Source organism: Neoarius graeffei, chromosome 16, assembly GCF_027579695.1.
Source record: "Neoarius graeffei isolate fNeoGra1 chromosome 16, fNeoGra1.pri, whole genome shotgun sequence".
Lineage (NCBI taxonomy): Eukaryota > Metazoa > Chordata > Actinopteri > Siluriformes > Ariidae > Neoarius > Neoarius graeffei.
The window spans coordinates 27842669-27914757 of record NC_083584.1 but is presented as its reverse complement, the minus strand read 5'-3'; the positions used below and the strand labels follow the sequence as shown (position 1 = coordinate 27914757).

Below are 72089 nucleotides of genomic sequence, written 5' to 3'. Positions count from 1 at the left end.
CAAGACGTAAGCTCTTCTTGTGAACGACCTGAATGGATTGGTTTCATTTAATCGTTGTAGGCTATGCCATGTTTTGTGTCATGTGTCATATGGAAAAAAAAAAAGATAGATTGCAAATGCAAAATAGACACTCACGAGAAAAGCCACTGAGTTACCTACCGGTATATGAAGACAACCTGTAACTTATAGCAGGATGACAAGTAGCCTAACAAGACGAGGATCTCTAGAAGCGTGCGGTTCTGTCAAATGTTATGAAGCATTATCTGATGTAATGATCACATGGCGTGATCCACCTATAGAGATCTTGCAGTCACGTGACCGGAAAGTACACAGCCGCCATCTTGTCGGTAAAAAACACAGCTGAATATTGCTGCCCTCATGTACAGAATGGATCAATTTCAACCAACAGACTACACGGCTCATTTTTCTAATGAACAGATAACTAGATATATGTCTAAAATAAACGATCTACAGATTAGTGACCCTTATGGCTTACCGGACGTAGTTTTCACGACCGTGTCAGTGGATATTGAACTGCCAGCGGAATACCCAGACGTGTATAATTACCTCATTAACTTTCCCTGGCTGTTCAGTGGTGAAGCACTGCGTGCTTATAAATCTCTGGACAGTTATCTTTACAGAAATTCAGGATTTGTCAGCGACTCAGATGTGGCATCTTGTAAACAAGAAAATAATCCTCATTGGAGGGGTAAGTCACTTAAGTATTGAGTATAGCACTGACCAGCCGATTATAGAATAGAATAAGGTAATTCCAGCTGTAATTCCAAATCGTCCGTCTTGTTTACCATGGATCTGGCGTTGGAGAGGTAAAGGCTTGGCAGTGGAGGTTTGAGTGGCTGTTTTCTGAGCTTAGTCAACTGGCCGGCTCTGCAGCCTCGCTTTTGCTTCCTCTCCCGACGCCGCCTCCTTCGCTTTGCTTCCGATAACAATCCACGGAGACCCCGCTGGTCTCACTATCTCGTCCGGAATGTTGTGCATGCGATGGAAATCGCTACAAACCGTCATTTTCTGCTGGAAACCAATGTCCAGTAAGTCCATACGGTTTTAGTGGATATTAAAGTCCGGTACAGACGAACAACACGCAAAAATACACACAAAAAACATAAAAAATGTGCACAGGTAGGGAGAGCTTGTAGCTGCAGCTGCTGTAGTAGAATTGTATATAGTAGGGTTTTCCAGAAGAAAAGGTAGAAGTAGAACCAGAAGTAGAAGGCGGAAATATGGTGTTTGACCGACAAGATGGCGTCTGTCACAATCTGGATCGGCTGTGACGTCACATGCAAGTGCTCCATAGGGGCACTTGAAAGCCAGTGTCGTTCTGAAATAGGATTACTGTCAAAGCAACCCACGCACGTCTTCTCCTAGACTACTTTCAAAGACCTCTGTCACTTGATCGGAACCGGGGGTTCGCGGCCAAAATCGGGGACATTTTCGGTGACAGATCATTAAAATCGGGGTCTGTCCCTGGAAATCGGGGATGTCTGGTCACAAAAAAAAAAAATATTGGACCTTGACTGCTAACCTGCTGCTATATATTTCCCAGAGGTTAGCACTGCTGCAAGATCATGGCTACGTTACCTGAAAACTAGCATTCTGTTCACCAGCTAGTGAAAAGTATGAATAATTTTAAATTATATATAATTTGGAAAATTGTCTCATCTCATCTCATCTCATTATCTGTAGCCGCTTTATCCTGTCCTACAGGGTCGCAGGCAAGCTGGAGCCTATCCCAGCTGACTACGGGTGAAAGGCGGGGTACACCTTGGACAAGTCGCCAGGTCATCACAGGGCTGACACATAGACACAGACAACCATTCACACTCACATTCACACCTACGGTCAGTTTAGAGTCATCAGTTAACCTAACCTGCATGTCTTTGGACTGTGGGGGAAACCGGAGCACCCGGAGGAAACCCACGCGGACACTGGGAGAACATGCAGAAAAAGCCCTCGCCAGCCACGGGGCACGAACCCGGACCTTCTTGCTGTGAGGCGACAGCGCTAACCACTACACCACTGTGCCGCCCTTGGAAAATTGTAAACCCATTAATAAATATTTTGTAACAGTCATGGTTCTGACAGTATTTTGGGTAGAATCAGATAGCATGTCACTACATATCCATTGTTTCACCAGAAGAGCATGATTCAGCAAACAGAAGCTGATTTAGTATTTCAAATCCGAAACACTGTCCACCACTGTCCACTACTGTGCCTTAAAGATTAACAAAACCTAAAAATAAACTTCTTTAAACTGACAGATAATTTCTATACAAGGCATGTTAGCGTGTTCACTTGTTCATATCTGTACCTGTATACTGTGTACAGATTTTATTTTAAAAGAAAAAAAACATCATCCCTGGGTGCAGGCATCTTACTCTTTCCAAGAAGAAACCTTTATTCGTCACATGCACACTTCAAGCACAGTGAAATTCATCCTCTGCATTTAACCCATCTGAAGCAGTGAACACACGCACACACTCAGAGCAGTGGGCAGCCACACCAAAGCGCCCGGTGAGCAGTCAGGGGTTAGATACCTTGCTCAAGGGCACCTCAGCCCAAGGCCGCCCCACGTCAACCTAACTGCACGTCTTTGGATTGTGGGGGAAACCGGAGCACCTGGAGGAAACCCACGCAGACACGGAGAGAACATGCAAACTCCACACAGAAAGGCCCTCGCCGGCTGCTGGGTTCGAACCTGGAACCTTCTTGCTGTGAGGCGACCGTGCTAATCACTACACCACTGTGCCGCCCAATCAAATATTGTGCTCCGAGTACAAATCATGATATCACCTACACGACTTACTGAGGCTAGGGGGTTTTGTGGACATGTCACTTCTAAATTGTCAACACTAAAGATGCTGGGTGTCAAGCATTTGGGTGTAAAAATAAGCCAGATCATTGACCATTTTAAGTGACATGCTTTTGTTTGTTGTTCTTCGCTGAGAAACGCGATCTTTTCATACAGCAAGAAATCACAGGATCGTTTACTAGTAGCGGTGTCAGGACTGCATACGCATTATCTGACCGAGTGAGATTTAAACTTCATAAAAGTCTGTCGATTCGCCGATTTTGCCAGTAAAAATCATATGGTTACAGAAAATCTGATTAGATTTTTAGAATTAGAAGCCTTTGTCTCAAACATTACAGCACAGTGACATTCTTTCTCTATTCAACCCACCTGAAGCAGTGAAAAGACAAACAAAGAAAATGCAGTGGCACCCAGGTATTTTTTTTAATAATAATTAGAAGCCTGTATTTGATGGCTCTGTGTAACGAAGGGTTTTTATTTATTTATTTATGCAATAACAGTAATTACAACAATGACACTGACACAAATAACTAGGCATAGACAAACAGACAGCAACAAGACAGCAACAAAAGAAAAAACAATAAATAATAATACAAGGGAAAAAATAAATAGAATAAATTAAAGACAATAAGTAATACATACTATATCACATTATATAATACTACACAATACAGTGAGAGGAAGGGAACAATCATTCTTTCCATACTGTGTGAAGGACATATAAAAGTATGTCATTCTTTTGATTGTCTTTAACCACTCGAAGAGAACTGAGGAGCGAGTCTATTTCTGCCTTGAAGGCACAGAAGGAAGGTCGTACCTTTTGCCATTTTTGTTTATGGAGAAAAAACTCAGAATGCAAAATAAAGAAGTTTACAACATATTCCAATGAGCTATTATTGGGGTTTTCATAATAAAACAAAAGATCTTTTATAGTAAGGGAGTAGGAAGAGTCAAAGAGATGCCTGTTTAAGTTATTGATAAACAATGTGGTCTCCTGACAGTCAAAAAAGAGGTGTTGCAATGTTTCATCCTCATCACCACAAAATGAACAAATAGCGCTGATATCTGCATATTTAGCTATGCTAACATTTACTGGATATATCTTATGAAGAATTCTGAAGTGAACTTCCTTAATTTTATTTGTGATACAGTATTTACTAGGTAAAAGCCAAGCTTTATGCCAGTTAATGTCCTGAACCACAGAATGCCAATAGAATTTGCCCCTTGGTGTATGGTAATTCTATTTTTAACCTGAAGGACCTTGCGAATCTGTTTATTACTAAACTTTCTGTCCATTATATCTATCCCATTCAAAATGAGCTTATTATATCATCTTCTCCAAAAGATAGATGATTTTTTTTATCAGTTGGATTAATCCTTTCGGAATAGCCTTTATAAGGCTACATCCACACGACAACGGCAACGAGATTTTTTTTTTAGCGGGTAAAAAAAATATCGCGTCCACATGGGCAACGGATCAGTAAAATATCAGGTACATATGGCAACACAACGCTTGCTGAAAACGATGCAATACACATGCCACACCTCTACGTGCGCTGTAAGACGGTCCCATCGGAGACACCAGAACAATAGAAGAAGTAGGACGCATGCGCATAAACCCCTTCTTCTACCTGGCGTGAAGCACTCTCAGGAACAAACACACAACAACAAGAAGAAGATGGCTGCGACTACGCGAGGAAATCGTGCCTTCTGTGTGTACAAATTAGTTTTATTAGTGTGCATAGTATGGGCGGCACGGTGGTGTAGTGGTTAGCGCTGTCGCCTCACAGCAAGAAGGTCCGGGTTCGAGCCCCGGGGCCGGCGAGGGCCTTTCTGTGTGGAGTTTGCATGTTCTCCCCGTGTCCACGTGGGTTTCCTCCGGGTGCTCCGGTTTCCCCCACAGTCCAAAGACATGCAGGTTAGGTTAACTGATGACTCTAAATTGACCGTAGGTGTGAATGTGAGTGTGAATGGTTGTCTGTGTCTATGTGTCAGCCCTGTGATGACCTGGCGACTTGTCCAGGGTGTACCCCGCCTTTCGCCCGTAGTCAGCTGGGATAGGCTCCAGCTTGCCTGCGACCCTGTAGAAGGATAACGCGGCTAGAGATAATGAGTGTGCATAGTTTTATATAACTTAATTTTCTTATTGTGTGTGAACATTTTGAAAAGCATTTTTATATAATTTATATAACTTTTTATATTGTGTGTGAACATTTTGAAAAGCAGTCTTATTCAATAAAAAAAAGAAATTAAAGAAATGGTTCAGTTACTTGTTTATTTAAAAGAAAAGCTGTATACAAAAGTGAATGCAATGCAGTGGTTCATACAAAACAGTCTGTTGAAGGGTCTTCTGACCCTTTTCCCCTCTGCCTCCACTATAGTCAGGTAACTGTTGCTTTGTGTGGAAGGCTGTACTTTCTGTTCATCAAAGCAGGTGTAAATTGTCTGTCTGGCAGGTCAGTCAGGTTAATGTGTAAACAATTTCAAAAGATTCTTATCCAATAATAAAGATTCTTATCCATTGTTGCTGTTGTTGTTACGAATGATGAGTGCGAGAGTGCTGCTTGTTCTAGTCATGTGGTTGCGACGTCATCGTAAACAAATCCGTTCTACTCATCCAGACGACTTCGCAACGGCGCCGTTGCCAGATTTTTCCACTCTGGTACCTGTTCTCAAAAAATATCGTTTTGGGGCACCCAAAACGCCGGTGCCGTGTGGACGCCAGGCCGAAACGATAAAAAATTTTATCAGATTCACCTGAATCCGTTGCCGTGTGGACAGGGCCTAAGTGAGCTAAATTCCCTAAATGGGACAGGGAAGTTATGACGTGACAGAAATTGTTCATAAGTCAAAACTGCACCAGATCTGTCAAATAAAGAGATAACATTGCAAATACCATGATCATACCATTTAGAGAAAAATATGGATTTGTTTTTAATTATAATATCAGCATTGTTCCAGATAAGTGTTTTATGAGGTGGAAGATACGACAAAAAAGACCTAAGGCAGTTGAGCAACTAGAATCCTACATTAGACAAGAATGGTTTAACATTCCTATCCCTAAACTTGAGCAACTTGTCTCCTCAGTCCCCAGACATTTACAGACTGTTGTAAAGAGAAAAGGGGATGTCTCACAGTGGTAAACATGGCCTTGTCCCAACTTTTTTTGAGATGTGTTGTTGTCATGAAATTTTAAATCACCTAATTTTTCTCTTTAAATGATACATTTTCTCAGTTTAAACATTTGATATGTCATCTATGTTCTATTCTGAATAAAATATGGAATTTTGAAACTTCCACATCATTGTATTCCGTTTTTATTTACAATTTGTACTTTGTCCCAAATTTTTTGGAATTGGGGTTGTAAATGTAGGCCTACAGGGAGTGCTTGATTTCACAGCGATGATCTCTTCAATGTTGGCTCCACTTCAACACATTTTTAAGGGGATAGCCCTTAGGAATAGAAATCATAAGCCAGTGAGCATCCTTAGCTAAAAATGCTGTCCTTTTCTCCTACAGTGGCAAAATTTTTACTCTTAGATGCCCAGAAACTGGGCAGCTGAAGATTAGAGGGAGGGGAGGGGAAACCCTGTAGTGATAAGGTTGGAGATGTATCATGCGAGCATGCATGGAGTTCAGTAGATATCTGAGTAAACGGTGAAAACTACGCTTTTGGTCTCTGGTCCATTTATTAAGTACACAGTACTACACATCGTGTCAGAAGTCGTCGACCCGTCTCTAATGAATGCAGCTGCCAAAGGCAAATAAGCGGAGCTTTCTTCTAGTCGGTCTAAAGTGGCAACGCGGAGAAAAGACACTTTTGGGGAGTTCGTGACGTGAACTAGCCAAGCTAAGTTACAGGGATTCCAACGGAACGTTGCAGCAACGTCAGTGACGAGAGAACAGTCAGAAGGTAAAAAGAGCAATGGATTCCTTGTTTTCAATAAATCCGCCGGATGCATTTGACTTTAGTGACTTTGCTAGTTGGCCAAATTGGATCCGACGTTTTGAAAGATTCCGCATAGCTGCAGGACTCAACTATAAGAGTCAAGAGTATCAAGTGAACTCGCTAATATACACAATGGGAGACACAGCGGATGATGTGCTGAACACGCTAGCACTGTCAAACGAGGACAAGAAAACATACAACAAAGTAAGAGAAGCTTTTGAGAAACATTTTATCTGCAAACATAACGTGATATATGAAAGAGCTAAATTTAACAAACGCTGTCAGGAGCCTGGTGAAACAGCAGAAGCGTTTATTATGGCTGTCCACAAGCTAGCTGAGAATTGTCAGTATGGAACTCTCAAAGGTGAGATGATCAGAGACCGCCTAGTCGTGGGCATTAGAGACCACACGCTTTCTGAGAAGCTACAGTTGGACTCTGAGTTAACTCTCATTAACGCCATGACGAAAATTCGTCAGAGTGAGGAAATTAAAAAGCAACAGCCTATACTGAGGCAAAGTAGCACGGATGGCGCAGAGGCTAATATGGATGCAGTTAGAGTCAAGCCCAGACAGAAATTTCCTCCACATGGCAACAGGCCAGGGCAAACTAATGCAAAAGAAAAATGCGGCAGGTGTGGGAAGGTACATGGGAATTCATTTAAAGAATGTCCTGCGCACAATGCAGACTGCAAGAAGTGTCAGAAAAAAGGGCATTTTGCTGTTGTATGTAAAATTAAAATGAGAGTAGAGGAAATTGAGCAAAGTGAAATGACTGAAAGTCTGGAGACGTTCCTGGGTACTATGAGTTCTATAACACCCAGTGCAGTACGGCAGAAGTTAGTTGCAGTAAATGGCCAACAGATCTTGTTCAAGCTGGACACTGGAGCTGCGATGACGGCTATTCCAAAACAATGTACTCAGAAAAGCTACATGGGAAACTATCACCGCCAAACAAAAGACTGTGTGGACCAAGTAATGTTCCCATAGAAGTAGAGGGACACTTTACTGCTAACATTAGCCACAATGGATGTGCTGTGAAGCACCAGGTATATGTTGTGCCAGGTTTAGCTACTCCACTGCTGGGGTTACCAGCCATACAAGACCTCTGTTTGCTTAGTCCCGTGGAAACCATTGCGGCATCTGAGACTACTTACATGAAGCAATATCCCAGAGTCTTTACTGGTTTAGGAAAGCTAGAGGGAGAATATAAAATTAAACTTAAAGAAAATGCTACTCCTTTTGCCCTTGCTGTTCCACGCCGCCTGCCCTTGCCTTTAAGAGGGAAAGTCCAAGATGAGTTGAAACGGATGGAAGAGATGGGGGTTATCTCGCCCACAAAGAAGCCACAGACTGGTGCTCTGGAATGGTTGTAGTACCAAAACCTTATGGCAAGATTCAAATATGTGTCAACCTTACACGCTTAAATGAGAATGTTTGCAGGGAAAGACACATCCTCCCAGCGGTCGATGAGACACTCGCTAAACTAGCTGGAGCTAGAATTTTTTCAAAGCTAGATGCCACTGCAGGTTTTTGGCAAATTCCTCTACATAAAGACTCACCCCCACTCACCACATTCATTATGCCTTTTGGCCGCTATTGTTTCAATCGACTCCCTTTTGGGATATCTTCAGCGCCAGAGCATTTTCAGAAACGATTGACACAGGTGCTGGATGGCCTTGAAGGAACTGTCTGTCATGCAGATGACATTCTGGTGTTTGGAAATACACCAAAGGAACATTATGAAAGGTTGCATCAAGTGCTACGAAGACTGCAGCAGCGAGGCCTAACCCTGAACGACAAATGTCAGTTCACAGTGACTGAGGTCAAGTTCCTCGGTCATGTTGTCAGTGGAGAGGGAATACGGCCAGACCCTGACAAGATCAGGGCGATCAGAGGAATGCCACCACCCAATGATGTGGCAGAGGTAAAATGATTCATGGGCATGGTTAACTATGTTGGGAAGTTCTCCCCAAACATAGCAGAGCTCACAAGACCAATTAGGGACCTCCTGAAAGCTGAAAATGTGTGGACATGGGGGGCGGCACAGCAGAGAGCCTTTGAGAAGGTGAAAGAAGAGCTCAGCTCATCGGCTGTACTTGCCCCATACTGTACTGACAGACCAACAAGGGTGTCAGCAGATGCATCCTCCTATGGATTGGGGGGTGTTTTGTCACAACTTCAAACATCAGGAGAGTGGAGGCCAGTGGCCTTTATTTCCCGGAGTATGACGGAAACGGAGCGCAGATACGCCCAAATTGAAAAGGAGGCCCTTGCCATCACTTGGGCTTGTGAACGATTCCAGACTTACCTCCTGGGCCTGCACTTTGTTATCCAGACAGACCACAAACCGTTAATAAGTCTCCTCAGCTCAAGAGCGCTTGATGATGTTCCCCCTCGTGTATTGCGCTTCAGATTACGACTTCTGCGATTCACATACACAGTTGTGCATGTCTCATCTCATCTCATCTCATCTCATTATCTCAAGCCGCTTTATCCTTCTACAGGGTCGCAGGCAAGCTGGAGCCTATCCCAGCTGACTACGGGCGAAAGGCGGGGTACACCCTGGACAAGTCGCCAGGTCATTACAGGGCTGACACATATGCCGCTTTTCCACTACAAACGTGGCTGAGTCGGGCTGAGCCGTGCCGTGCTGAGTCGGGCTGAGCGGGGCTGTTGGGGTTGCATTTCGACTACAACCGCGCTGAACCGTGCTGGCTGGAAGTGGGTGGACACATTGGGTGGAGTTAGCGAAAGTGGGTGGACGTCAGGTGATGTCGTTAAGCAGCGCAAACAGTGACATCAGTGATCTTTTAAGCGGTAGTCTCACGACCCGAATAGTAAACAATAAACATGGAGGACATGGAGTCATTAGTGTTGCTGGTCTTGGTGCTGTGGCTTGTTGTCACCGACAACGCCAACAGATACTGGCAAGAGCGTATAGATGAGGCGAGGCGCATAAGGCTTCATAATTCTCGTAATTCTTCTCCTTCCTGGTTTGCAGTGTTTATAGATCCCAGCGCGCTCGCGGGGCGTGTGTGGGCATGTGAGGACACTCCTCCTCACCAATCAGTGCACAGGGGAGTGTCTGCTCACGCCCCCAGCCTCACTCAGCTCGGTTTGGCTCGCTTCAGCCCCACTCCAAAACGGTGCGAGTTTTAGGGGCTAAGCAGGGCTGAAGCGAGCTGAGACGTGCTGGTTTTTGGTAGTCGAAACGCGAGCCGTGTCGGGCTGAAGTGAGCTGAAGCGAGCTGAAGTGAGCTGAAAAAGGGTAGTGGAAAAGGGCCAATAGACACAGACAACCATTCACACTCACACCTACGGTCAATTTATGCCGCTTTTCCACTACAAACGCGGCTGAGTCGGGCTGAGCCGTGCCGTGCTGAGTCGGGCTGAGCGGGGCTGTTGGAGTTGCATTTCGACTACAACTGCGCTGAACCGTGCTGGCTGGAAGTGGGTGGACACATTGGGTGGAGTTAGCGAAAGTGGGTGGACGTCAGGTGATGTCATTAGGCGGCGCAAACAGTGACATCAGTGATCTTTTAAGCGGTAGTCTCACGACCCGGATAGTAAACAATAAACATGGAGGACATGGAGTCGTTAGTGTTACTGGTCTTGGTTCTGTGGCTTGTTGTCACCGACAACGCTTACAGATACTGGCAAGAGCGTATAGATGAGGCGAGGCGCATAAGGCTTCAGAAATTCTCGTAATTCGTAATTATTCTCCTTCTTCCGGGTTTACGGTGTTTACAGATCCCAGCGCGCTCGCGGGGCATGTGTGGGCATGTGAGGACACGCCTCCTCACCAATCAGTGCACAGGGGAGTGTCTGCTCACGCCCCCAGCCTCACTTGGCACGGTTTGGCTCGCTTCAGCCCCACTCCAAAACGGTGCGAGTTTTAGGGGCTAAGCAGGGCTGAAGCGAGCTGAATCGTGCTGGTTTTTGGTAGTTGAAACGCGAGCCGTGTCGGGCTGAAGCGAGCTGAAGCGAGCTGAAAAAGGCCATTAGAGTCACCAGTTAACCTAACCTGCATGTCTTTGGACTGTGGGGGAAACCGGAGCACCCAGAGGAAACCCACGCGGACACGGGGAGAACATGAAAACTCCACACAGAAAGGCCCTCGCCAGCCCCGGGGCTCGAACCCAGGACCTTCTTGCTGTGAGGCGACAGCGCTAACCACTACACCACCGTGCCGCCCCCAATTGTGCATGTCCCAGGGAAAAATCTTGTAGCAGCAGATGCTCTTTCAAGAGCTCCTCTTCAAGGGGCAGCGACAGAGGAGGATCTCGCGTTCCAGAGGGATGTGAGAGCTCAAATTAACAAAGTCATTCAGCAGCTCCCTGCCTCACAAAAGAAGTTGTTGCAGATTAGGCGAGCACAGGAAGCAGATCCATTGTGTGCGCAGCTGTCTTCTTTGATCCGCACAGGTTGGAACAGACAGAGTTCTGCCCTTCAGCTCATGTCCTACTGGCAATACAGGAATGACCTGCTGATGGTGGATGGCCTCCTGATGAAGGGGAAGAGAATAGTGATCCCGGCAAATATGCAACAGGGTATTCTGGACAAACTTCATCAGGGGCACCAGGGAATGGTAAAGTGCATGGCCAGAGCTCATGAAGCAGTGTGGTGGCCAGGACTGACACAGCAGATAAAAGAGAAGGTACGTCTGTGTGAAATAGAGGTCTGCGCGGGACAGAATTTTCAGTCCCGCTCCCACCCGCTCCCGCATTGTGCAGTCCTGCTCCCGCCCGCTCCCGCAAAGAATTATGATCTTCAGTCCCGCTCCCGCCCGCGCCTGCCATATTTTGTCCCGCTCCCGCCCACAAATCCCGCATGATGCAGACGTTCGCGTTATTTCTCACGAAAGTTCTTGTCATTGGCTTGGGGAATTAAACATGCTGAGCTTAGCTGAGCTCTCCACTGACCGATCCTTCATTTATTGTAAGTTTATTGTTTAGATTCTGACATTCTGCTGACACATTCCAAGTTGAGCGCTGCATGCGCTCATGATTGACAGCTCTCGCTTTGATTGACAGCTCTCGCTTTGCGCACTCGCACTCCCACTTCCGAGTCTGTGGCATTATGATTCCAACCGCGATTTCATTCTCCTCTCATATGAAGTGCTGCGCAACCACAACCAGCTCCTCAGATTATATACTGTCTATTTCTCGCTTTAAATTGAACAATCTGTGCGATACACAGTCCTTTTTAATACTAGTTAATACTTTTTAATACTTTTTTAAATACTTTTTAATACTTAGGACTAATACTCTTGACTTTTTAACGGTAAATATGCCTCTTTTTAAAGCAGCACTTACTTCTGAAGCACTGTGAGCTTCACTAGAGGAGCTCTGCTCTTCTTCCATGATCGGAGATCTCAAACACGGAAGAGCGGAAAGGAATTGGAAATGTACGCGAGATTAGACCACATCCGCAAATTTAGGAATCTTAAAATGTTTTTATTAATGCCAAATTAAATATCCAGCACAAATTATATACGATAGACATAAATTAATAATTTATAAATTTTATTTTAAACACATTTTTAGTTAGCGGGACTGCAGCTTATCACCTCTCCCGCCCGCGCCCGCATTGTACACTCCCGCCTGCGCCCGCAATGAGCATTCAAAATTTGTCCCGCGCCGCACTGCTTTGCGTCAGGTCCCGCGGGACTCCCGCGGGAGTGCAGGGCTCTAGTGTGAAACTTGTGCTAAGGAGAGGCACAATGTACCAGAACCTCTTTTGACCACACCCTTGCCTTCACGTCCATGGGATCAGCTAGCTGCTGACCTGTTTGAATGGAAAAAAGGTCAGTACTTAGTAGTCACTGATTACTACTCCCGATACATTGAGGTTGCTAACCTGACAAGCACTTTGACATCATCTGTGATTGTTAAATTGAAAGCCATCTTCAGCCGACATGGAGTACCAGACAAACTCATCACAGACAATGGACCACAGTTTGCAACAGCAGAGTTCGCGGAATTTGCTAAAGACTACAATTTCCATCATGTTACCAGTAGCCCCCGTTACCCCCAAAGCAATGGGGAAGCAGAACGTGCTGTGAGAACTGTGAAATCCTTGTTACAGAAGAATGAGGACCCTCACAAAGTGTTGATGGCATACAGAGCGACTCCTCTCGCTCATGGGATATCTCCTGCACAGCTCTTGATGGGGCGCAATATCCAAACACCCCTTCCAGTGTGTCCAAGCACCCTCAAACCAGCATGGCCAGACTTGAGAGCTTTTGAGTTGAAAGATCAGGAGCTTAAAAGAAAACAGGCAGAGGGATACAACACACGACACAGAGCACGGGAGACAAAACCGCTCCAACCAGGTCAGAGAGTCTGGATAAAGAATATACCACACACAGGAGTAGTCTTGGGATCTGCAGACACACCAAGATCGTATGTGGTTGAAACTAAAACCGGCAGTCTCAGAAGAAACCGTTCTCATTTGAGAGTGGTGCCTTCACCTGCTGGTAGTCATCCAGATTCCGGACAACACACCAGAGCAGGCAGAGCAGTTAAGCCTGTCAAAAGACTGAACTTGTAGTTTAGTGTTGTAAGTATATACAGAGCAGAATAACCTCCATGCCACAACAGAGAGGATCAGGCAGTCTACCCTGCCTCTCAGTTAGGTTGTTATGTGTTTGAACATTGTTAAAAAAAAAAAAGGAAGAATGAGATGTGGAATGTGTAACTTCAGAGTTTATTTTCAACAGTTTTCCTTTCCTTATGTTTAGGCAGATGTTAATGTAACAACTGTGCCCCCTACCTTGCTTAGGTGAAATCAGTATTAAGCTTGACAGTGCATGACTTAAGTTTTCTCCAAAGAGTTGGATAATGTAAGTTTAAAAGGGGGAGATGTAGTGATAAGGTTGGAGATGTATCATGTGCACATGCGCGGAGTTCAGTAGATATCTGAGTAAACGGTGAAAACTACACTTTTGGTTTCTGGTCCATTTATTAAGTACACAGTACTACACAAACCCCTCCCCACACACATACCTGGACTTTTTCCAGTCTTCAACTGTCCAGTTTTGTGACTCAGTGCCCATGATAGCCTCAGATTCCTGTTCTTGGTTGACAGGAGTGGATCCTGATACGGTCTTCTGCTGTTATAGTTCAACCACCTCGAAGTTTGATGTGTTGCGCATGCTGAGATGCTTTTCTGCTCAACACGTTTGTAAAGAGTGATTATTTGAGTTACGACAGACTGCCTGTCAACTCAAACCAGTCTGGACATTCTCAAAAACTCTCATTAACAAGGTGTTTCAGCCTGCAGAGACCTTCCTTACAGGATGTTTTTTGTTTTTCGCGCCACTCTGTGTAAACTCTAGAGATTGTTATGTGTGAAGTGCCCAGGAGATCAACATCCATCCATCCATTATCTGTAAACGTTTATCTTGTGCAGGGTCACTGGCAAGCTGGAGCCCATCCCAGCTGACTATGGGCGAGAGGCAGGGTACACCCTGGACAAATCACCAGATCATTGCAGGGCTGACACATAGAGACAAACAACTATTCACACTCACATTCATACCTACATTCATACCTACCTCACATTCATACAGGCCCAGCGCCAGGAACAGTTTACTAAGGGGGCAATTAGAAATCGCAAGGGGGCAAGTATTTTTTCATATAGTGTGTAGTAGTGATGGCGGTCTGACAACGTGTTTCAAACAATTAACTGCGCCAACCACAAAACCACGGCCCCGAAGGTTGCTTTAGTCCGGGAAAATCATGTGACATATTACCAGGGCAGTTGCGCTTTATCAACACCCGTGCCCACCTGTTAACCCTCCCCTCCAATTTTCTCACAGACAAGCGTTACAACCGGAAAGATGCCAAACATAAAACAACACACACAAACCTACAGGCAAGTCCTTTACATTTAAAATACATACAAATAGCTCCGCGGCATGAAAACAAAACGTCAATGCAAGTCTAAGGTACTTGGTTCGGCGGCCAAAATCATAATTTAAAAAAAATCAACAGACCCCGCGGCTGCACCAGTAATAGCCTTCCTGACTCGCACCGAGTCAACGCTAACCACTTAATCCGCGATCCCAGTTTAGGCGTGTAGGGGACAAAACACTCTGAAGTGATGAATTTTCACCCCCGCTGCATGGGGGGTGACGTCAACGACACATATTCTTACGCTATTTGCGCACAAAGCGGACCATATATGAACACATACACCAACATAAACGGAGATAAACTTAGCCTACAAAGAAAGAAAATGGATTCACAATATTGTGATTGAATTCGTTTAATTCGGAAGGGGAAAGACTACTCCCGTAAACTGACTGCATATTGCAGGATATTGCAGAGACAGCTAGTGCACTTGTAAGTGTACATGTAAAACCCCCGCCCGCACGACCCTTGTCCTTATCACAGGTCTGTGTGTGCGCAGCTGTGTCAGCATTTTACACATACACCCACAATAACTAGTAGTCCCCAGTAGTTAGGATTGATACATATGTCTAAAACAGGGTTAATATTAAATTCAGGCTTTTTGAAATAATCCTACCTTAATACAGTTGAATTCTACGATTGCAACGTAAGAATCATAACAACCAATCAGATTTGTTCTACCGTGCCAGTTTTAGTAGTGATTTATGTGAAATGTATTTTTGTGCAATGCGCAACCACTTAATATTTCGTATTTGGAAATGCAAATTATTAATACGTCTATAATACATTATATTTTCATAAGAAAACAATTAAGTGATCTGAGTCTCCGTTGAGGGGGTGGGGCTGTAGCCACGAGGGGGCTGTAGCCACGAGGGGGCAACGCCCCCTTTCGCCCCCCCATGGCGCCAGGCCTGCATTCATACATACCAAAACTGGACACAGGTTCCCTCAGGGAAATTAAAATTCCAGTAGCATCATTATAGGATAAACAGAGAATAGAATAGAATAGAATAGAATAGAAAATAGAGAGAACTTCTAGATAAATTAAGTCTTTAGAAAACTTCTAGATAAATAAATGAAGTATTTACAAATACAAATATATTAAAAAGATATGAGAAAAGTCCAGCAGGAGAGGTATCGCACATTTATATTGCACATTGTCCAGTATTGCTTTTTGTCAGACTAGGCTACTGCTCCTTCTCGTCCTCTGTCCTCCTGTTAACACCCCCCCCCCCCCCCCCCCCCCCCCCCCGAGAGGAGTTGTACAGTCTGATGTCGTGAGGGACAAAGGAGTTTTTAAGTCTGTTAGTCCTGCACTTGGGAAGGCGCGTTCTGTCACTGAACAGGCTCCTCTGGTTGCTGATGACGGTGTGCAGAGGGTGACTGGCATCGTCCATGATGTTCAGTAGTTTGTCCATAGTCCTCTTCTCTGCCACCGTCACCAGAGAGTCCAGCTTCATGCCGACCACAGAGCCGGCCCGCCTGATCAGTTTGTCCAGCCTGGATGTGTCCTTCTTGGATGTGCTGCCCCCCCCCAGCACACCACGGTGTAATACACAGTACATACACAGCTTACACTGCTGCCCAGTCACTTGGTATTAAATGTATATTACAGTAACTGTTGCCACCTCAAACTAGTTTATTACTTATGTGTCTCTTGAGTTGATTCTGTCTATCAGCTCAGTCCTTTGCTGATTGACAGTTTGATAATGTACAAGTAACACACACACACACACACACACACACATATATATATATATATATATATATATATATATATATATATATATATATATATATATATATACACTAGTGCATCTCAAAAAATTTGAATATTGTGAAAAAGTTCAATATTTTCCATCAGTTATTTAAGAAAGTGAAAATGTTATATATTATAGACGCATTACACATAAACTAAAATGTTTCAAGCATTTTTCTATTTGAATTTTAATCAGTATGGCATACAGTACAAAAACATTAAAAAAAACCATCTCAAAATATTAGAATATTTCATTTCGAGTTTGAGTAAAACAGTATGAACATAGTCTATCTTTCGGTCTAGTTCAGTACACACAACCACAATCATGGGGAAGACTGCTGACTTGACTGTTGTCCAGAAGATGATCACTGATGCCCTCCACAAGGAGGGTAAGCCACAAAAGGTCATTGCTGAAAAGGGTGGCTGGAAAAGGTGCACAAGCAACAGGGATGGCCGCAGTCTTGAAAGGATTGTCAAGAAAAGTTGATTCAAGAACTTGGGAGAGCTTCTCAAGGAGTGGACTGAGGCTGGTGTCAGTGTATCAAGACCCATCACAAACAGACATCTTCAAGAAAGGGGATGCAACTTTCGCATTCCTAATATCAAGCTACTCCTGAGCCAGAGACAATGTCAGAAGTGTCTTATCTGGGCTAAGGAGAGAAAGAAATGGACTGTTGCTCAGTGGTCCAAAGTCCTCTTTTCAGATGAAAGTACATTTTGCATTTAATTTGGAAATCACGGTTCTAGAGTCTGGAGGAAGAGTGGAAAGGCACAGAATCCAAGGTGTTTTGAAGCCCAGGACGGCTGGCCATCATTGATGGAACAATGAATTCTGAATTATACCAGCGAATTCTAAAAGAAAATGTCAGGACATCTGTCCATGAACTGAATCTCAAAAGAAGGTGGGTCATGCAGCAAGACAACGACCCTAAGCACACAAGTCGTTCTATCAAAGAATGGTTGAAGAAGAATAAAGTGAATGTTTTGGAATGGCCAATTCAAAGTCCTGACCTTAATCCAATCGAAATGTTGTGGAAGGACCTGAAGTGAGCAGTTTGTGTGAGGAAACCCACCAACATCCCAGAGTTGAAGCTGTTCTGTATGGAGGAATGGGCTAAAATTCCTCCAAGCCAGTGTGCAGGACTGATCAACAGTTACTGGAAATGTTTAGTTGCAGTTATTGCTGCACAAGGGGGTCACACCAGATACTGAAATCAAAGGTTCACATACTTTTGCCACTCACAGATATGTAATATTGGATCATTTTCCTCAATAAATAAATGACCAAGTATAATATTTTTGTCTCATTTGTTTAACTGGATTCTCTTTATCTACTTTTAAGACTTGTGTGAAAATCAGATGTTGTTTTTGGTCATATTTATGTAGAAATATAGAAATTTCTAAAGGGTTCACAAACTTTCAAGCACCACTGTAAATGAATATACTTTTCAGAAGTTGGACATTTCTGTATTGTAAATCCTTTTTTTGATTGATCTTAGGGAATATTCTAATAATTTGAGATACTGGATTTCTGATTTTCATGAGCTATAAGCCATAATCATCAAAATTAAAACAAAAAAGGCTTTAAATATTTCACTTTACATGTAATGAATATAGAATATATGAAAGTTTACATGTAATGAATATAGAATATATGAAAGTTTATCTTTTTGAATTAAATTACGAAAAAAAGGAACTTTTTCATGGTATTCAAATTTTTTGAGATGCACTAGTGTATATATATATATATGTATGTATGTATATGTATGTATGTATGTATGTATGTATGTATATATACACAACACTCAACACTGCATGTTATGGGAAACATTCACTTCGATACTTTGGCCCATATTTATGGTCAAAACTAGATAGTAATGATAGAAAAGCAAATTCTTATCTTCTTTTAAGTCACATATAAGAAAGAAGGATCTTACATTTATAGCACAAGGCAGCTGTGCCTCATGCTCTACATGTCAAAGTTAAGATACCACACTACCTAGAATATATGGTTGTGGTCAGAAGTTTACATACAGTGACATGAATGTCATCTTGGATATGAATGTCATGGCAATATTTGGGCTTTCAGTAATTTCTTTGAACTGTTCTTTTTCTGTGGTAGAATGTACAGCATACATCTTTAATTAAAAAAAACACTAGAATTTGGTGCACAAGTTTGAATTTTCTTTGGGTTTTCTGAAATCAACACACGGTCAAAAATATGCATACAGCACACCTAATATTTGGGTAAAATGTCTCTTCGCAAGATTCACCTTGACCAAACATTTTTGTTTACCATGAACAAGTTTCTGGCAGAATTCTGGTTGCATATTTCTCGACTCTTCATGGTAGAATTGGTAGAGTTCAATTAAATGAGGTTTTTTTCTTAGCATGGACTCAACTTATAAGCACTGTCCATATATTTTCACTTGTTTTAAGCTTAATATTAGCCTGCTTTATCCTCCACCACCAGCTCTGATGTGTGTTTGGGTTCATTGTCCTGTTGTAACTCCCAAGTCCCAAGTTGTTTTCAAGTTTCTGATGGTTTATGCTGAAGAATTCTGAGGTAGTCCTCCTTCTTCGTTATTCCATCCACTTTGTGCAATGAACCAGTTCCACTGGCAGCAAAACAGCCCCAGAGCATGATGATCCTACCACCACCACCAGCTGGTACAGTGTCCCTCTGTACACGGTGGTCGTTGTGGCCAAACAACTCAATCTTTGTCTCATCTGACATTACAGCTATCTTCCAGAAGGCTTTTTCTTTGTCTGTGTGGTCAGCTTCAAACTTTAGTTAAGCTTGAAGGTGTCAATTTTGGAGCAGGGGGTTATTTCTTGGGGGCGGCACGGTGGTGTAGTGGTTAGCGCTGTCGCCTCGCACCAAGAAGGTCCTGGGTTCGAGCCCCGGGGCCGGCGAGGGCCTTTCTGTGCGGAGTTTGCATGTTCTCCCCGTGTCCGTGTGGGTTTCCTCCGGGTGCTCCGGTTTCCCCAGAGTCCAAAGACATGCAGGTTAGGTTAACTGGTGACTCTAAATTGACCGTAGGTGTGAATGTGAGTGTGAATGGTTGTTTGTGTCTGTGTCAGCCCTGTGATGACCTGGCGACTTGTCCAGGGTGTACCCCGCCTTTCGCCCATAGTCAGCTGGGATAGGCTCCAGCTTGCCTGCGACCCTGTAGAAGGATAAAGCGGCTAGAGATAATGAGATGAGATGAGAGGTCCAAAAGCTCAAAGAAGTTTAAAAAATTACGTAACTGACATGTCCAAGGAAGAATTAAATAAATATCTAAAGCTATTTCTTGGATAGCAAGAAGGTTATTTCTTGGATAGCAGCCTCTTAGTCCATGGTGATCTGAACTGTAGACAGTGATCCATCAGCTTCCAGTTCATGGCAGGGCTGTGCTATGGTGCTTCCTGGGTTGTTCCTGACCATCCAAACCAATTCCCTTTCAGCTGAGGGTGACAGTTTTGGTTTTCTTGAAGCAAAGTGGCTTGGCAAAGTGATTACACCTCAGAATAACTTGGATACAATTGTTTGAACTGATCTTGGAATTTCCAGTTGTTTAGAAATGGCTCCAAGAGACATTCCGGAGTTGTGTAGATCTGCAATCCTCTTTCTCAGATCTGCACTGAGCTCCTTGGACTTTCCCATTTTACTGTGTGTTGGTCAATCGAATGAGTGCTGTAAACAAACCCTTTTTATGAAGATACAGAGAAGCTACCAACTGTAGTCAATCATGATCACTAACAGAAAGTTAAGAGACCTCGGCTCTGACAAGACAAGAGACATTTTGGAAGTTTCAGCACCTCTGAATTAATAATCTAAGTGAGTGTATGTAAATTTTTGACCCTGTATGTATAATTTTGACCCTGTGTTGATTTCAGAAAACCCAAAGAAAATTAAAACTTGTGCACCAAATTCTAGTAGGTGTTTTTAAAATTAAAGATGTATGCTGTACAATCATTCTGCCACAGAAAAAGAACAGTTCAAAGAAATTACGGAAAGCCCAAATATTGCCATGACATTCATATCCAAGATGACATTCATGTCACTGTATGTAAACTTCTGACCACAACTGTATAACAATCAGCATATTAATATCAAATTTAATACTGAAATTCAGATTTGAAGAGTTGATGAGGTTTACCTAGAATATATATTAAACATTTTAAAATAGAATTAAAATTTTATCATATATATTTATTTAAGGCCGGCACGGTGGTGTAGTGGTTAGCGCTGTCGCCTCACAGCAAGAAGGTCCGGGTTCGAGCCCCATGGCTGGCGAGGGCCTTTCTGTGTGGAGTTTGCATGTTCTCCCCGTGTCTGCGTGGGTTTCCTCCGGGTGCTCCGGTTTCCCCCACAGTCCAAAGACATGCAGGTTAGGTTAACTGGTGACTCTAAATTGACTGTAGGCGTGAACGTGAATGGTTGTCTGTGTCTATGTGTCAGCCCTGTGATGACGTGGCGACTTGTCCAGGGTGTACCTTTTGCCCGTAGTCAGCTGGGATAGGCTCCAGCTTGCCTGCGACCCTGTAGAACAGGATAAAGCAGCTAGAGATAATGAGATGAGAGATATTTATTTAATAATTCCTTTATATATATTTATTTATATTCCATTTTAATCAAAGATCTTTTTTGTCGAGAATAACAGGATTTTTTCCCATAAGTTTTCTAGTATACATTTAAGGTTTAAGATACATTGTTTATATTTAAGATTATCTATAGAAGTATATATTTCAGATTTTATTCATATTTATTTATTTACAGCTAGTGTCCCCAATTAGTAGGCTACTTGTGGCCAGATATTACTGTAACACTTTAATAAAGTTGTTGATTGATTGATTACTTGTATGGATACATTAAATTGAAAAAGCTGTCACCAGGATTTATTCTTCTACGTTGGTGTCAGCTCAATCTGACGAATATTCATGAGCCAACATTTACCACAGAGCGGCGGCTACAATTATCGACAGCCCATAATTATCGATACCTTTTCAGATTTACCAATAAAAAACAATTTTACAAAGGTGAGTTTCAGTTACAACAGTTATTATTGGTTAATTAATCAACTGGAAGACCCGCCTCACCCTTTGATCTTGTCATCTGATGACAGCTCATTACCTGAGATGGAATTTTTTTTCAGCACGGTCAGTAATTTGAGGAAAACCCGGACATTATCATCGCACATAAGCATGGTGGAAAGATCATGGACAAGTTTTTATTTATCAAATTCACCGATATTTCACAATATCCTTGTCGAAACCTACTTTGTTTCTTACTCTTTCATTTGACAGTCACCATTTTGTATCTAAACGCGCGTTTGAGAAGTCACATGAGGTGTCGATAATAGTGATCACTTTCACCGGTGTCCACCGTTATCGACACTCTGTGGAATTAAGTGACGTTTACAACTGTTATGGATCGATCTTTGTGTAACACTGTTGAAGTAGATGAAGTACTTTAAAAAAAAATAAAAGTGCTGTGATTTATAATTTTTTTTTCTGATTCATAACAGAATGGAATATTTATAGAGCATTTGGAATCCTATTGTAATAAATAGAATTAGACCAGAATTAAATTCTGAATTAAAAAATTACATGCTTGAAATATTCAGATTTTTCTATTTCATTCAGAATTAAAAAAAAAAAATTATCAGTTTGTTGTAAATTTCTACCACATATTACAATATCAGTAGACATTTTATATTTTGGTTCGAGGAACGACATGCGACCTTTGACCTGGATTTTCATGTGGTTACGGTGTCAATTGCCTGTTGACATTTATTGGTAAACTACAAAACTAGACATTAATACAAACAACAATGAATGATCAACAAAAAGCGATCTATGAAAATACTTAGAAAGTGGAACAAAAAGATTTTCTGACACAGGATAAACATTATCAGTTCATTTGTTTACAAACATTAAAATCACTTCCTCATTTACATAAGCAACGACAGCAATATATTTATATAAAATATATTTTATACTAAATATAAGTCTATGTAAATCAATTTTAAAATAAAAACTATGTTAACTTCATACCATATACCGATTTTTTAAAAATAAATAATCATCTGGGTGTCAATAACTGTGGATAAAGGTGTCAATAATTGTGGAACAGTGTCAGGTGATCTGATACGCTAAGTAATTGGGAATCAACTCATTTTTTTTTCCAGTGGAAGTTTGAGTAATTATTCATGCACAATTTGCATATTGAAAGTCTTTTCTACTTTTGCAATGACCAAAAGATCGTTAAGGTGTTGATAATTGTAGCCGCCGCTCTAGTAGGATTCGAACATTTTGATACTTGAAGCCATGACACAAATGACAGGATTTTAAGCTTTGTACAAAAGTAGTTACATCACTGAAAATTACCCAAAAAAATTTGGATGAGGAAAAAAATAAAATAGAATTAAAAATAAAAAATACACAAATCATTCATGCACTTCTGACAAGGAGCCGCACTAGAGCAATATCAAAGTTTTATTTTTAAAATTTATTATAGAGGAACAGTAGTACAATTGAAACAGAAAGGAGAATGTATTCATCTTAAAACCTTGAATGAAAAAAACAACAAAACATAAAAAGAGTAACCTGATTTGCTTTGTGTATGAGAGGAGCCGAAGGCTCGGTTTGCATCCACTGTAAGAGCGTTGAAAAATACATCTTTGAAACGGCTTTAAAAAAATACAGCTGGAAAAACCCTTCATCTGTAGTGTTCTGCTTTTTTTTGTCGATTATACCCACATATAGCATAAAATGTAATGTAAGAAGGAAGTCATCTTAGGTTCATCAGAAACAAAGACATAATGTGAAAGAAGCAACAGAGTGTGTGTGTGTGTGGGCGTGTGTGTGAGAGAACAAGCACACAGATGAACAGGAAGAGAGGATGGAGGAGAGGACATTAAACTCTAAGCCCAACTTCCAATAAATCACATTGACTTAAATATCTATTTCGATATATACATACACGTGTGTATATATTTATATATCGGTATTTCATATACTTCATCTATAGATATCTATAATATTATATCCCTCCCACAGTGATTGAAGGTAAATAATACAAAACAGGATGAATATCTTCTATAGAGCTTTCAAAATACATGTTCATCTGACGTAAAGGGAAAGATAGACATACTTTTGTATCATTAGAGCACTTCAATAGATCCACTGCATATGACCAGAAACTGCTGTTCCTAGGTTTCAAACCACAAATATTTCTTATAAAATCTGCTTGATGAAATACAAAAAGAAAACATCAAAGAAAGAAAGAAAAACCAAAACACAATATATGCATCTAGGGTAAAGTGAATGATTTTTAGAATAAAAACATTTAAATCTGACAATTACATACACACGAGCAAGGATTTACACTAAACAGGTTACCTGGCTTTCTCATACATTAATTCAACAACGATTTTGGTAGGACAAATAGAAATTAACAGTCTTGATTGCATTTTGGAATCAATATATATAATATTAAATAATGAAATGTCAAAAGAGGAGAAAAAAAGGGGGAAAAAAGAAGGAAAAAAAAGGCTTTGCACATGGACAAAACAGTTTTCTTTTATTTCCATCCAGACCGGCTTTGGGGAAATAAGAAAAGAAATAGGGGGGGGGGGGGGGGGGGGAGGTATGTAAAGTAGTAAGTGCGTGACTATGACTCTCCATCGAGTTCCACTTTACATTAGCATGACCAAAGTGTTTCTTTCTCGGCAGACAAATACAATATCGCGTCAAATAAAATAATTGTAAATAGTATGGTTTGTCTTTTCTTTTTGCACAAAAATGAAGCCTTTTGCAACACAAACTTCATACATCCCAACCAATTAGCATTCTTCACAATTACACCCCCCACCACACACACACACACACACCATTCAAGTGATTATCAGTATGCTCAGTACCTCATCACACCAAATAAGGAAGGTCCAAACTTTGGGTCGTTGTTACTATACTGCCGGTAGATTTGATTAAAAATAAAATACAATAAAATAAAAATGGTATGTATGTGTGTGCATATGCATTAAATTTATATATTAAAAAAAAAAAAAAAAAGACGACAACAATGGCAAAGCATACCTGATCGGCTCCTTAGTACAACAGTGTTACATGTAGAGCTGATTAAAATATCTGAGTTGAGTAGGCTTTACGATTAATATCATATACAGCTTTTAGGTCCAGTATTTCAAAAACAACCATTACAGCACCAAACGTTTCCGTCATTTGGCAAAATTCAAGCTTTAAGTGAATGTCAAAATGCTCTATAAAGTGTTACGGTGACGCTGTGATTCATATAAAGCTAGCAATAATATATTCCCATTATACTTTTTTTTTTTTTTTACTTTTTTTTCTGCTTTATGTTTACTCTCAGCATTTTCAGTAGTTCGCCTCCTGCCAAATCTCGGTGTGCGTTCTGCTTGGCACAATGGCACAGCCCCAATATAACTTAATCATAAATATGGCTGTGGTTTATTAGAGTCACAAAACAGATTTTTTTGGTTCCAAGATTTGTGCAGGAAAAAAAAAAAAAAAGAAAGGAAATATAGCTCAGATCTTTTATGATAACTAAACATATCTACACAACTTGAAAGGAAATAAAACCTTCCTCTCAGCAACATCTCCAACGCTGTCCTTAAAGTCAGGACACTCATAAGTCATGGAAGTTCAGACTTGCCAGGAAGCGCAGCCTAAAACGGAACCTCTCTCATCAGACATGGAAAAAAAAAAAAAAAAAAGAAAGAAAGAAAAGAAACAAATTATAGCATTTTAATAAGACCATATTAACTTTCTTCATAAATTAAATAATATCTTTAAGATGATTGGCCTATCATAACATAAAACACTGTACACCATCAGACCCTAAAAGAAGAAGGAAAAAAAAAATACATCACTGAAAAACCTGATTTTCATAGATCATCATTTTATCTCTTTCTCTAACAGGCAGCAGGCCTAGACTCGGTCACACACAGAATCTTTACATCTTCAAGTCCCTATCTACCGAACGCTTTTTTCTCTTAGACATACACACTACTGTGCAACCATGAGGTTTGATAGCACTTTGGAGTTGTTGATTGTTTCCCAGCTTTTGTTTTTTGAAGTTGCATTGATGTTAGTCTTCCTCAGGGGTGGCACCTGTGTCACCCTCGTAGTTGGATTGGTCGTTGTCGTTGGGCTCCTCGGCGTCTACCTCCTCCCCCATGTCCTCATCTCCCTCGGCATTTTCCTCGAAGTCTTCGTCGCGGCTGAACTCCAGCTCCTGCATGGCCTCCAGCCCTTCCTGTGTGGCCTGGTGCGAGTCGGCGCAGTCCACGCACACGCCGTAGCGGCGAGAGCCATGACGGATCCCCACGCTCGCCGCCAGCATGAAGATCTTCTTACACACCATGCACTTGTACTTCTTATCTTTCTTGTGCACCTGCGAGAGGAGAGTTGTCACAATAACAGCTTCAATAACAGGGACTTTAACCATCGACAGCTGCAGCTACAGTGACAAAATAAACTGTGCATGAATTTCACTGGCTGTTTAGGGTTTTTTTTATAATAAATGTTTGTTTACGTTATATAAACGATACAGTCAAAGTGCATTTTCATACATAATCCATCATATCCGTTTTTGTGAAGTCATTTCATCTAAACTTGATGTTATTGCTAATGTCATGATCATGTAAACCCAATTAATTTATCTTTAAATGCACAAAACAGTTCTTCCCTTGCTTTTTTTAATTGACATTTTATAGCTTTATAGTTTCACAGTAAACAGAGATCGCGAGATCTTGAGTACCGTGAGTTTGTGAGACTAATCACATTTTGTCGCTTGCACTGAAGACGTCCCATTCTCCCGGACAAAACACCAATAACAAAAACAAACAGGCAGTTAATTTAAACGTTATTCCACAAAACTGAATCGTACATGAGCTGATAAGCCATAAACCATAAGATATAAGCTGTTTACGACAAGATTGAGTGGAATAATTGCTTTATTCCACTTGGTTGTCCCACCACCGGTACTGCAGCTCTGCCCTGACATCGCTTGTTTTCCTCGTCGGAAATACATTCACCGTGGGTCCTGACGGAGCTTCAATATTGATGACTCCTCTTCCATCAACTCCATCTGGACTTCATCTCGCCGTCAACCGAGAAATTCCGCCAGGAGAGTGGACCACGGTGTACTAGCCAGCCTAGCCAGGTCGGCTAATACTTCCTTCACAAGCGACCACAGTGATCTCCACTGCGGACTATTTAACTTCAGCTCACTTTTGGGCAAAGGACATCTCCTCCAGGACCTCATCAATGACCACAAGTATGACTTCTTGTGTCTGACTGAAACATGGCAACAATTAAACAACTTTTCCCAGCTGAATGAAGCAACTCCCCCTGGGTTTGTTTACATCTGTCAGCCCCGTGCCACTGGCCGTAGGGGAGGTCTCGCGATAATCTATCGCAAAAATTGGAAAGTCTCACCTGTCTCTGTGACAGCTTACCCATCATTTGAGTCTCTTGCCATAAAACTGAATGGTCCATCTCCGACCATAGTTGCCACTGATTACCGTCCACCTAAGCCCAACTCTGACTTTATCGGTGAATTCTCTGCTTCCCTCACTCACATTTCCTCCCTCTCCCTTCTGCTTAGTGACTTCAATGTACATATTGATAATGCTCATAACTACCGTATTTTCTGGACTATAGAGCGCACCTGTATATAAGCCGCATCCGCTCTATTTTTTAAAAAAAAATTAAAAAAAGATATACAAGCCGCACCGGGCTATAAGCCGCAGATATCTATGTTGAAAAATTAGATATTTACTGCATGTACAGAACGATTTTGTACTGTAAATGTACATGTATGTACCTGAACAGATTCTTTCCGAACATTAAGGACATTAACTTAATTGCACTGGACACTGGTATCGCAAATCTCCCTAGCATCAACCTCACATGCACTCCTGATGAACTCCTTTCCCACGACAATAGTGGCCTCCACAATCTCCTGGGCACCCTGGCTCCTTTAAAAACACGGACTGTCTCCTTCATCCAATCCGCACCTTGGTTTACACCCGAACTCCGCCAACTTAAGGCCAAAAGTCGTCAACTGGAACGCCTCTACAGAAAAACCGGTCTCACTGTTCATAAGGACATGTTCATGAATCACATTCTCTTCTGTAAGGATTCTCTCTCCATTACAAAATCCAATTACTATGCAGACTTGATCAGACTAGGCAATGGAAACACACAAGCATTATTTTCTCTGGTAAACAAAACACTACGCCCACCTGACTGTCTCCCTCCCCATTTCTACTCAACTGATTTTTGCAACTCAATTGTGGCATTTTTTCAACACAAAGGTTGACAGTATTCATCAGCAACTAGCCCCTCACATCTCAGCCACCTCAAGGCCTCTGCATGCTCTTGCGACAAGGCTTTCGCAGACAGCTTTTCGCAGACAGTTGTAATTTATCGTTGAGCGGGGAGTGATAGGCGTGCGTGATGTTATTCACCGCTACAACGCAAGGAGGCGCGAAGTCGCGAAATTGCTAGGAGTAGTTGGTGGGTGTGGTTAGTGGAGTGTTTATCCTCCGGTTACTTATAATGACTAGAAATGGAGTCGTATAGATGTACGCACTTCCTCGATCAACCGCTCTTCGTGCTGCTCCAGCTTCGCTCGTGTTTTTAAAAATGGCGGTAGTGAAAACAAAACAAACCGGGAAAATAGGGAAGCGGAAGTGCGTGTACAGCGGATGTAGAGTGGACCAATCAGAGCCCTCTTGTCTGCGACGCTGTCTGCGAGGCTTCTGCGGTGGTCACAATTTTTGGGAGGTGCGCGCAGAGTGTCTGCGAAGGTGGGGGGGGGGGGCTACGCAGACGCTATCTGCGACACCGTCTGCGAGGACTGCGTTGTCAGCATAAATTGGCCTTCACCCTTCCCAGCTTTTCAAATCCCTTTCTCCCACCCACTCTCTAGCTTCAAACTTCCCTCTGCTGCTGATATATCTGACCTCATCCACAAATCAAAGCCATCTACCTGCCAGCTTAATCCTCTCCCTACTTCTCTGGTAAAAGCCTCCATCCATTCTCTGACCCTTCTAATAACTGCTATTGTTCATTCTTTTCTCACCTCCGGTACTGTCCCCTCATCTTTTAAAATCAGCCATAGTAATATGGAATCAATTTTGTGCCAAAATGTTCATACAATACTTTTGAAATATCAAACAAAAATGACAAATCAAAATACAAAAAAACAAAACAAAAAAAAGGTCAATCTTTTTAGACTGACAAACAAATTATTCGTGTAATCGTGCAAAATATCAGTCCATTACTCTTCAGAAACCTTTTATTTTTGTTCCGCGTCTTTCTCAGTTTTGTTTGGCGTAATTTATTTTGGTTGCGATTCCAGCTTTCTCGTTTGCGCTCCCTGACTTTTTGCTTGCAGTTTTGGCACAAACTTCACGTGTGGGTGGGCTGTCCAGGAATGCATTCCCATTGGCTAACTTGTGTTTGACTGACAGCTACACTCAGCCATTCCCTACTCGGATTTTGGCGGACTGTTTGACGAGTGACCGATCCATTGACGGTAACCAAGGATCGATGGACTTAAGTGGCAACTATGATATTGAATTTACACTTTGTTGAATTAATTCAATATCATAGTCGCCACTGAAGTCCATCGATCCTTGTTTACCGTCAATGGATCGGTCACTCGTCAAACAGTCCGCCAAAATCCAAGTAGGAAATGGCCGCAACAGCCTCCGGGGAATGGCTGAGCGTAGCTGTCAGTCAAACACAAGTTAGCCAATGGGAATGCATTCCTGGACAGCCCACCCACACGTGAAGTTTGTGCCAAAACTGCAAGCAAAAAGTCAGGGAGCGCAAACGAGAAAGCTGGAATCGCAACCAAAATAAATTACGTCAAACAAAACTGAGAAAGACGCGGAACAAAAATAAAAGGTTTCTGAAGAGTAATAGACTGATATTTTGCACGATTACACGAATAATTTGTTTCCCAGTCTAAAAAAAATTGACTTTTTTGGTTTTTTTGTATTTTGATTTGTCGTTTTTGTTTGATATTTCAAAAGTATTGTATGAACATTTTGGCACAAATTTGATTCCATATAGTAACCCCAATTCTCAAGAAACCTGGTGCTGACCCCAATAATTTCAACAACCTTCGTCCCATCTCCAATCTCCCTTTCCTTTCCAAAATTTTGGAAAAAAACTGTTGCATCTCAGGTTCACGATCACCTTTCTCTTAATAATCTCTATGAACAGTACCAGTCTGGCTTTCGCCCACTTCATAGCGCAGAAACAACTCTTGTCAAAATCAATAACGACCTCCTCATGGCTGCTGACACTGGACTCCTTACCATCCTCATCCTCCTCGACTTGAGCACAGCCTTTGACACAATCTCCCACACCATCCTCATTGACAGATTAGCCGCTATTGGACTATCTGACATGCCCCTGGACTGGTTTAAATCACATCAGCTCTACCTGTCCACCAAATCCACCTCCTCTCTCCCACCCACCTCCCTCTCTGATTGTCGACAGGAACTCAGATTCTGGTTCTCCCATAACTTCCTTAAACTTAACAGTGATAAAACTGAGGTCCTTCTCATTGGCACTAAATCCACCCTTTCAAAAATAAACAGTTTCTCCATTTCCTTTGACAACTCCTTAGTTTCCCCCTCCCCCCAGGTTAAGAGTCTGGGTGTCATCCTTGACAGCACTCTATCATTCCAGTGCCACATAAATAATGTCACTCGGTCAGCTTACTTCCATCTACATAATATCTCACGCCTGCGCCCGTCCCTCACACCCAACAGTATCGCTATCCTGGTCCATGCCCTGGTTACATCCCGCCTTGACTATTGTAACTCTCTTCTTTTTGGTTTACCTGACAAGTCCATCCATAAACTGCAACTGGTTCAAAACTCTGCCGCCAGAATTATTTCCAGAATCCCCTCCTTCAGTCATATCACACCTGTGCTGCAGCAACTCCATTGGCTTCCCATCAAATTTTGCATCATCTATAAAATCCTACTTTTTACCTTCAAGGCCATCAACACCCTCGCCCCCCAGTACCTTACTGAGCTCCTCCACACCAACATACCCAGACGTACTCTCAGGTCCTCCTCCTCCATCCAACTCACCCTCCCACCTGCTCGCTTGTCCACCATGGGGTCGAGAGCCTTCAGCTGCTCGGCCCCCCCGCCTCTGGAACTCCCTGCCACAGGACATACAACACTCTGATTCCATCATCTCCTTCAAATCTCGCCTCAAAACCCACCTTTTCCGACAAGCATATTCCCTTTAATCTGGGTCTGGAATGACCCCACCGTTGCACTTTATTTCTGTTTTTTACGTTTTGCACTATTTTGATTGTCATGTTTTTCATTTTATCGATTGCTTTTATTATTGTCTTTGTACGATGACCTTGAGTGTCCTGAAAGGCACCTATAAATAAAATATTATTATATCCACATTCACTGGATTTTGAGAAAGAGCATTTTTATGTTTTGCAAATTCAATAAAACTTTATAGACCCCTTCGCAGTAAACGTCATTCATACATAAGCGGAAATTGCGCGCGCAGCCTGGACCCAAAAAAAAGACTCAGAAATACCTAGTTGTTGTGTTGTCGGGTGTCAGAATCGTAGCAGTGATGGGGTTAAAATGTTCAGAATTCCAGCAGGATCTCACCCATTCCAAAAAAACAAACAAACAAACAAACAAAAAAAAATCGCCGACGTCTATGGCTACAAGCCATCAAACGTGTAGACCGGGATGAAAGCACCATCAAAAATGCGCGGGTTTGCAGCGCCCACTTCATCACAGGTAAGATCAGGCTATTTATTAAATCTTTTTTATTCTTTCTAGTCTTCGTTTATTGATGTAGCAAAATACTTTGGTAACGTTTGTCTGATTAGCTGGGTCATAGTTACACAACGTAATGAATATTGTTAGCATGTTAACTTAGCTTTGCATGCAATTTTGTCTGTAGGAGAGCTCTCGCTTGACTCAAGCAGTCCAGATTTTGGGCCATCATTATTTGTGTATGCCGAAAATCACAATTTTAAAGCAAGGATGGAAAGGTAAAATTGTGTGCCCTCACTCTAAATGCCAACTTACGTTGACTGCTCTAACCTAGCTCCCGCCCCGTTCAGTTTCATTTCTGCTCTCTGCCTCTCGCTTTTTACGCAGCTCTGATTTCTCTTAGCTGCACTCTTTACACTATCATTCCTTTCATGCCATTACCTCCTGCAAATTGCTGTTTAGTGTTGGTATTTGCTGTTGTAGCTAAAGCCACATTGCCATCACATCACTGGCATAATTTGATTAAAACAAAATGAATATGAATGCCCATTGTTAATCAAGTTGTACATGCCCGCACATAACATAATCATATGCGTCTAAAGACTTGTAGGCACGAAGTTTTTCGTGGGTGTACACTGAAGTCTTGTCAATAAGGTACGAGTATATATCTGGCCATTGTATACCAGGGAACTTACTAACATCGTCCGTCCACTCTTTAATTAAATGCGGATCCGGTAGGCGATGTCCACTTGTTAGAGTTAACTTATTTATGTAGCATTCTCGATCTTGTAACGACAATTGTTTGGCATAATCTGACAGCTCATAATGCCGGTCTATGGGCAGTGCCATTGTTTCTGGGTCCAGGCTGCGCGCGCATCCTGGCAACGGTCGGTTTGTTTACAAACATGCGAAGGGGTCTATACAAAATGTCCAACAAAATCATTTCTGCTTAAAATGTAAACAAACTGGCGAAACAGTAGCAATTTGTGAAAAATGCCATAATAACATTCTTGGAAAAAAATACTTTTATTCCATATTTTGTTGCCTTTTTTTTGTGTATTTTTGGGGTTTTGTTTTTGAGTAGAATTTTTAATTTCGTCCTCGGTTGGTTCAGCAACACGCGCCGCCATTTTTTTTCTCTACTTACGGTATATGAGCTGATAGCCTAGTAGTAGAGTAGCCAATCAGAGCACACGATTGCCCATATCCAGTGAATGTGGATAGAATACTAACCTATATTCCCTCTTCTATAATCCTCTACACAGGATTTGGTGACTAAAAATCTAACATCACTCATACAGAATTGGTTTGGGTTTTATACAACAGATATGGCACAAACAACAGTTTGTAAAATATGCAAATGCAAGACAAACATGTTTGTAGGAAACACGACAAACCTGTTTAACCTCCTGAAAAAAAAAGCGCCCCAAAACGTGTGGTGAAAGCCAGATAACACGGTGAGAGAATGCGAGTGAGTGCAACAGCACTGCAGCGAACAACAACAATAACAACAGCACATGCGACTGAAAAATGTAATACTAAAGAGCAAACAAGTCAGTGCTGGAAACACATCACGAATGCTGTGACATTTTACCTGGCCAAGGATACAATTCCCAACAACCAGTCGAAAAAGAGACTTTGAAAAATAGATCATAATTTCTTACCATTTACTGAGTGGGAAATATTTTTAACATCACCTGTACCCAGAGTGCTGAGAGAAGTGCAATAAAATCCCCAAAAACAATCAAAAACTAGACAGGGACACTCTAACGAGTGCAAACCCCGCCTTTTCCCTATTAAAATACATTGGGCGAAAATTTTGAAGTTCTGCCATGACCTTGACCTTTGACCTCCAAAATTTAATGGTTTCCTTCCTGGGTGATTGGCAACACGTACAAAATTTGGTCCAAATCGATCCATTGGTTCTTGAGATATCTTGCAGACACACAGACAGACAGACAGACAGACAGATACACACACACACACACACACACACACAGACTGACGCAGGTGAAAATAATAACCCCTCCGACTACTGTCGGCGGGGTTAATTAATTGCATAGTTTAAATAAACATGTAAACCAACTCTCATTATTTAATCATACTTAAATCCACACTCGGGCAGCGTGGTGGTGTAGTGGTTAGCACGGTCACCTCACAGCAAGAAGGTTCTGGGTTCAAGCCCAGCGGCCGATGAAGGCCTTTCTGTGTGGAGCTTGCATGTTCTCTCTTGCCGCTTTTCCACTACAAACGCGGCTGAGTCGGGCTGAGCCGTGCCGTGCTGAGTCGGGCTGAGCGGGGCTGTTGGAGTTGCATTTCGACTACAACCGCGCTGAACCGTGCTGGCTGGAAGTGGGTGGACACATTGGGTGGAGTTAGCGAAAGTGGGTGGACGTCACGTGATGTCGTTAAGCAGCGCAAACAGTGACATCAGTGATCTTTTAAGCGGTAGTCTCACGACCCGAATAGTAAACAATAAACATGGAGGACATGGAGTCGTTAGTGTTGCTGGTCTTGGTGCTGTGGCTTGTTGTCACCAACAACGCGGACAGATACTGGCAAGAGCGTATCGATGAGGCGAGGCACATAAGGCTTCAGAAATTCTCGTAATTCTTCTCCTTCCGGGTCTGCGGTGTTTACAGATCCCAGCGCGCTCGCGGGGCGTGTGTGGGCATGTGAAGACACTCCTCCTCACCAATCAGTGCACAGGGGAGTGTCTCCTCACGCCCCCAGCCTCACTCGGCTCGCTTTGGCTCGCTTCAGCCCCACTCCAAAACCGTGCGAGTTTTAGGGGCTAAGCAGGGCTGAAGCGAGCTGAGTCGTGCTGGTTTTTGGTAGTCGAAACGCGAGCCGTGTCGGGCTGAAGTGAGCTGAAGCGAGCTGAAGTGAGCTGAAAAAGGGTAGTGGAAAAGGGCCATCTGTGTCTGCGTGGGTTTCCTCCAGGTGCTCTGGTTTCCCCCACAGTCCAAAGACATGTAGGTTAGGCTAATTGATGGCTCTAAATTGACCGTAGGTGTGAATGTGAGTGTGAATGGTTGTTTGTCTCTATGTGTCAGCCCTGCGATAACCTGGCGACTTGTCCAGGGTGTACCCCGCCTCTCGCCCATAGTCAGCGGAGATGGGCTCCAGCTTGCCTGCGACCCTGTACAGGATAAGTGGCTACAGATAAGGGATGGATGGATAAATCCTCACTCACCTGTCAAGCAGCAGTTTGTACAGTGGTGCTTGAAAGTTTGTGAACCCTTTAGAATTTTCTATATTTCTGCATAAATATGACCTAAAACATCATCAGATTTTCACACAAGTCCTAAAAGTAGATAAAGAGAACCCAGTTAAACAAATAAGATAAAAATATTATACTTGGTCATTTATTTATTGAGGAAAATGATCCAATATTACATATCTGAGAGTGGCAAAAGTATGTGAACCTCTAGGATTAGCAGTTCATTTGAAGGTGAAATTAGAGTCAGGTGTTTGTCATCCCACTGATTGAAATCAGGTGTGAGTGGGCACCCTGTTTTATTTAAAAAACAAAGAACCATCAAAGTCTGATCTTCACAACACATGTTTGTGGAAGTGTATCATGGCACGAACAAAGGAGATTTTTGAGGACCCTCAGTAAAAGCGTTGTTGATGTTCATCAGGCTGGAAACGGTTACAAAACCATCTCTAAAGAGTTTGGACTCCACCAATCCACAGTCAGACAGACTGTGGACAAATGGAGGAAATTCAAGACCATTGTTACCCGCCCATGGAGTGGTCGACCAACAAAGATCACTCCAAGAGCAAGGTGTGTAATAGTCGGCAAGGTCACAAAGGACCCCAGGGTAACTTCTAAGCAACTGAAGGCCTCTATCACATTAGCCAATGTCAATGTTCATGAGTCCACCATCAGGAGAACATCGAACAATGGCATGCATGGCAGGGTTGCAAGGAGAAAGCCACTGTTCTCCAAAAAGAACATTGCTGCTCATCTGCAGTTTGCTAAAGATCACGTGGACAAGCCAGAAGGCTATTGGAAAAATGGTTTTGTGGACCGATGAGACCAAGAGAGAACTTTTTGGTTTAAATGAGAAGTGTTAAGTTTGGAGAAAGGAAAAACACTGCATTCCAGCATAAGAACCTTATCCCATCTGTGAAACATGGTGGTGGTAGTATCATGGGTTGGGCCTGTTTTGCTGCATCTGGGCCAGGACGGCTTGCCATCATTGATGGAACAATGAATTCTGAATTATACCAGCGAATTCTAAAAGAAAATGTCAGGACATCTGTCCATGAACTGAATCTCAAGAGAAGGTGGGTCATGCAGCAAGACAACAACCCTAAGCACACAAGTTGCTCTACCAAAGAATGCTTAAAGAAGAATAAAGTGAATGTTTTGGAATGGCCAAGTCAAAGTCCTGACCTTAATCCAATGGAAATGTTGTGGAAGGACCTGAAGCGAGCAGTTCATGTGAGGAAACCCACCAACATCCCAGAGTTGAAGCTGTTCTGTACGGAGGAACGGGCTAAAATTCCTCCAAGCCGGTGTGCAGGACTGATCAACAGTTACTGGAAACGTTTAGTTGCAGTTATTGCTGCACAAGGGGGTCACACCAGATACTGAAAGCAAAAGGTTCACATACTTTTGCCACTCACAGATACGTAATAGTGGATCATTTTCCTCACTAAATAAATGACCAAGTATAATATTTTTGTCTCATTTGTTTAACTGGGTTCTCTTTATCTACTTTTAGGACTTGTGTGAAAATCTGATGAAATTTTAGGTCATGTTTATGCAGAAATATAGAACATTCTAAAGGGTTCACAAACTTTCAAGCACCACTGTATATTGTTCAGAAATTTGTTGGAAAAGGTACTGTGGTCTAAATTATCTGTTTTGCTGTAGAGTTATATTTTCATTAATACGGACATTAGTTTGGTTACTCTGCTCAGCAACTTGCAAAACAGTCTTAAAAACCAACAAGAAAAATAATCGGGATCATATCACTGATTGTGATCCGCCTGAAAAAAAAAAAAGTCATATGATATTTTTACCACATCGCTCACACCCATTACATTACATGAATGGTTTTTAGCAGACGCTCTTATCCAGAGCGACGTACACCAAACCCAGAGTAGCCTGGGGAGCAGCTGGGGGTTCGGTGCCTTGCTCAAGCACACTTCAGCCATTCCTGCTGGTCAAGGGAATTGAACTGGCAACCTTTGGTTCCAAAGTTGCTTCTCTCACCATTAAGTCATGGTTCTCACACCCGTACTATAAAATGATAAAATGTACAAGACATCATTCACTGTGTTAAACAATTATTGACAGGTTGCTGTGCTATAAAAGGAATGAAACACTTTGGGATGTGCTGTTATGGGGGGGACATGGCTCACACCCATAAAGGTAAAGGTAAAGGCTGTAAAGGTCTGACACACACCCTCACACACCATCCAGTCACTGATTAAATCTGCATTGAAATGAAAATTGAATCAGACATTTTAGAAACAAAACAGCATTTTATTGGATTTTTTTTAATTCTAAATAAATTGCTACGTTATGAATATGAATAAACCTGCTTGGTTTTTTTTATTTTTTAAAAACAGTAAAGGAAACGACACTCCGTTCACAAGTCAATGGATATGCAACTAAAGCTCAAACAGTTAAAACATGAACAAGGAGTCAATAAAGGAAATCTGATTGAGTGACAGGCAGAAGAGCATACTGCTGGAGAAGGATATGAGCATGAGGGTGGGACAGAGAGGGAAGAATATCAGACAGACATTTAGGAGAAGTGAAAATGAGTCTTTGTCTCACCAGGGAATGTCTCTTGACGTGCTCTCGACGGGTGAAGAGCTTGCCGCAGATGTCGCAGCTGAAGGAGCGCACGCCCGAGTGGATGATCAGATGTCTCTTTAGTGTTCGTCGGTGCTTGGCTATGTAGTTACAGTGGGGACACTTGAGCTTATTCAGAGCGGTGTCAGACGTTTCACCTAGGACAGAAAAGCGCGCACACACCATCAGCGAGTTGCTTTTTGTGCCAAGTTTCTCCAGCGTACACAAACAACTGACTGGTGAAAGGCTGTAGCTAGCCAAGTTTTTTTTCTCTTCCACATCTGTATTTACACCATTTTCTCTGTCTGCTGGATGAAGACATGGCAAGAAACAAGCAGGGTCATGTCAAGGTATCATGTTTATGGGTGATGAGAAGAGATGCACTCCCGCCTGCTCTTGTTCTACTAGGTAACTTGGTGAAGTATCATCAGAGGGTATGGTAATTTCATACCAGAAGCTATAACTGTATTACTATAATGCAATTTTTCCAAATGAAGGAGGAACAAATGAATAAAAAAGCAAGCTCTATTTCTTTCCACTGGCTTTTAAATAGACTTTAAATACATTTACCAGGATAATATCAAAATAGGAGTTCTTTTATAGAACATGTTGCGTATACACCCAAGCCCTGCTGGGATTGAGGTGCTGGTCTTTAACTACGCTGAAGCAGAGAACACGTCCCTTTACTGTGACGGGGGAATGGGGAAGGCCAGGTCTGTTTGACCCAAAATGGCCCTAAACAAAAGAGTCGTTAAGCAGGTTACCAAGGGGCTGACAAGAGCCAGATCACCTGATGGACCCCAAGCACCACCGTGTGGGTGGACTGAAGAAAAGCTGAAGGTGACTCCACCGCTCCCTCTTCCCTTACTGTTATCCAGTATTAAAATTAAAGTTCAACCTGCCACTAGGAGTTAGCCAGGTACACACCTAGGATCAGACTTTGTCATTAAAGCATGACTTGACATAGTTAATCATCAAACTAGATTTTGAAATTATACAACAATGCTACAGTTTGAGAAGGGAAACAACTCCAAGAGCATTAGAAGCTGCTACTCTTCTCCCCAACGAGCTTTACTGCTCATGTTGAAAAAAGTCAGCTCTGTGGTGGGAGAGGGACAGAACAGACTGAGGGATTGAGTGGTCTCCACCCAGTAATTGCTCCATCTGTACACTACCCCAAAGCCCTCGAGGACAAATGCACTTACCGGTACTGCTTCTGCCTGCACTTATTATTAAATGCATCTTATGTATCAGAAATACTTGGCTAACTCTTGAAAAACATGCACGAGTTCCACACTGTGCGTCTTTGGCATGTAGGTGCATAGGTATAATGTGTAAACGATTACCAGAAGAACCAGCAGCAGCTCAGGTTTCTCAGGGTGCGTTTAGGGGGCTGGTAGGCAAGCCATTAGATCCCACTGTAAGGGCCTGTGCTGCTGCTTGGGTCAATATTTAGAAAGGCGGCAACGGGCGCTCTGCATTAGGGAGGATTAGGGCACAGTGACCCCTGGCAGCTTTGCATCTCAGAGGACTGAGGGGGGAGGGGGGAAGTGAGTGAGCGAGGGAGCATGTGTTGTCCAACCAGCAGCTGCAAACAACTCAACTGAAGGCCATTTTGAACGGAATTCAAGTATTTACGACAATGTTCACTGTGGAGCCAGAATCTTAAAGCTAAACGAAGAACAGCGAACTCATTACCATCAAGAAAACCAACCATTACTGAAACACTTCAGGTTTTCAACCCTATCTCTACTACATCTTTAATGTACGAGCAATTACCCTGGACAACAACTGTCATGATTCTCTGTACTAAGATGATAATGGAAAACATGTTTACTCAAAACAGAAGTCTGGAGGCAGTTGCATTTTTTTGTACAAAATATGAATTCTACAGGATTTTTAAAAAATTATTAGCTTCACCATCAATCCTAAAATGAATTAAGAAGTAATAAAAAATCTTTACAAGTTAAAGAAAGGGGGGGGGGGGGGGGGGGGAATTAGATGCATGTATGGCAGTGTAACCACGATAGTGTTAGCCAGTTACTGTGGGCTCAAAGTAGTAAACAAAAGAAACACACATACACACACACACACACACTATAATTAATTAAAATTGATGAATTAAATTAATTCTAGTGTTAAATGAAACCTAGCACCACTATTATAATACTGGTAATACTGGAATAATCCTTACTGTATACCTACTTTTGCAGCCCTCTCTGTGTGTGTGTGTGTGTGTGTGTGTGTGTGTGTGTGTGTGTGTGTGTACAAATCATATTATGTACATTATATATAAAAAAATCTCACATATATCTCACACACGCGCACACACACACAAAGTAGTCTATCGACAACATAGGACGTGCAAGACTACAGGCTGAATTACATTTCAGACATCTCATCTCATCTCATTCTCTCTAGCCGCTTTATCCTGTTCTACAGGGTCGCAGGCAAGCTGGAGCCTGTCCCAGCTGACTACGGGCGAAAGGCGGGGTACAGCCTGGACAAGTCGCCAGGTCATCACAGGGCTGACACATACAGTGCGTTTACATGCACATAGAGAAAATCGAATTTCTGCCGTAGCTCGACTGAAATCGAAGTTCTAAATGCCATGGAAACACCTTAGCTCGGCTGAAATCGAACCGAACTGGATTTCTCGTAATCGAGCTACGCGACCTAGATTATGCGATTGTAGCCGAGCTACTTAGTGCATGTAAACCCTATCGAGCTACGTAGTCGAGCTACTTACTTCAGCACTGCCCCTTCCGGAAGTGACGAGTGATGAGACCACAAGCGGGAAACACAACAGCCTCGGTCGGCATGACAACAGTAGTAGAAACGTGCACTTCTGGAGCAATGAGGAGATAGAGTTCATGCTCATTCAGCTTAAGGAGTTGAATATTATATATATATATATATATATATATATATATATATATATATCGATGTTGCTGTCCTCGTCGTCGTTCTTCTTGTGAACACGGAACTGATAACTTTGTTTATACTCTTGAATAGCTCTTCTTCATGACGACAACCGGAAGTGTACCAACACGATGGGGCGTGTAGCGCCACCTGTGGCTCGGGTGCACAATGTACCTCACACAATAGCTCGATTTCCTTGTGTGTATGTAGGATTGGATTTCTCTGGCACCCCTGCTGGGACCCTTAGCTCGATTACCGACAGTAGCTCGATTTGGATGTGCATGTAAACGCACTGATAGACACAGACAACCATTCACACTCACATTCACACCTACGGTCAATTTAGAGTCACCAGTTAACCTAACCTGCATGTCTTTGGACTGTGGGGGAAACCGGAGCACCCGGAGGAAACCCACGCGGAGAACATGCAAACTCCACACAGAAAGGCCCTCGCCGGCCACAGGGCTCGAACCCAGACCTTCTTGCTGTGAGGCGACAGCGCTAACCACTACACCACCGTGCCGCCCCATTTCAGACATATAGATTTAAAAGTGCGAGGGTTGTTGCAATTTGTAACGAGACCTTAAGTAAGGCGCGGGGGGGGACAAAAAAACCAAACAAACAAATTCAACAACAGGGTGTGGTGTTGTAGGCAAATCATCAATAACAGGGTGGTGTTATGTTGCCTGATGTAAAGTGGAGATACTGTTACAACCCCAAAACTTCCAATAACAGCACAAGTGTTTTAATCCCCTTATAACACAGCTTTTTGCCAACAATTACATTTTCTTATTAGTTAAAGAACAGTTCATCGGCTTTTAACCGTTTAACGTTGTGGAATGTTTGAGAGACAAGTTAGGTCATGTAACTGCTTGTGGCCCTATTTCATTATCCCTTTCGATGTTAAGAAGACAGAAAAAACATTTTACTGAGAAACTACAAAGCACAACCTTCTCTGTCCTGAATACTCTCCAATGCAACAAAAATGGCTGTTAGAAAGCACTGACACCCGAAATGCCTTCAATAAATGTTAAACAAACATCTCCTTACAGAAATCTTCTTTGTTAAATAATAGCAGTTTTTTTTAAATATGTTTATTATTGGGCTTAGGCTTTGTCCACACCAAGCTGAGTAAATCTGAAAATGCATAATTATTTCTCTGTTTAACCCTTTAGTCCACACTAAAGGAGCACTTTCCCATCAATTATATTTTTTTAACTTTGTGTTGTAATGTAGATAGGTAAAACGGAGAATTTCAGGGAAAAAAAAAAAATTTACATATCTTTGCCATGACACTGGCGAAAGTTTGTGCTTGAGACACCAACACAAATATAATGTGCAAAATGCACTGCAAACAAAACTGAGTCGACCGGATATAGCGTAACAAACACTAAGGCGATTATGGAAAATTCATCAACACCTTCTGAACAATCAGAACTGAGAATTCAACCATGCTCTTCTACAAATCTATATAGTTCATGCTTTCTCAAAGTGGATTACTATCCAGAAGGGAGAATTTTTGTTCTTGCGTAAATGTATTACCATGGGCATACTAATAAATCCATCATAAAAACACCACAAATAGCTTTTGTACATCTTCCTTTCATATCTGCCTCATTCAAAGACCTTTATTTACATTATATGATTATGTATTTTAAATGTTGCTGCCCTTAGGCTACTTTTATAAAGGAGCTTTGAGAAAAGAGATTTTCCATTCTTTTCAAAGTCAAAAGGTGTCAGAGATATTGACCAAGTTAATCTCTTATGAGCTACAGATGTGGTGGGTAGAGATACAGTAAAAAAAAAAAAAAACACTGGAGAATTCCTTGAAGTATAAAAGAATAATTTCCTTGACTGCATAAAGGAAACCGCTTTGAGCCTAGGAAGTGTTAACACATGCACAGAGTTCAGGATGCCAGACTGCTTTTATACAGCTATGAGAAATGGGACCTAAATGCATTTAAAGCATCCCAGCTTCACCTTCATACATCCCACTTTAATACGAAATACCATTTCACGCTTCAGTGTGCTAAACAGCATCCGAGACCCCTTTTACACAGCCTGCTCAAGGTGGAAATCTTCCATCTTTATTCCACATCGCGTTCTGTATAAAACCTCTGAACATGGAACAGGGGGTCTGTGTTGTTCTGACAATACAAGAAGCTTTTATTTATCACATGCACACTCAAGCACAGTGAAATGCCTCTTCTGCATTTAACCCATCTGAAGCAGTGAACACACACATGCACACACAAGTGAGCAATGAGCCCACACACATACCCAGAGCAGTGGGCAGCTATGCTACAGCACCGGGGAGCAGTTGGGGGTTAGATGCCTTGCTCAAGGGCACTTCAGCCCAACCTTCAGGCCATGGCTGCCCCATGTTAACCTAACTGCATGTCTTTGGACTGTGGGGGAAACCAGAGCACCTGGAGGAAACCCATGCAGACATGGGGAGAACATGCAAACTCCACACAGGAAGGCTTCTGTTGACCACTGGGCTCGAACACAGAACCTTCTTGCTGTGAGGCAACAGTGCTAACCACTACACCACCATGCCGCCGCATTATTCTGCGTCTGAACAATGATCGGTAGTAGCAGAACCGGAATAGACGACTGAGTACAAGGCACAGCCGGCATGGCGGGACAGGGGTGTGACATTTTTATATTGACATTCTACTTTCTGAGACCAGCACAAATTCAAACATCTCCCTCTACGGTGTCTAAGAGCCACACGCCTTTCTGCCTCAAATCACTTCCTACTTCTCCTTCTCAACATATTTCTGACTGCACAAACATGTTGCTCACATAAGTCTCTCCACTCCTCTCTTCCTCATTACCCTTCACTGATTCTTTCTCGTTTTTGAGCACAGTTTGACACTCTCCCACCTTTTATAAATAAATAAATAAATAAATAAATAAAAAACCAGCTTAGTTTGTGCTCAACAAATGCAAACATTATATATACAGTGGATATAAAAAGTGTACACACCCTGTTAAAATGATAGGTTTTTCTGATGTAAAAAAAAAAAAAAAAAAACCACAATAAATAATTTGAAAACTTTTCCCAGCTTAAATGTGACCTGTAACCTGTACAATTCAACTGAAAAACAAACAAATCTGTTAGGGGGAAAAAACATTAAAAAAAAAAAAACATACAATAAGCTGGTTGCATAAGTGTGTACATCCTTAAACTAATACCTTCGTTGAAGCACCTTTTGATTTAATTACAGCATTCAGTGGTTTTGGGTTCACACCTTACCTTACTCCTCTTCATCCCTACTGGAACATAAGGCCACAACGTGCGCTCTCCACCCTGCCCAGTCCTGTGCTGCTGCCTACGCTTGTCCCCGTGTCATGTTCATCTCGTTCATCTCGGCCAACACTGTCCTTCTCCAGGTGGTTTTGGGCCTGCCTCGGTTTCTCTTCCCTGGCAGTGTCCATCTCGGGGCTGTTTTAGCAACCTGTCCCTGGGGCATTCTGAGCACATGACCCAGCCATCTCAAATGTCTGGTCTTGATGTCTATGGAGATGTTGGAGGAGTTGGTCTTGATGTACAGTTCCTTGTTAGAAATTTTGTTCGGCCAAAAGATGTTGCACAGTCGACGCAGGCATCCATTGTGGAAGACCTCCATTGCTCTGATGTCCTTCTTCGTGATGCGCCAGCATTCTGCACCATACAGGAGGATGGACTTCACATTGCTGTTATATGGTCGAAGTTTGGTCTGTAGGCTGAGCGGTTTTGATTTCCATATGGTGCGGAATCTACTAAAAGCGCCCTGGGCCTTCCCTAGGCAGGCTTTGATGTCCTTTTCTGCACCGTTGTCCGTGGCGATGAGACTGCCGAGGTAGACGAAGTCTTCCACAGGTTCAAGTTCCTCATCATCTAGGGTAAGGCCAGGGGTTAGTGGGGTGATGTTGATGTACATGGGTTTGGTCTTCTTTTTACTGATGGTAAGGCTCACTGACTTGGCTTTGTTGCTCAGTCTGCTAGTTTTCTGCTGTATGGAGTCGAATTTTGAGGAGAGGAGAACAATGTCATCTGCGAAGTCGAGGTCTTCTAGTTGGGTGAACGGTGTCCACTGGATGCCTCTAGATACGTCTTCTGTTGTTCTCCGCATGACCCAGTCGATGGAGACCAAGAACAGTACTGGTGATAGAATGCATCCTTGTTGCACGCCTGTCTTGACTGAAAACCATTCAGTCTGGGTGCCCTCAAGGAGGACACTGCATTCAAAGTCTTGGTAGAAAGTAATGATGAGTCTAACGAGCTTGCCTGGGATTCCATAGGACCTCAGGATAGCCCACAGACTGTCTCTATGGATGCTGTCAAAGGATTTCATGAAGTTGATGTAGAGAGGAGTGTTCCATTCTATGCACTGCTCTATGATTTTGCGCAGAGTAAAGATCTGGTCTATGCATCCTCTCCCCTTCCTGAAACCCGCTTGCTCTTCCCTGAGTGTGGCATCTATTGCAGTTTCAATTCTCTTCAGGACTACTTTGCAGAACACCTTGCTTGGTATGGAGAATAGGGTGATGCCGCGCCAGTTGTCGCAGCTCTGAAGGTCTCCTTTCTTGGGCAGCTTCACTAGGAGTCCTTTAGTCCGTCATCACCCTGGATGCTGTCTCAACATCGGTTTTGAGCATCTCTGCGCTGATGCAGTCGATGCCTGGAGCTTTGCCATTCAAGGTTTTGATGGCCCTCTTGACTTCATCTTTGGTTGGGGGGTTTATGTCAATATCTAGGTGGTTGTCTGCAGATGGTGGGTTGGCTGGGTTGTCAGGTTCAGGTTGGTTTAACACCTCACGGAAGTGCTCAGCCCATCTGGTTGCCTGCTGACTTTCAGTTGTCAGTCGGTTCCCATCCTTGTCTTTCACTGGGGCAGACTGGCTCGTCTGAGCCCCACTCAGTCATTTGGTAATCTTGTACACGGTACTGAGTTCACCGTGTGCTGCTGCCTGTTCCGCCTCTTGGGCCATCTCAATATACCCCCTCTTGTCCTGTCTCGCATTCCTCTTAACCTCTTTGTCTTTCTCTCTGTATGCCTTCTACAGCTGCTCACAGATCCTGACTGATTTGGCGTTCGGCAGTTTCGTTTTCAGCCCTTTCCTCTCTTGGATCTTCTTCCATGTGTCTGCTGTTAACCACTCTTTTTTGTTCTTCTTTTTGGGGCCTATGGTTTTCTTGGCTGTCTCCATGTACATGTCTTTAATGGTGTTCCATCTCTTCTCCATGGCCTCGGGTGTCTCTGTTCCCTCTTCATCTTGGTCTAATAGACTTGCTAGGCCCCTGAAGCAGTTCCTCAGCTCTATCACGAACTCTCTCTTGACGTCTGGAATCTTCAATTTGGCAGTGTCCAGTATCTACCTGGTTTGTCTCTGTCTGGGTGTTTGGCAGAGTTTCAGGCCAACTGTTGCTACTACTAAGTAGTGGTCACTGTTGGCATCCGCCCCTCTGTAGACACGCATGTCTCGCAAGGATCGTCTCCACTTGATGTTGATCACCACGTGGTCAATCTGGCTCACAGTATATCCATCTGATGACTTCTAGGTGACCTTGTGTACATCCTTGTGCTGGAAGATGGTGGCCCCCATCACACAGTTGTTGTTGAGACAAAGGTCCACCAGACATTGTCCATTGTCGATCACGCCACACCCTTGTTTCCTCATGGCTCTTTCGCTGTTGGTGTTATCCTGTCCGACTTTGGTGTTCATATCCCCTAGGATCACCAGCATGTAATGTTGAGGGACTTTGGCTACTGCTTGTTGGAGTTGCTCATAGTAGTCATCTTTGTCCTCATCATCTGCCTCATTGGTTGGTGCGTAGCACTGCATGACTGTGAGCCTGCAGTACTTCGAGTCAAAGCGAGCTTTGATGAGTCTGCTGCTGATGGGCTCCCATTCAATCAGTGCACTCGTCCTCGTTCTGTTGATCACGATTGCCACTCCACCAGCATGCACGTCCTTTTCTCCTGAAAACAAGATGGTTGTGCCCCGGGAGACTATCTGTCCAGATCCAGTCCATCTACATTCACTAATGCCGAGAACATCCAGATTGTACTTTTCCATTTCAGTGATGACCTGGGCTGACTTCGATGTTTCATACATGGTCCGGACATTCCATGTCCCTACTCGGATTTTCTGTTTGGGCCTTAGGAAACTCTCCATCGCTCTCCCGACTTCCCTGGCTGGGCTTTCATCAGACAAGGTCATCCTGCTGGTTAGACCTGAGTTTCCATCCAGGTCCCTGCTGGGTGTACTAGTTCTCATTGTGGTTTCTGTAACAGTTCTTTTTACGGGGTGGGGGTGTTGGCCCAACCCCCAACCTGGAGGACCAGAGCACTGGTTTTGTCTGGCCTCTCACCCTCAACCTGTCCGGCTTGGTTGAACCTTCCAGGAGCCGAGGCCCCCGCAGGCTTAGCTCTCAGGGCACGCAAGCCTATCCACCAGAACAAGGTATAGCACCACGGATAAGTGGGTTAAGTGGGTTCACACCTGCCATCAATTAAAATGACTAACCCCAAATAAAGTTCAGACATTTACTTAGTTGCATCCTCCAGCAAAAGCCAGGGTTCACAGAGAGCTTACAAAGCATCAAAGGGATCTCACTGTTGAAAGGTATCAGTCAGGAGAAGGGTACAAAAAAATTTCCATGGCATTAGATATACCATGGAGCACAGTGAAGACAATCATCAAGAAGTGGAGAAAAATGTGGGACAACAGTGACATTATAGAGAACTGGACGTCCCTCCAAAATCAATGAAAAGACAAGATGAAAACTGGTCAGGGAGGCTGCCAAGAGACCTACAGCAACACTGAAGTAGCTGCAGGAATTTCTGGCAAGTACTGGTTGTGTACTACACATGGCAATCTCCCATATTCTCCATATGTCTGGACTATGGGGTAGGGTCAAAGAAAAACATCCAGGCCCAGCTAAATTAAAAAAAAAAAAAAATCAACTCTCCCAAAAGTATGTGGGAAAATGTGTTATGGTCTGATGAAACCAAGGCTGAACTTTTTGGCCACAATTCCAAAAGGTACGTTTGACGCAAAAACAACACTGAGCATCACCAAAAGAACACCATACCCACAGTGAAGCATGGTGGTGGCAGCATCATGTTTTGGGGTTGTTTTTCTTCAGCTGGAACAGGGACTTTAGTCAAGGTGGAGGGAATTATTAACAGTTCTAAATACCAATCAATTTTGGCCCAAAACTTTCAGGTGTCTGCTAAAAAGCTGAAGATGAATTTCATCTTTCAGCACGACAATGACCTAAAAAAAAAAAAAAAAAAAAAAAAAGTTTTAGAACGGCCCAGCCAGAGCCCAGACCTAAATCCAATTGAAAATCTGTGGGGTGACCTGAAGAGGACTGTGCACAATCTGACAGATTTGGAGCGCTTTTGCAAGGAAAAGTGGGCAAATATTGCCAAGCATAGATGTGGCAGACTGATAGACTCTGATCCAAAAAGACTGAATGCTGTAATTAAATCAAAAGGTGCTTCAACAAAGTATTAGTTTAAGGGTGTACACACTTGCGCAACCAGCTTATTATTTGTTTTTTATATATGCTTTTCCCCTAACAGATTTGTTTGTTTTTCAATTGAATTGTACAGGTTATAGGTAACATTTAAAGGTGGGAAAAGTTTTGAAGTTATTTATCGTGGTCTCATGTTTTTTACATCAGAAAAACCTCTCATTTTAACAGGGTGTGTCCACTTTTTATATCCACAGTATTGAGGCTCTCACTTCCCTTAAGCTTGAATCATTTAACAGAAGTGATTACATGTTACATACGATTCTCAGTAACAATGCTTGTGTACGAAGAGTGGTATAAATTAGCACAGCTAACAAAAGCACCTCAACACTCTGTTCACCCAACGTTGTTTTTAAAACAGCACCAGTATTCTTGAGGTATTCATATTACCAATGCGTAGATACGTCACCCTAGACACCAACGCTCTGTTGTGATGTGTCATGCCTTTGGTTACAGAATGCCAGCTTGCAATGTAAAAACATGCCTTCATGCAGACTTTATTTGGTTCAGTGTAAATCGTTAAAGCTGGAATACTGAGGTGCTTCTTTACACCAACGTTACGGAATGTCTGTGTGAAAGCACTTAAGGCTTGACAGCTCCTCTGGCTGAAGAGTCCACAGGTTTGAGAGTTCAGGAAGGCAGAGCTTAATAAAGAGACACAGCCTTACCAGCTCAACCTATAATTAAAAGGAGAGATGGCTCATGCCTGTGCATACTACACACCCACCTACACTGACAAGTAGAAAAGCAATCTTGATGCAAGATCATGACTGGCATGATTCCACAGGCAAAGGTCAGGGCATAACTATGAAGGTGTGTCTAAGAATGTGCTTGGGCAATATTGGAGATGCCCCCATTAACAGAGAAATGCCAGCAACCATGACAGATATTACTAATCCGTAGAACGAGTCACAGCGAACCGTTCCAATGTCAAAACAGCCATTTTACCAAAATGTACAAGATTTCACAGAACCCACAAATGAAAAAGGAGGGGTCATTAAGATTAGTGTGAAACTCAGATCCTCTGCCCATTGCCATCGAAGCATCTGATGCATACTGCACACTTTTCTGGCCACTAGCTTCAGAATCTTCACTGAAATTTCACTGGCTATAAACTTCTCAAGCAAGATATAAACTAGATGTTCACATCACATCTTTTAAATTGCAAGCCAAGATGAACTGAATAAACAAATGGAATCAGGTGGCATGTTTGCTTGGTTGGGATTAAAGCCTGCAGCCACACCAGCCTTTTGTGGATAAAACTGAAGACCTGTACATGCTTTTATAAATATTTTAACTATACTTCAGGTTACCAGTATTATCTTATAGAATGCAACCTGTATTTCCACACTGACACTCATTTCAGTATGTGAGGAAGCCGATGACATTATTATCAGCCAGACATTAGGTGAAAATCCCAGTTAACAATGTTTCCATTTTTCTTGGATAAATCCAGTCATTAATTTATGATGTAACCTTGTTTTTGTTTGTTTTTTAATTGTAAGATTACAATATAACTTGGGTGTCAAAAAAACACCACCACCCCAACCACACCTTTGTCCTGTCCTGGAAATGAGATCTTTCTTGAGGAAAAATCACTTGTGCACGTTAAGATTATTTTGGTGATGGTTACTAATGTCATGAGAGCTCAAGGACCTGGTTTAGCTACTAACTGATGCAGTTAGTTAACTAGAAGCATCCTTAAATAAATGCGTCTCATCTAAATGGGACATTTTATTCAATACCACATTCAAAACTAAAGCGGTGAAAGCTTTCAAGCGCAAGACCAAAATACTCTTTCCATGGCCAATTTGATTCAGGTTAATCAGTCACAGGAGAAAACAATCCTTCCTTTTCTAAACCTTTTTGAGAATATAGTAAGGCAAGTCAAACTCAGACAGATTGTCCACTTCCAGGTAATGAACTCCTGTTTACGGTAAAACATGGCCTATTTAAGGTAGCTTTAGCCAGCTAGCATTCGCTAATAAAGTTAGTTAACTTGGTTGAGCATTCTAATCCTGCGCATGTTCATGTGATGCTACTGTGTTTGTCACAGAGAAAGAGAATCCTTTATTAGATATGGCTTACTGCTGTTGCATAAGCAAATAATAATAATAAAGTAGATCCAGCCAACTTTATACAATATGTTTAGCGATTTTTTTTTTAAACACAAGTCAGCAACATTTTTCTGAAAACGTTGTTGTGTAATGTGAATGTGATATATGCAGACATTATTTATAACCCAAGACATAATTCACTTTTAGGGTGGGTCATGCAACTCTGGGGTTTGCCCTGGTTCTGACCATTTTAGGCAATAAATAAATAAACAAAACAGACAAACCAGGATCAACCATGAGCTTCTGCTCACTTATGTATCCCCCCGCTCTCGCTTATATCAGAATGCAAGCAATCGAAGGAATAGGACACTTATTATGAATGCTGACCTCAACAAATAATTAACCCTGAAACAAGTAAGTAAAGAGCAGTGCTCTCCCCAGGGATTTCAAATAGCATCCTGGTAAACTGTCATTTTGAAATAGTATTTTGCGTCTTGAAATAGCATCAAAATCCACCCTACATGTTTCGTAAATACATTCAGTCGGTAAACAGGAAGTCGATGTGGGACAGACCTGAAGACGGTATACACAGTATAGAACCCCAAGCTGAAGCTCAGTACCAAATATCAAGCAGTTGTGATTTGTAGTTGCTGAGAAAAGTGTTCTGAAAATTTTGTCAATCCACGCTGCGTGTTTTGTACATACATTCAGTCAGTAAACAGGAAGTCAATGTGCGACAGACCCGAAAACGGTATACAACCCCAAGCTGAAGTTTGGTACCAAGTGGCTATGATTTGTGGTTGCTGAGAAAAAGGGTGTTTGACGGACAGAGATATGAAGGAACGGACGGACGGACAGACAGAGGTCAACCAGTATTACACCCCCCACCCAGAACAAGGGTATAAATAATAATAATAAATTTAAACAGTGCCACTGACGATGAGTTATCCCACATTCTGTTTAGGGTAATACCCAGCACAACATTTGTAACTGAACTCCCCAAATATCTGTCTTTATAGTAGTCTACTTTAATGAGAACGGTACACATGAAACATTAATTATAGCTTAAAAATAAATTTTCGGTAACATAACTCTCAATTACTGCCCATCAGACAAACCAAGAAGCTTGCATTGGAATGGGAGCTGAACATGTGAATTTACTTTAGTCCCCATCAAATCAAATTGGTGTTTTAGGTCCTTTCGTACGAGTCTTTTCTTGCTGCAGCCACAAATATTATTAGATATACATTTATTGTGTTCCTGGGATGCTACTGTATTAGATACGCCTTCATGCTGTTGTATAAGCAAATAATAGATAATAGTTGATCCAGCCAGCTTTATACAATATGTTTAGTGAATTTTTTTACGAGTCAGCAATATTTTTCAGCAATCTTGTGGTTAATATGCGACGTATGCAGACAAAGCATTCCAGGATTCCTTCACTGGGGCTGTGGAGGTCAGATGTCATGGCCTTTCAGGTCAGTCACTCTAGAAGGCAAAGGCTGCACTTGGAATCACAGGAGAGAGAAGAAGGAGAACCATTTCCAACACCACAGACAACTGAGAAAGTGACAAGATGGCTCTGGCTAAAGATGGCAGATCCGTGGGTTGCTGCTCGGGTACAGGGTGGGGTCTGATCAACCCTGGTTGGGTCGCCTGGGCAAGAGTGCGTAATGTTTCAAAGACAAGACACACCTGATGACCTCAGGTAATATCACTGATGATGTTATGCGAGTGTGTGTGTGATATAAATAAACACCTAATTTCCAGGAAAACTGGAAATTTTGCATGGTGACTGCAAGTCTATGGTGTAGGATACTGAACGTGATAAAGTTGCGGTGGGAAAATTGAAAAGAAAACACGTGTCATCTTATTTAGCCAGTTTGCCAAGCTGATTTGAGTCTGTGCAGATCCAGCGGGAGATACGCTTCATCTCAAACACTATTGGCTGTTATGGAAATCAGTCAAGCCCTTTGACATGCTCCCTCCCTGACTTCCTCTTTCAAAAGAAAATGTCAGATCATACGAATTCAAATCATGACTTTCATGCCCTTTCAAGGTCACACAGAGAATGAAGTGTCCTCTCTTTCTCTCCCACTTTGATCAGCAGCCTTTCAAAAGCAAGTGCAACTTTAGCAATAAAAAAAAAAAAAGCCTGGTCAATGAGTGATGAAAAGAAAAGATAAATTAAATACACTATTCCAGACCTGAAACCAGTACTGTTCCTATATGCAGTCTGACCTCCTACCTAAGATCACACACATTGCTTTTCCTGGATGCTGTCATTAGTAAAAGATAGCTATTACTATTAAATTAATACTACAACATTCTGAAAAGGCTAGTGGGCTGCTGGTGTGTGAGACGAGTCAAGGGGGGAAAAAAAAAAGCATCACACCCTTCACATCATCTAGTTTCTCTGAATAGTAACAACTATTTAGCTTAGTCACGACTCAGAACAAAGCTCTTACCTTTTTCAAATAAACCCCTGAGCCTCAGGCTGTACTCACTCAGACTTTTTGATACCCGTTAATAACACACCTGTTGCCATTCATTTCAATGGGAATGATGGACAACATATGCCAACGTATGCCGATGCCTAACAATTATGTCCATTAAAATAATAATAATAATAATAATAATAATTCACCGACTTGAACTTTTATTGGGACATACTCTGATGTGGTCTTAAGGGCAGGGGTGTCATTTATTCACCACAAATTTATGAATGATGGGGGGGGGAATAAATGCGGTTTTCAGTACACATCCAAGGCTGAAAGTTAAAGTGATTTTACCTGTTTTCTCTGAGAGATAAGAGTAGTCATCTCTGGTGTAGGATGCTGATGGCTGAATGAACATGCCCTCATCAAAGCCCTCCTCTGGCTCAGGTGGGATGTTGTAGACAAAGCGTCTGGCAATCTGTTTTTTCCGCCTGCCACTGCCTGGCTCGTGGCGCTCCTCGCTCTTCATGGCAGCCCCAGCACTCAAAGGCAGCTCGTTCCAGACAAAGACAGGTGCTGATCCTTGTGTCTGCATCTCCCCGGACTCCACAGAGTTTTCTCTGCCCCAGGCTGAGGCACCCAGCGTTGGCACATCCGCGTCACTTGGCTCCTCTTTCACCTGCCCACTGGCCTTAATTGACAGCTTGGACAGGATGCTGGTGGCCCAGAAATTGCCAGGCTTCTTGTCATCTTTGGGCACAGCACGCCGCTTGTTGTAGTCCACTAGCACAGAGTCAGGTGCTTCCTGCTTGATGCTGATGTTCAGAGCATCTTTGATAAAAGCACGGCATGACTGCACAACCTCGCTCATCTGCAAGTAGCTGGCCACTGACATCACCTCAATGGCATTCTGACTCGTGAGCAGTAAGTTGCCCGAGTACAGGAAATCCAGGATGACTGAGAATCCCTGCACGGCAGCGACATCTAGGTGTGTGACTGTGGTTTGGTCAAGGTTCTCATTCTTGGTCAAGCAGTAGAGGGTCTTGAAATAGCGGCTTCCTGCCACCAAGATGTTCTTATGCGCACGGAATACCTGACCGCAAACCACAATGCTCGCGTCACACAGGATGCCACTCTTGCGTTGCTTGTCCAGCTCCTGGAGCAGCTGGTAGCAGTAGGAGTTCTCATTTGGCTTGTTTCTGTAGTCCTCCACCTCAGTGCCCTCTGGATCTTCAAGTCTCTCGGGTTCCTAGTAAAGGCACAACGACAACAACAACAAAAAAAAAGCAAACAGGGTTAATGCACAGTGTATACTCAACATAGTGGGGATACGGTGACACCGCCACAATGATAGAACTGGTTTGACCAGCTCTTGATCTACAGCTCTGTGGGAACTATATCGCTCCCGAAACCCCCCACTCAAACAGAAACTATCACACGACACACCCTAAGCAAACCATTTCACTCAATGGGCAAAGCCTCTTTTCAAGCCAAGAGATTCATTTTGGGCCTCCACCCTTTCCCTACACCTGTGCTCAGTAGTGGTTGAGAACTCTTCTGCCTCTTGGGTAAAAGAGAGGTAGAACAGACTGGTACCTATTAGAGGGAGTACTTGTGCACTACGTTTCTGGATTGCAAAGCAGATGTCCTAATCCAAAGAGTCATTTATACCACTTAGGCCCAGAATTTTCCCCCCTCCTACTACACAGCTGTGTTTTCTGCTTGAGTAATTTAGATTAAATCCATTTCTCGGGGCGGCGGCCATCCAAGCCTCCTCCACACTGCAGCCCTTGTCCGGGTGGATAGGGTTATTGCATGGCTCCAACAGCAGTCCAGTGGACCGGGAGAGGAGAGATAGAGGGCAACCCCATTTCTCCACACAATGCCAGCCCTTTCCTCCAGGCTCATTGTTCAGTGATGTTGTGGGTACACTGAGGCTTTGTGCTCCCTATATCCATAAGGACTGCAAAAGAAGGAGTACAATATGTGCAGACTTACTTCATTATGAGGTGACCAATCTAGCCAGTGCTGGTGAATTCACGTGACATCAGAATGGAAAACCCAAAGGAGCCAGATGGGCATGAGTGTGAGTGAAACGGGGGGGATGTGAAAGACAACAGGAGATATATGGGAATGACCGTCAGCTTGTGGTGTCATATTGTTCTCTATTATTTCCTCCTTTCTCTTAAGCATGGGTTTGTTTCATGGAGAAGCTTTGAGACGGTGCCTCACCAGAGACAGGAAAAAAAAAATGTCCGTCATCATCGAGAGGAAAAGAAACACTGGCGCAAAATGCACTTCTCTGTATTTCTCTCTCACAGTCTCTCCAGCTCTGCTCATCCTTTCTCCAGATGTGCCACGTATTAACACAGAGCTGGAGAACAGATGCGTTCAGAGGAGCCCCAACACTAATTTTTCAAACGAGTCTGTGGTTACAGTCAGATTCTGACATGGCTTTATCCGTTTGTTTGTTTGTTTGTTTTTCCAGACAATAATTCTACAAGCACTGACCACAGAGGGGAAAGGGTAGAAAAACCCCAGCCTTAACACACCGAGGAGTAGTCAAATAATACTGAAACCATTGTATTAATGTAAACTAGAACTAGTATGGTAAATGCACTCTGACAGAGTGACATGAAACCCACTGTGGTTTTTCACGTTCTGGTTTCATACCTCAGACTTTCGTTTTGATGTGGAACCGGAACACATCACAACCACCACTACCGATATCATCATTGCTGACGTGCTGCTCACTGAGACTACAGACGTCTCACAATGCCGCTAACAGCTCATTCAACTCCGATTGTAAATAAGCATGTTCAACCAAACTGTAAACCCTTAGCTTAATCATTCACTACTAGCTGTGCGACGCAATCGTATACTAAACACGGGGTGACTCAGGGGAATAACACTGTCCCCCAGACTGCAGAGACAGCAGTTTTGTTTTTCTTGCGTAAACCCCACCCTCGTCCAGCCTAGCCCTGAGGCCAGTGCTTGGTCCCCTCACCCAGCCCATCTCGCAGATGCATGAACAATGTAGCAGTGTGCTTGACCCAAGGTGTGGGTGGAGAACACCAGGCTCTGGGCCTCCCAACAATGTGGAGAGCTCATCGATAGAGAATTCCACAGAGTCCTCCCCCCCCCCAATACACACAAGCCTACATTTCACATGGGGCAGACAGGGGAAGGGTGGAGCCACTGTCTCCTCTGTAGACACTCTAACCAGGGATAGCAACTTTGAGGACAATGTCCAGACACAAGACTGAAGCAACGCAGATACCCCCCTATTTGGTTAACTGAGTTACGGCTCCTGCTTCACTGAGTCACATCTGCAAATGCAAAGAAATGTAGTCTATTGTCTCAGGCAACTCATTTCAGCTTGTATCACTGTCGAACCATATCTTGTAGATTAATTTCCCAGAAAAAAAAAAATCTGTCTATGCTAATTTATCATGTATTTACAATTAGGTACTAGTACGCCTTTCTACAACTGTGCAGAATTGACAAAAATCCTTCCGAATGACCGATAAGGAAGCAAAATTGCAATTGTTAAGCTAAAATGCAATCTCTCTAACACTGTTTTCATTTCCTGATGCACACAAACGTAAAAGTATCTTAAAGCTACCATTGCTCGTGAAAGAACCAGCAATCCCTTCTCCTGCTGTCTTCCACAATAAGTGAAGCATATAAATTATAAATCCGGCACATCCTGTATACTATTAGCAATATCGTTCGGGGTTTTACTAACAAATAAATTCAAATGAACAAGAATGATTATCTCAGTCATACGTTTAGGCAGCTATAGATTGTTCTTCAGAACATTGCCCTAATTCAGATAAAGATTTGTTCCAAGGTATTGAGGCTCATGACATGTCTATACGTGAGTTCTGAAGATGATCACAGGCGTGCTTATTGATCCCCAGTCCCTTTACAATGGGGGGAAAACCACCAGGTCACAAGGTCATAAAACAAATTTATTTAAATGCAATCTTGCCATGAGCTGATCACTGGACTGTGTGGATCAAACACAGCCTGTCACAAGGATCTTGATTTAGGGGGGTCACATACAAGCCAGGATATAAGCAATGTAGATATCTGGAACACTGATCTGGCACAAAGGCTGATTTAGAAGCCCTAAAGAGGAAGACAGAGCTGTGCCAGAGGTCATTTTCTCCCAGCCCAGGAGGGGGTTGGGAGGGAATGGGTTGGGCTGTGGCTCCCCAAAGCCTGCTGGGTCAAGCTCTTAGCGTTATGACCTCTGTAGAAATCAACTAAAGTACCAAGGCAACAAGGGCTGATAATTACAGTGCAATAAGTGCAATGTGGGGGTAAGACAGGTCAAATGGAAAGAAAGGGAAGCGCTGATAGTCTGGGCGCAAATGATTACAACTAGGGCAGGTTTTAATCACGTACACTTGGGAATGTAGATTTGTAAAACAGACCTTACAGTTAATCTTTTTCCTTGGATATGTCCTATCTAGCGTCTTATAGTCAAAACATCACAAGACAGCCAGATAGAGAGTTAATCCTAAATTACCAGTTAGTACGTTTCTCAAATTATCCAGATACAGTAAAATTAAACGTAAAACATTTTTATTTCACACACAAAAAACAAGCATTTAACACTGGGAACCAACAAAGAGGCAGCTGTTTGGTTAAAAAAAAAAAAGCAAACAACCACCACAGAGGACTATCGTTAGCCTTCATGCTAAGTGGCATATTATTAGCCAGTTTTCCCCTCAGAAACGCAGCTAGCAACTGTTCAGCTAATGTACGCTAGCTAACTAGCTAGCTAGCCTGCTAGCGCAATAATTTTGTCGAGAGAAAAAAAAAGTCAGGATAAAAACATTACAATTTATCTACAGCACAATAATTATTATTATTACTTTAAGGCCAATCGATGAGAAAAGAATGTTGTGGAGAATTTAGCTCCTATCAGGTAAAGTCCGTGTCAGGCTTTGACACCTCTCGGTAGTTACCTGTTTGGTCGGGTCGTTCCGGCCGTGCTCGGAGGACAGGTGATGTCTCAGGAGCAGGGCGCGTTTATAATTCCGGCTGCCCTTCACCAGCTCGTCGCTGTTATTAGTGGCGATGTTATGACACCACGAACAAGACATGAGCCCCGTTTCTTGACAAAATTTTAGCCAAGGGAACTCCTGTAACCAGGAGGCTTGGAAAAGCGAGTGTTTCTGAAGCAGCGTCTGAGGTCTCATCTCAACCCAGGGCTTTCTGGGGTCTCCGCTGCGCGCCGCCGCGCCTCGCTCGTCCTCTGATCCTGCGGCTCCGTCGTCGCCGTTCATTCCGTTCCCGGTGCTCCAGCTGGTCTCGGCCCTTTCTCCGGGAGTCACGGCGGTCCAGCCGCGGTTGTTAACAGCGTCTCTTACGGCCGTCCGCTTGCTCCCTTCCGGGTCTTCTTCCTCTTCAGCCTCCGGTTCTGTACTGTCGCTGACCGACCCTCCGCCCTCTACTTGCCCCAGCGAAAGTCCTCTTTCTTCCCCCAGGTCCCTGTCGTCGTCTTGGTCCGGCCTGTTGCCGTTTAATTGTCGGTCGGTCCAGGCCTGGGCCTCGCAGCTGTCTCCGTTGCTGCCTCGGACGCCACTGGAGCCGGCCACGGCTAATCCACCTCCTCGGAAAGCCAGCGACCTGCGGTTTCGCTCTCCAGACATGTTTATCTTAATAAATTACAATCTCTTTTTTATCTTTAACGGATTATATTTGTTAACCGCTACCGATTAATTATCTTGTTGTTTAGAAATAAATTCCCCGCATCGAAATGATCGGGTTTTTTCGCTTTGGCCTCCTGGTGAGAGTATGTAGGTTATGCGGAAATAAATAGGGGTTTTAAAGGCATAATGAATTTGAGGGTTCTGGCTGCGTCCGCGCCCGCGCAGGCCCTGCAGAGGTCGAATGGCAACGACTTTCCCCACAATGCATCTCGGCTAGAGTGAGGGGGGTCGGGTCGGGGAGGGGGGGCGCTTTAAAGGAAGATGTGGGGGGTGACTAACTTGCAGCGAGGGATCTTTTGTGTTGGTGACTGCACCCATTTTCCGCATGCTTTTCATCTCAGGATTTGCTTGTCTTCAACCTTGTCTGCCTTTCATGCCTCCTGCGAAGCGGAGTTTTTGAGGGACTGGCATTAAAAACAGGCGCACTGTGTTTGTTTTAAAGGAGAAACACAAAGCGCAGGTACACAGAGGGGCGTGTTTACTTACAGAGGTGTTTGTTTACAGGTGCGACAGGGACTAGGCGCTTTCTCTGCTTTACAAAGTGTGAATATTTAACACATCTAAAAACATCCGCGTCTGGAGGAAAGTGGATTATAGGGGTGCTCAGTAGCCCAAATAATTTATATTAAAAAAAAAAAAATTTAACACTTTTTTTTTTTAAATGCTTGTATCAAAATGAAAATCTTTCGAGGTTGAAACAGTCCTATATCAAAAATTTTATTTCCAAATACATTTAAGATTAAGGTTTGTGTAATATAAGTTATCTAAATTAATACTTATATATAAATTATTGTGAATAAATATCCAATATGAATTTATTTTAATAAATATCATTTCCATATAACTTTACATCAAATGTATGATGTGTATTTGCTGGGGGGGTCAGTGATATGTCAGGTGTGTAATTTATTTGCCATGATGAGATGGAGGATCTGGTGGCCCAGTGGGTGGCGTCCTTTCTTTCTTTCGCTTTTCTGTCCACCATCAGCTCGGTGCTGTCATGGTACTAATGAGGCCTGTGGTCTCGAGAGGATTTTCCGCTTCTCTGTCGCTTGATTGGGGAATTTGAGACTGTGTGAAGAAGAGAAATTACCCAGCTGTGCTCCTTTCAGGAGACCTGTTTAAGAACCACATTATTCTCTGCATGCAAGCTAAATAATATAATGCCATTACAACATTATTACTACTACTACTGTTACTGTTACTACTACCACTGTTACTACTACTGTTACTACCACTGTTACTACTACTACTGTCACTACTACTACTGTTACTGTTATTACTACCACTGTTACTACTGCTACTGTTACTACTACTACTGTCACTGTTACTACTACTACTGTTACTACTGCTACTGTTACTACTACTACTGTTACTACCACTGCTGCTACTGCTATTGTTACTACCACTGTTACTACTACTACTACTACTGTTACTACTGCTACTGTTACTACTACTACTGTTACTACTACTACTACTACTGTTACTGTTGCTACCACTGTTACTACCACTGTTACTGTTACTACTACTGCTACCACTACTGTTACTACCACTGTTACTACTACTACTACTACTGTTGCTACTACTACTGTTACTACTACTGTTATTGTTATTACCACTGTTACTGTTACTACCACTGTTACTACTACTACTGTCACTACTACTACTGTTACTGTTATTACTACCACTGTTACTACTGCTACTGTTACTACTACTACTGTTACTACTGCTACTGTTACTACTACTACTGTTACTACCACTGCTACTACTGCTATTGTTACTACCACTGTTACTACTACTACTACTGTTACTGTTGCTACCACTGTTACTACCACTGTTACTGTTACTACTACTGCTACCACTACTGTTACTACCACTGTTACTACTACTACTACTGTTGCTACTACTACTGTTACTACTGCTACTGTTACTACTACTGTTATTGTTATTACCACTGTTACTGTTACTACCACTGTTACTACTACTACTGTTACTACTACTACTACTGTTACTACTACTGTTACTACTACTACCACTGTTACTACTACTACTGCTACTACTACTACTGTTACTACTACTACTGTTACTACTTCTGCCACTGTTACTACTGTTACTGTTACTACTACTGTTACCACTACTACCACCGTTACTACTACTGTTACTGTTACTACTACTGTTACTACTGCTACTACAACTACTACTACTACTACTGCTGCTACTGTTACTACCACTACTGTTACTACCACTGTTACTACTACTACTACTACTGTTACTACTACTGCTACTACTAGAGCGGCGGCTACAATTATCGACACCTTTTGGCCATTGCAAAAGTAGAAAAGACTTTCAATATGTAAATTGTGCATGAATAATTACTCAAACTTCCAATGGAAAAAAGATGAGTTGATTCCTGATTACTTAGCATATCAGATCACGTGACACCGTTCCACAATTATCAACACCTTTGTCCACAGTTATCGACACCGTTCCACAATTATCGACATCCAGATGATTATTTATGAAAAAATAATCTGTATGTGGTATTAAGTTAACAAAACCGTTTTAATTAAAATTTGTTTGTTATAGACTTATATTTAGTACAAAAATATATTTTATATAAATACAGTATATTGCTGTCAGTGCTTACGTAAATGAGGAAGTGATTCTAATGTTTGTAAACAAATGAACTGATAATGTTTATCCTGTGTCAGAAAATCTTTTTGTTTCACTTTCTAAGTATTTTCGTAGATCACATTTTGTTAATCATTCGATGTTGTTTGTATTAATTTCTAGTTTTGTAGTTTTACCAATAAATGTCAAAAGGCACCTGACATTGTAACCACATGAAAATCGAGGTCCAAGGTTGCATGTCATTCCTCGAACCAAAATATAAAATGTCTACTGATATTGTAATATGTGGTAGATATTTACAATAAACTAAAAAAAAAAATTCTGAATGGAATAGAAAAATATGAAAATTTCAAACATGCATTATTTTATATGCGCAGAATTTAATTCTTGTTTAATTCTATTTATTGCAGTAGGATTCCAAATACTCTATAAACATTCCATTCTGTTATGAATCAGAAAAAAATATATAAATCACAGCACATTTATTTTTTAAAAGTACTTCATCTACTTCAACAATGTTACACAAAGATCGATCCATAACAGTTGTAAATGTCCCTTAATTCCACAGGGTGTCGAAAATGGTGGACACCAGTGAAAGTGATCACTATTATCGACACCTCACGTGACTTCTCAAACGCACGTTTAGATACAAAATGGTGACTGTCAAATGAAAGAGGAAGAAACAAAGTAGGTTTCAACAAGGAGATCATGAAATATTGGTGAATTTGATAAGTAAAAACATGTCCATGATCTTTCCACCATGCCTACCTGTGATGATAACGTCCTGATTTTCCTCAAATTACTGACTGTGCTGAAAAAAAAAATTCCATCTCAGGTAATGAGCTGTGTCATCAGACGACAAGATCAAAGGGCGAGGCGGGTCTTCCAGTTGATTAATTAAAAACGTGGTATGTGAGTAATGTTCAGGTGAAAATAAACAAATTATATGAAAAAAGTCATGTGAAAAGTTAATATGTGAGATGGATCTGATCAATCCAATACCCAGCATCAGTATACCAGTATAATATGGCGGATCACACATCAGAGGAAAAAAGACTGAATTCAGTCTGGTCCTGTAGCATTTTTTTTTCTGGAAATGTTTACATATAAAGAGCCAGTAATTATATTATATTCAGGGCTCGAAATTCGCGGTGGTCCGGTCGCCCGAGGCAACTTAATTTGTCATTTGGCGGGTAATTCCTGTCACTAGCCAGCCCGGCTGGCTAGTTGAAAATAAAAATATATATATGAAGCGAAGATTCAGACACACCGTCAACTAAAGCTGCCACATATTAAGCGTGTGCCGTGTCTGTGTTAATCGATGTGTTTATTGGCAGGACGGAAAATACAGAAGAATTCCGAATCATATCGTGTATGAGTCAGGCTGTCGTTTTTTTCACTACTGCGCATGCATATAACGCATCTCGTTGAATATCGCGGTAATCACGTGTAGTATTGGACCAGGTGGGTGGAGCACAGAAGCACAGCAGGCCAGAACTGAGTTCTCAATGAACTATTTATTGCTAGCTTTTCAGCCATTTATCAATTCCCAGCCGTGCGCGCGCACACACACACACACACACACACACACACACACACACACACACACACACACACACACACATACAGTGGTGCTTGAAAGTTTGTGAACCCTTTAGAATTTTCTATATTTCTGCATAAATATGACCTAAAACATCATCAGATTTTCACACAAGTCCTAAAAGTAGATAAAGAGAACCCAGTTAAACAAATGAGACAAAAATATTATACTTGCTCATTTATTTATTGAGGAAAATGATCCAATATTGCATATCTGTGAATGGCAAAAGTATGTGAACCTCTAGGATTAGCAGTTAATTTGAAGGTGAAATTAGAGTCAGGTATTTTCAATCAATGGGATGACAATCAGGTGTGAGTGGGCACCCTGTTTTATTTAAAGAACAGGGATCTATCAAAGTCTGATCTTCACAACACATGTTTGTCGAAGTGTATCATGGCACGAACAAAGGAGATATCTGAGGACCTCAGAAAAAGTGTTGTTGATGCTCATCAGGCTGGAAAAGGTTACAAAACTATCTCTAAAGAGTTTGGACTCCACCAATCCACAGTCAGACAGATTGTGTACAAATGGAGGAAATTCAAGACCATTGTTGCCCTCCCCAGGAGTGGTCGACCAACAAAGATCACTCCAAGAGCAAGGCATGCAATAGTTGGCGAGGTCACAAAGGACCCCAGGGTAATTTCTAAGCAACTGAAGGCCTCTCTCACATTGGCTAATGTTAATGTTCATGAGTCCACCATCAGGAGAACACTGAACAACAATGGTGTGCATGCCAGGGTTGTAAGGAAAAAGCCACTGCTCTCCAAAAAGAACATTGCTGCTCATCTGCAGTTTGCTAAAGATCACGTGGACAAGCCAGAAGGCTATTGGAAAAATGTTTTGTGGACGGATGAGACCAAAATAGAACTTTTTGGTTTAAATGAGAAGTGTTATGTTTGGAGAAAGGAAAACACTGCATTCCAGCATAAGAACCTTATCCCATCTGTGAAACATGGTGGTGGTAGTATCATGGTTTGGGACTGTTTTGCTGCATCTGAGCCAGGACAGCTTGCCATCATTGATGGAACAATGAATTCTGAATTATACCAGCGAATTCTAAAGGAAAAAGTCAGGACATCTGTCCATGAACCGAATCTCAAGAGAAGGTGGGTCATGCAGCAAGACAACGACCCTAAGCACACAAGTCGTTCTACCAAAGAATGGTTAAAGAAGAATAAAGTGAAGGTTTTGGAATGGCCAGGTCAAAGTCCTGACCTTAATCCAATCGAAATGTTGTGGAAGGACCTGAAGCGAGCAGTTCATGTGAGGAAACCCACCAACATCCCAGAGTTGAAGCTGTTCTGTACGGAGGAATGGGCTAAAATTCCTCCATGCCGGTGTGCAGGACTGATCAACAGTTACTGGAAACATTTAGTTGCAGTTATTGCTGCACAAGGGGGTCACACCAGATACTGAAAGCAACGGTTCACATACTTTTGCCACTCACAGATATGTAATATTGGATCATTTTCCTCAATAAATAAATGACTGAGTATAATTTTTTTTCTCATTTGTTTAACTGGGTTCTCTTTATCTACTTTTAGGACTTGTGTGAAAATCTGATTATGTTTTAGGTCATATTTATGCAGAAATATAGAAAATTCTAAAGGGTTCACAAACTTTCAAGCACCACTGTACACACGTGTTCTGGTTGGGGAGAGCTCCCTTTCTCTGCTCTCCTCTCCTTTTAAAGGGCGTGGTCACTGGGGAAGACACACAAACACAGGTTAATCCCCATCAGGTGCAATGATTCCACCACTTACCTTCCCTGACTCCGCCCTCCATTCACAGACCAATGCTTGGCCACGCCCCCGCTGCCACATCACGTTATCAAATTCAATAGATGTGGCCACATTATCGCCCATTTAAACACGTGTTTTTGTTGTTGTTTACATCTACATCTGCCAAAGCTACGTTGCGATGTGGAATTTTCTGAAAGGTGTACAGAAACCGCCAGAGACAGGGACAAAGCGACCTCGGTCTGAAAAGGAGAAAAAGGCCGCTGATAAAGCATACGAGAAGGAGAAACGACAAAGGACTTATAAGCAAACGTGGGAGCAGGGTAGGCCTTGGCTGCGATACGATTTTTATGGAATAATTAATTTTTTTCAAGTTGATTCCTAGTCAATATGAAGCTCTTAATGCTTTCTCTCTCATAAATGGTTAAATACAGAAAGCATGTTGGACATATTTTGGGTGCTATAGTCATGATAGTAAGTATATTTGTTTTCAATACTCATACATCAAGTTGCCAAGTTTTCCAATATATTATTATTTGTTGATATTATATTATGGTGCTCTGTGTTGTTCTCATTTATGTATTTAACAACAGTATCAAAATACTCAGGTTTTGAAATAAATGCACATTAGTCATGAACAATGGTAACTACTCTCTTTTGTGTTATTTTTGACAGAAGTAAAATTCATACATGAACAAATTTTGGCTAGTTGATTTTCTGTTTGGCGAGTTACTTTGGAAGGTAACTAGTCCGGCTGACTGGTGAAAAAATATATGAATTTCTAGTTATTATATTATATTATATTATATTATATTATATTATATTATGAGCGGCACGGTGGTGTAGTGGTTAGCGCTGTCGCCTCACAGCAAGAAGGTCCTGGGTTCGAGCCCCGGGGCCGGCGAGGGCCTTTCTGTGTGGAGTTTGCATGTTCTCCCCGTGTCCGCATGGGTTTCCTCCGGGTGCTCCGGTTTCCCCCACAGTCCAAAGACATGCAGGTTAGGTTAACTGGTGACTCTAAATTGACCGTAGGTGTGAGTGTGAATGGTTGTCTGTGTCTATGTGTCAGCCCTGTGATGACCTGGCGACTTGTCCAGGGTGTACCCCGCCTTTCGCCCGTAGTCAGCTGGGATAGGCTCCAGCTTGCCTGCGACCCTGTAGAAGGATAAAGCGGCTAGAGATGATGAGATATTATATTATATTATATTATATTATATTATATTATATTATATTATATTATATTATATTATATAGCCACAAGTGTTTTACTGGGAAATATGCCACTTGTATTTTTCAAGCAAACTACATCTGGGACATTGATAACTACAACTTTGACATATTTTTCAAAATGCTCACTTGTGAGGAAACCAATGAATTGTTTTGATAAATTTGGGTACTTTTTTGTGAATGCGTCTATATAATAAAAAGAACATCACATGTTGGCTTGATATGAAGTTTATCTTCTTGTGTTGAAAAACTTGGATTTTTCATATGAAATACATCACGGATCTGAGTGACATATTTCTCGATATTTCACTCTGACGATGTCACTCCAAGTGTTTTCCCGCTGACTAGACCCACATTGTCAAAATGGCGAACCAGTTCAAAATTAAAATTCTTCTGATTTTTTCCCATAAATTTTTAAGTGTAGTGCTTCAATTAAATTGTTTTAAAGCTTATTAGCTGTTAAACAAAAATATCGGATGCATATCGATATCGGCTGATACTCAAGATTTCAGTATCTGTACTGGTGTCAGAAAAGAAAAAGTGAAAACTAAAGTATCATGTTTAAAATAAAAATACCACGTAAAAAGTCCATATATGAAAGATGTGTGAAGTGTCTAAAGTACATGTGTAAAATCAGATATTTATCAGATCACCATCAGATAAAGAATGACCAAAGGTATATATGATTTCTTTTTCCAAGTTTATTACTTTTTTTCAAATAGTTAAGGTGTATGAATGCGTTCTGAAGCAGACTGAAACATATGTGAAGCATAAATATGAAATCAGATGAAAATGATTCTCAGTTCTTCTGAAAAATGTCACTTATTTTGTTTCTATGAATAAAATTCTGCTAGAATTCATGCCCTGACTCGGAGACATAACCTACTGCACATGACTGCAAGGTGCATGTGTTTGTACTGTCTTTTTTAATTTATTTTCTTGAAATAGATTTATATAAATAATTATTTTCAAGAAACCCACTTGTTTCTTAACCTGTTGGCTCGGGTTTGTAAGCTGTTTTGCTGTTTCAGAGCCACACCCTGCAGCTCACATGTGGTAGGCTACAGATCAAACAAAAGGTTAAGGATTTAGGGCTGTTGAAGGATTTGCATTCCTTTGACATGAAGGGCATAGAGCATGTTTCTGACTCAAGCCTTTGGTTCAGATGACATTTTTCAAATCAAGTTCAGAGCCTTATTTTCAACTGTGCTATTAGTATGGTGTTTTAAAATATATACAGTATATATATATTTTTTTTTTTAAAGATTTTTTTGGGGCTTTTTTCACCTTTATTATTGGATAGGACAGTGCAGAGACAGGAAATAAGCAGGAGAGAGAGACGGATCAGGAAATGACCTCGGGCCGGAATCGAACCCGGGTCCCTGGATTTATGGTATGGCACCTTATCCACCTGAGCCACGACGCCCCCGACAGTATATATTTTTAAATAAAATATTTTCTTTTTTATTTGTTTTCTGTATGCTTCTCTATAATTTATACATTGAAGTGAGTTGACCTATTTTGTGATGTGATATCTTGCATTTCCCCTGTAGGCTAATCTGAAAACAAAAAATTCTGATTATCCGATAACATTTTATATATTTTTTTTAGATGTTAAATTTTTTTGCCTGATGTTTGTATTTGTATGCAAGATGTGACTCATTTTATTGATAAAATGTTTGTCCAATGTATTATTATTATTATTATTATTATGCGATTCTCACCAGTTCTTTGATGTTCTACTGGGTCTTCTAAGTCACGTCTTGGCTATTTCCTGCAACTTAGAGACACAACACTTTCCGCAATACATGAGCTGTTCCGAGGATGTCTGACAATTGTGCACTTCCAATGATGTCAGGTAGATCTAACTTCCCATGCAAGGTCTTTGCGTTCTTCAAGCTGGTTCCAAGTGCACCAATCATGATGGGTATCACTGTCACTTTCAAGACTCTGTGAATTCTCTTGATTTCGAATGCAAGGTCCTGATATCTATCCACCTTCTCTTCCTCAGTCTTGATGATGTTCTGATCTGCTGGTACAGCTATGTCAATTAATGTACGCTCCTGTATCTTTCTGCACTAGAGTAATATCCAGTCGATTGTGCTCCAGCGTCTTATTTATGTAGATAGTCATGTACCAGGTAATTAGAACATCTCCATTCTCTGTGACTACCAAGGATTGATGGTCATACCGCTTGTCGGTACACTCTATCCCGTGCTTTCTGCACATCTACCAGTGTACCCACAGGGCCACCTTGTCATGGCACTTCTTGTACTCTCTCTGAACAAGCTTCTTACATCCACTTACAATGTGTCGTAAAGAAAATAACTTTACGCCAGTCCTCTGCAGTCTGCAAAAAGTCCTGCAAAAAGTTATTTTCTCTGATGAAACCCCCTTCAGACTGTTTGGGACATTTGGAAAAAATGATTGTCCAGAGAAGAAAAGGTGAGTGCTACCATGAGTCCTGTGTCATGCCAACAGTAAAGCATCCTGAGACTATTCATGTGTGGGGTTGCTTCTCATCCAAGGGAGTGGGCTCACGCACAATTTTGCCTAAGAACACTGCCATGAATAAAGAATGGTATCAAAACATCTTCCAAGATCAACTTCTTCCAATGATCCAGGAGCAATTTGGTGATGAACAATGCTTTTTCCAGCATGATGGAGCACCATGTCACAAGGCAAAAGTGATAACTAAGTGGCTCGGGGAACAAAACATTGAAATTTTGGGTCCATGGTCAGGAAACTCCCCAGATCTTAATCCCATCGAGAACCTGTGATCAATCCTCAAAAAGCGGGTGGACAAAAAAAAAACCCAAAAATTGTGATAAACTCCAAGCACTGATTATGCAAATATGGGTTGCCATCAGTCAGGATTTGGCCCAGAAGCTGACAGCTACAGTGGTGCTTGAAAGTTTGTGAACCCTTTAGAATTTTCTATATTTCTGCATAAATATGACCTAAAACGTCATCAGATTTTCACACAAGTCCTAAAAGTAGATAAAGAACCCAGTTAAACAAATGAGACAAAAATATTCTACTTGGTTATTTATTTATTGAGGAAAATGATCCAATATTACATATCTGTGAGTGGCAAATGTATGTGAACCTCTAGGATCAGCAGTTAATTTGAAGGTGAAATTAGAGTCAGGTGTTTTCAATCACTGAGACGACAATCAGGTGTGAGTGGGCACCCTGTTTTATTTAAAGAACAGGGATCTATCAAAGTCTGAGCTTCACAACATGTTTGTGGAAGTGTATCATGGCACGAACAAAGGAGATTTCTTAGGACCTCAGAAAAAGCATTGTTGATGCTCATCAGGCTGGAAAAGGTTACAAAACTATCTCTAAAGAGTTTGGACTCCACCAATCCACAGTCAGACAGATTGTGTACAAATGGAGGAAATTCAAGACCATTGTTGCCCTCCCCAGGAGTGGTCGACCAACAAAGATCACTCCAAGAGCAAGGCGTGTAATAGTCGGCGAGGTCACAAAGGACCCCAGGGTAACTTCTAAGCAACTGAAGGCCTCTATCACATTGGCTAATGTTAATGTTCATGAGTCCACCCTCAGGAGAACACTGAACAACAATGGAGTGCATGGCAGGGTTGCAAGGAGAAAGCCACTGCTCTCCAAAAAGAACATTGCTGCTCATCTGCAGTTTGCTAAAGATCACGTGGACAAGCCAGAAGGCTATTGGAAAAATGTTTTGTGGACGGATGAGACCAAAATAGAACTTTTTGGTTGAAATGAGAAGCGTTATGTTTGGAGAAAGCAAAGCACTGCATTCCAGCATAAGAACCTTATCCCATCTGTGAAACATGGTGGTGGTAGTATCATGGTTTGGGCCTGTTTTGCTGCATCTGGGCCAGGACAGCTTGCCATCATTGATGGAACAATGAATTCTGAATTATACCAGCAAATTCTAAAGGAAAATGTCAGGGCATCTGTCCATGAACTGAATCTCAAGAGAAGGTGGGTCATGCAGTGAGACAATGACCCTAAGCACACAAGTTGTTCTACCAAAGAATGGTTAAAAAAGAATAAAGTTAATGTTTTGGAATGGCCAAGTCAAAGTCCTGACCTTAAACCATTCGAAATGTTGTGGAAGGACCTGAAGTGAGCAGTTCATGTGAGGAAACCCACCAACATCCCAGAGTTGAAGCTGTTCTGTACGGAAGAATGGGCTAAAATTCCCCCAAGCCGGTGTGCAGGACTGATCAACAGTTACCAGAAACATTTAGTTGCAGTTATTGCTGCACAAGGGGGTCACACCAGATACTGAAAGCAAAGGTTCACATACTTTTGCCACTCACAGATATGTAATATTGGATCATTTTCCTGAATAAATAAATGACCAAGTAGAATATTTTTGTCTCATTTGTTTAACTGGGTTCTCTTTATCTACTTTTAGGACTTGTGTGAAAATCTGATAATGTTTTAGGTCATATTTATGCAGAAATATAGAAAATTCTAAAGGGTTCACAAACTTTCAAGCACCACTGTAGCATGCCAGGGCAAATTGCAGGAGTCTTGAAAAAGAAGGGTCTTCTTCTTTTTGTTGCTCCCGATTAGGGGTTGCTACAGCGGATCTTTCGTCTCCATTGCTCCCTGTCTTCCGCATCCTTCTCTACCACACCTGCCACTTTCATGTCCTCTCTCATCACATCCATGTATCTCCTCTTTGGCCTTCCTCATTTTCATGTGCCTGGCAGCTCCATCCTCAACATTCTCCTTCCAACATGCTCTGCATCTCTTCTCAGGATGTGCCCATTGAAAAAGAAGGGTCAACACTGTAAATATTTTTTGGTAAACTGGGATGTATGGATGCTGTCAGTCCCCCACTCGCTTGCTCACTTGAGTTTGTTGATGGTGTAGTGGCTGGCTGCTTTATGTCCCGGGGCCTGTGTTACCTAGTTATGCTGTCATAGTTAGTTTTGCCGGAGTCCCTGCTTGTACTCAGCACAAAATGTACGGGTATACTGTACCTACTTATTCAGGTGACATTGGGCATACCTACCAACCTGTGTTTTCTCTCTCTCTCTCTCCCCCCCAATCTGTCCCTCTGAGTTATATGTCAATCCTGGGATCGAGGTGCTGACCTCTTCTGCTCCTCGGACCTGCCTGATCCATCCTGATGCCCTATGTCTGGTTGGAGTCTCATCACATCGCACCTGTGGACGACGGCCCCATATGGACAGTTGAAAGTCACACTTGGAAGACACTCTGGACACTTACAGTAATGCTTTTTGGCTGAGGACTACAGTTGGCTTACTAACTTTGGGACTGCAGTTATCATGAACAGTTTTGCACTCAAGTTTCCATTAATGAAGAGTTTATAACATCAACGAAACTGACTTCATGTTAAAACTGTTAATGTTATAGTCATGTTGTCTGTTGTTGTCCAGGTGAGGATGGGTTCCCTTTTGGGTCTGGTTCCTCTCAAGATTTCTTCCTCGTATTGTCTGGGGGAGTTTTTCCTTGCCACCATCACCACGGGCTTGCTCATTGGGGATAGACTAGGGATAAAACTGGCTCATGTCTTGGGTCATTCAGATTCTGTAAAGCTGCTTTGGGACAATGTCTATTGTTAAAAGTGCGATACAAACAAACTTTACTTGACTTAAATATTGACTCTTTGCATCAACTTGATGTATTTGTCAATAAAAGCCTTTGAACCTTATGAGATGCTTATAATTGTACTTCAGTATACCATAGAAACATCTGACAAAAAGATCTAGAAATAGTGAAGCAGCAAACTTTGTGAAAATCAAAATTTGTGTCAGTCTCAAAACTTTTGGCCATGACTGTACACAGTGGTAGCCCTGTGATGACCTGGCGACTTGTCCAGGGTGTACCCCACCTTTCGCCCGTAGTCAGCTGGGATAGGCTCCAGCTTGCCTGCGACCCTGTAGAACAGGATAAAGCGGCTAGAGATGATGAGATGAGATGTACACAGTGCACTCTTAAAACAAATGTGTTGGAAATCAACACATCTTTTGTGCAAGTTTAATTTCAACAAGAGTTGTGTTATATTTCAGAAATGTTTAACACCAAAATTGCACAAATAACAAATAATGTGTTAAAATGAACAAAAGTTCTGTTGTCCCAATCTGGACATAGAGATGTGTTAAAAAACAACGCAAGTTGTGTTATTTTCAACACGTGTTTTAAGAGTGCAGTGGTGTCTCTGAGGTCTTATCTATCCTGTGCTTGATTGAGTTTGTTCTTAAAGCTTGTTCTTGAGTAGCTAGGATTAAAGTGCCATTCCACCATTGGATGTATTCTTTGGCATAAAATACAATATATTTTATGACAACATGACTAGACAGAGAAATCTTTTAGCTTCAAAATGATATATCAAACATAATTTTTTGACAACGACAAGTATATTAATTTTGCGACCAAAGTCACCTACCCTTTTAATTTCCGCGCGGTAGTGAAACGTGATGTCATCGGCAGGTTCCCCTTCTTGTGTACCACGTGTCGGTCTATTTTTAGACCAGGAAACCCCCAAAGTGAAAGAGTCATTTCTCCTCGTATATGGGGGCCAAAAAAATTGCGAAAAATTTTGAGTTAATCTTTCAGTTAGCTAGATTTATTGGTATTAGCTAGATTTATTGGTATTATTTTTATCGCGTTCTATCCGCCATTGCTGATAATATGTGCCACGTCACGTGGTACACAAGAAGGGGAACCTGCCGATGACATCACGCGCGGAAATTAAAAGGGTAGGTGACTTTGGTCGCAAAATTAATATACTTGTCGTTGTCAAAAAATTATGTTTGATATATCATTTTGAAGCTAAAAGATTTCTCTGTCTAGTCATGTTGTCATAAAATATATTGTATTTTATGCCAAAGAATACATCCAATGGTGGAATGGCACTTTAAGCCTTCTGTCTCTTTCTTCAAAAAACAAACAAAAAAACATTCTGAAGCTATCTCCAGGAATCTTCTCCAGCTACAACTGCTGTTTGTTGCACAAACTTTCCATGCAGGGCTTTCTCCTTCCAGTTTCTGATTTTTCTCCTCTTGCTTCCTCATTCCTTAATAATAATAATAATAATAATAATAATCATCTTTTGGCGTGCGTGTGCCCTGCGTGATGACGTCACACGCGACCCCACC

General features: G+C 42.1%; 1 protein-coding gene across 1 annotated transcript; it reads right to left on the bottom strand.

Annotated features, from left to right (window-relative positions):
• Positions 1-22919: 22919 nt before the first annotated feature.
• zbtb10 (zinc finger and BTB domain containing 10) lies at positions 22920-57987 on the bottom strand. Its single transcript, XM_060942729.1, has 4 exons — positions 57016-57987; positions 52391-53285; positions 37068-37243; positions 22920-25875 (listed from the first exon to the last, which is right to left on the bottom strand). Exons 1-4 carry the CDS (start codon positions 57700-57702, stop codon positions 25570-25572), a joined length of 2064 nt encoding a protein of 687 aa, XP_060798712.1. The 5' UTR covers positions 57703-57987; the 3' UTR covers positions 22920-25569.
• Positions 57988-72089: the final 14102 nt, after the last annotated feature.

Excerpts from the sequence above, each read along its gene's own strand:
- zbtb10 (XM_060942729.1), bottom strand. The coding sequence starts at position 57,702 with ATGTCTGGAGAGCGAAACCGCAGGTCGCTGGCTTTCCGAGGAGGTGGA. Across the intron at positions 53,286-57,015 it reads GGAACGACCCGACCAAACAG|GAACCCGAGAGACTTGAAGA; the intron begins GTAACTACCGAG and ends TGCCTTTACTAG. Across the intron at positions 25,876-37,067 it reads ACGTCAAGAGACATTCCCTG|GTGCACAAGAAAGATAAGAA; the intron begins GTGAGACAAAGA and ends CTCCTCTCGCAG.